At 29.7% G+C, this 62,832-nt stretch overlaps 3 protein-coding genes, 1 long non-coding RNA gene and 2 pseudogenes across 14 annotated transcripts in view; 1 reads left to right on the top strand and 5 right to left on the bottom strand.

Moving 5' to 3' along the window:
- Positions 1-6,096: 6,096 nt before the first annotated feature.
- On the bottom strand, positions 6,097-10,393 carry LOC111288427 (uncharacterized). Of its 6 annotated transcripts, none has more exons than XR_016341525.1 (4): positions 10,121-10,393; positions 9,668-9,863; positions 9,240-9,362; positions 6,097-8,977 (listed from the first exon to the last, which is right to left on the bottom strand). It is a non-coding gene; the product is annotated as an uncharacterized LOC111288427 (long non-coding RNA). The 6 variants fall into 6 exon arrangements; XR_016341522.1 differs by having other exon boundaries at positions 9,623-9,863; positions 10,121-10,391; XR_016341523.1 differs by having other exon boundaries at positions 9,623-9,783; positions 10,121-10,381.
- Positions 10,394-11,180: 787 nt separating this feature from the next.
- Positions 11,181-18,288, bottom strand: LOC111287248 (DNA topoisomerase 1 beta-like). Of its 4 annotated transcripts, none has more exons than XM_022877641.2 (18): positions 18,110-18,288; positions 17,826-17,936; positions 15,951-17,200; positions 15,565-15,759; positions 15,323-15,403; positions 15,002-15,061; positions 14,783-14,877; positions 14,517-14,673; positions 14,314-14,439; positions 13,606-13,686; positions 13,318-13,408; positions 13,103-13,236; positions 12,583-12,651; positions 12,399-12,488; positions 11,959-12,062; positions 11,704-11,872; positions 11,537-11,624; positions 11,181-11,393 (listed from the first exon to the last, which is right to left on the bottom strand). In XM_022877641.2, exons 3-17 carry the CDS (start codon positions 17,154-17,156, stop codon positions 11,556-11,558), a joined length of 2,727 nt encoding a protein of 908 aa, XP_022733376.1. In that variant the 5' UTR covers positions 17,157-17,200; positions 17,826-17,936; positions 18,110-18,288; the 3' UTR covers positions 11,181-11,393; positions 11,537-11,555. The 4 variants fall into 4 exon arrangements, with proteins under 4 accessions (XP_022733376.1, XP_022733377.1, XP_022733375.1 ...); XM_022877642.2 differs by having other exon boundaries at positions 15,951-17,170; XM_022877640.2 differs by lacking the exon at positions 17,826-17,936.
- A 2,185-nt stretch (positions 18,289-20,473) lies between these two features.
- LOC111288055 (putative long-chain-alcohol O-fatty-acyltransferase 1 pseudogene) lies at positions 20,474-21,766 on the bottom strand (annotated as a pseudogene). Its single transcript, XR_016341925.1, has one exon. The product of XR_016341925.1 is annotated as a putative long-chain-alcohol O-fatty-acyltransferase 1 pseudogene (transcript).
- A 594-nt stretch (positions 21,767-22,360) lies between these two features.
- On the bottom strand, positions 22,361-24,214 carry LOC149519117 (uncharacterized). Its single transcript, XM_089759507.1, has 2 exons — positions 23,645-24,214; positions 22,361-23,551 (listed from the first exon to the last, which is right to left on the bottom strand). The coding sequence occupies exons 1-2, from the start codon at positions 23,881-23,883 to the stop codon at positions 23,386-23,388; spliced, it is 405 nt and encodes a 134-aa protein (XP_089615633.1). The 5' UTR covers positions 23,884-24,214; the 3' UTR covers positions 22,361-23,385.
- Positions 24,215-26,410: 2,196 nt separating this feature from the next.
- LOC111288664 (fimbrin-1-like) lies at positions 26,411-31,789 on the bottom strand (annotated as a pseudogene). The gene is made up of 15 exons (XR_016341516.1): positions 31,663-31,789; positions 31,238-31,397; positions 30,906-31,004; positions 30,766-30,811; positions 30,477-30,649; positions 30,350-30,388; positions 30,127-30,198; positions 29,896-30,010; positions 29,532-29,743; positions 28,917-29,072; positions 28,397-28,596; positions 27,868-28,013; positions 27,672-27,768; positions 27,451-27,542; positions 26,411-26,768 (listed from the first exon to the last, which is right to left on the bottom strand). The product of XR_016341516.1 is annotated as a fimbrin-1-like (transcript).
- A 28,237-nt stretch (positions 31,790-60,026) lies between these two features.
- LOC111288663 (glycerophosphodiester phosphodiesterase GDPDL3-like) overlaps positions 60,027-62,832 on the top strand; it is a 6,989-nt gene continuing 4,183 nt past the window's right edge. Inside the window, exons 1-4 of the mRNA XM_022879634.2 lie at positions 60,027-60,271; positions 61,387-61,680; positions 62,134-62,249; positions 62,385-62,832. The exon at positions 62,385-62,832 is cut by the window's right edge and continues 60 nt beyond it. Of these exons, the coding sequence (XP_022735369.1) occupies positions 60,157-60,271; positions 61,387-61,680; positions 62,134-62,249; positions 62,385-62,832 (973 nt within the window). The 5' untranslated portion in view covers positions 60,027-60,156. The remainder of the gene's footprint in view (positions 60,272-61,386; positions 61,681-62,133; positions 62,250-62,384) is intronic.

The following is a 62,832-nucleotide window of genomic DNA, read 5'->3' as shown; positions in this document are numbered from 1 at the left end:
ATTTAAGGTAAGATTAAAAATAAGATAAGTGTCAGATATACATAGTTTTGAGGTTTCAATATTACCAATGTAACTAGCTTTGAAGACAAATCCATTTGCTATTTTAATGATTAGACTATTCGGTATAGGTATCTTGCTTTTGAACAAGGAAGGGTCAGTAGTCATATGATTTCTACAGGTAATATCAAACAATCAAATATTACCTGATATGGCAACAGACATGGCAAAAAATGAGATTGAGATAATACTTGATTGAATAAAGCTTAAAAATCAATGATGAAAATTGTAATAGTCTAAAAAAAAAACTTAAAAATATTTAGTTCAGTGGTTGTTATCGTAGTAGTCCTGTTTATGTGAGGATCATAAATTAGACTACTATTATAATGACATTTAGCTCTATATTTTTTAACAAGATGATTAGTCCTTTCACATTATGAACAAGACTTGTGAAAGTAAAACTAGTACTTTTCTAAGAAGCAGCAACAATAATAGTATCAACACTATGAGTCTGACTCATACCCAATCGAGTTTTCGTAGATATCATTTTTATAAGAGCATTATCCATAGTTGGTAAGAGATATCGGTGCAAAAGTGAAAACCTGGTATTCTCAAATTCATCTTAAGTATCATTAGAAATTGAATAAGATAAATTTGATTTCGATAAATAATAAAATTACCAACATTACTTTTATCGTTGAATTTTGGCTCAGAATTTTCAACCCTGTCCTATAAATATTGCATTTTAGAATGAAAATCATCAATTGATTGACCTAATTCTTAACAAAGGTAAGATAAAATGGTCAAAATATGATATTGATGAGTAAGGGTAGTAAATTGTATCGTGTGATAAAAAAATCTTAAACATCTTTAGTAGGTTTAAATCACCCAAAATGAACATTGATAGAAAAAACCGTGGTATTGGCGAACCATATCAGAATTCAATAATTCTTACTTTTCCATTTCTCCAGTCGATCTACAAATTTGTTATCGAATTTTCTTATTTTCTTTCTAGTGCTTTGCATTCTCCTATAATAACAAGCCATATTTTTATGCCCTTTAAATAACTACACATAACCATAGCCCACCTATTGTAGTTTTTTCTATCAAGGATAATAGAAATTAGTTGTACATTTTCTCATTGAATACTTGCCATTAAACTCTTAAAAAAATGAAGATTTAGAAAATTATGAGTATTGATATAAGAGATGAATATTGAAGATGGGAAAAGAAACCCAAAAAATTGAAGCATGGAAGCAAAAAATGAAGTTTAGAAATGAGAATAAACTAAGGATGAGAATAAACAAATATTGGTTATTCCAAGATGATTCACCTTCGAAATGAACCATAAAATAGCTCTAATACCATGAAAATATTGTAATCATTTGTATTTGACAATGAGGCTTAAAGCTATTTATACAAAGGTAAACTGTTACAAAATAAAAAATACAATAAATAAAAATAATGATTAAATCAATTCTTATAATCACCTAATCAATATCTAAATCAATATCTAATATTCTCTAAATCAATATCAAATCAATCTATAATATTACTAAAATATTACTAAAATAATAGCATCAATATGAAATATTATTAGAATATTATTAGAATATCATTGACATTTGTGACCCTTAACCCTTCTCATATCACATGTGGGCTCTGTGAGGTTAACCTTTTAAACATGTAGTAGCTTAACAATAAGCTCAATTAGGTCACCCTATGCCCAAAGTTCCTATTACAGTCCCCTTTTTAACCCTATCTCATTCTAATACCAACCCGCACCAACACCCATTATTTATTGCCTTTCTTTTGCTTGCAAACCTCCCTTTTTGTGTTCAATCAAAATGAAATATTATCTCAATTTTTAACTTCTATTTTATTTTTTTATGAGATTAGATGAACTTTAACCAAATAATTATTAACATTATACGTTTGTTTCATTGTGTTAGCATGTGCCCATTTATAGTTCATTACATTCTTCTTATTGTTTTGATGAGAAAAAAAGTAGAAACAAGATTACATTAAACTTGACGATTTATATATTCGTGTCTTGTAAAATATTAAATTTCATATATTCATACCGTATTTTATATGAAAATTATGTGTCATAATTTGTATCGACACAAAAATATAAAATATAATTTTTTTTATTTTATTAAACTCATATATAATTATTACTATAATTTTAAACCATGTTATTTTCATATTTTATTTTTGTATTGTATTCGTATCGTATCACCATATTATATTATAAATTGTAAGGTAATATGTGAGACAAGTTATGAATTCACTGAAGTAGATGGGTATACTCAATCCATCACATATTGGTTTAGGTATTTTAAATGTTAATGATATATTTATTTATTTATTTATTTTATTAATTTTATCCCATGTTTCATATACATATCGTGGGGGAGATAAAAAGGAAATGATCCATTTCTTCTGTTTAAAATTTGAAAAACATTCATTAAAAAATTTTGTCAATAATTTTTTAAATAATTGTTTACGATTTAATACTTACTTAAAATTTAAAATTATTTTATTTTAGTTTTTACAAGAACATAATTTTGTATAAGATTTCAACTTCAAAACAATTGAAAAGCATAAATATTTTGTAAGCCATATAAATGCGAAAGATCATGATATTATTGAAATTCTTAAAAAAAATACACACATGTAAATTATCATGTACATTATTTAAACATCTAAAATCATTAGTTTTCTTAAATAAATAAAACTTATCTTAAAATTATATAAATCTCCAAGTGTATAAAAATGATAAAAAAATAATATAAATTAAAAAAATTAATTTGAAGTGATAAAACTTTTTGTTTCTATTTTAATACTTTATTGGTGTACTTCATAATATTATTTACAATATCTTCTTGATGTTTTTTCTTCCTCCAATATTATTTATTGTATATGTTAAATTTTATCTATTTTTTAATTAAAATTTTTATTTTTATGATGATTCGATATTTTAATTATATATTAATATTTTACATATATTTTGAACATATAAAAATTCAATAATATTAATTTATATTTTTATTTAAATTTAAATAAAATAAAAATAATTCATGCATTGCATGAGTAACAAGTTAATATTAATATATAAAAATAACAAATATGACATTGATAGAAAATTATAACATAAGTTTTATTGAGTTGAAATTGTTTTAAAATTATTATTGAAAATTATTGAAAAATATAATAAAAATTTTTATTTTTCCATTAAATCGACTTACTTTATACTGATTTAGTTTTTTTTTATTATATTAAAAATAATTTGATCAATTTCGATTACATTTTTAAAAAAATTGATTAAATTAATTTTTATTTTTAAAACCAAATCAATCAAACCAACCAATTATTGGACCTTAAAAACTTCTATTTTTGGGGGGAATATGAGACAAAAATCATGCATAATTATGATTTACAGTTTAAGCTTTTTTAAACACATGTTGGCCCAAACTCCACGTGACAAGAAAATAAATAAATAATAAATTATATTTTTGTAGTCTTTGCGGTGGTTTTGTTTCTATTACATTTGTTTTTAATTTATGGAAAAATAATAAATTGCATATTTGTGTAAAACCAATTTATATTTTTTAAGTTTTATAAATAAAATATTAATTTATTTAGCTAACAAAATGGTATTTTGCTTTGATATTATATTATAGAATATAAAGACACTTGATAAATTTTGTTTATGTGAACACTTATATGGATAATTTTTTTATTTGACATATAAGAAATTACTTTAAAGTTTGCTTATGTGAATATCTATTTTAATAATTTTCAAATTGTTGACAACAAAATTCAATTTAGATAAATTTTTTTTAAAATTAAATAAATTTCCTAATGATCTAAAAACATATTTTTTGAATTTAAAATTTTCAATCATAGTAATAAATTATCTTTTAAACTTTTGTTTTTCTTAACATATAAAAAATTATTCAATAAATTTTGTTTATTTGTATATCTACATAAGTAATTTTTGAATTATAGGCAAAAAGTCTAATTTAAATTAGATAAAATTTATCTTAAAGCTTGCTTTTTTCAAATGTATCTACAAAATTTAAAATTTAAATAGTCCTTTCATATTATCTTATGTGTATATTCTAATAATGACACATATGATAACATATAATATTACTCTATTTTTTCAAAAAAAAAAATTCCTTGCCCTATTATCTATTATAGATTAAATTCTAATTTATTTTTGTACTTTCAATTTTCACTTTTTATCAATTTCAATCATCAATTGCCTTTTTTTTGTTAATGTTTTCTTTTTTTATGATTGTGATTTAGGTTGAAAAGGAAACTATATTAAGGATGTAAGCGATGAGGTAAAATTTTTTTTTTTTTAATGAAAGCTCATTAAAGTAATTGTCTACATAATTTTTTTTTATGAAAGCTCATTATTACTATTACTATTATTATTACTATTACTATATTTTTAATTTTAATAATTGATATTTTAATTAATATTTACATTCTTTCATAATTATCTTATTTTTAACAAATTAACTCAAAACTATTATATGTATTATATATATTATATATGTAAATTAAATAATATTTATTTATGTGTTTATATATATTTAAATAAATAAAATTAATTTATATATTGTATGGATCATAAACTAATTGTATTATAAATCAATTACATTTTAATTAGTTATAAATCTACTTTTATATTTTTCTTTGATTTCAAATTAATTTTTGAGGAATCAAAGAAAATTAATTTTTTTTACTTTTTTTTTTATATTCATATATCGATGGATAGGCGTGGCCTCTTAGGCCAGACTGTAGAGTGACAATCAGCCATCTGTCTTTTCAAGGGCAAAACAGGGATTTCAAAACTATGATTATGTGCCCTATCTCTTCATTGCCAAACTCAAACTGATCTGTTTGGCGAAGTCTTATGTTTGATGGCTGTTTTCTTTGTACTGCCTGCCTCAGTTCATCCTCTTCCATTTTTCGTCCTTCATCCTTTCCTACCCAGAGCTGATTTTTGGCCTAAGATTTAAGAGATCTATCTCCATGCTGGGTCTCTGTACTTCTATAGTACAGATGGCTTTAATGGGTATGTTTCTTTGTCTAGGTCCCTCTCAACACCTATCAAACCAGGGTACAGCAACTGACATGCTTACTTGTTCATATGTCAAAGGATTGTAAGATTTTGCACGTTGGATTTGGTTATCTTCTTTGATGTATTTTAGATCTATGATGATTCATGTTCTAAGCCTCGATCTGTTGTTCCTGATAGAACAATCTTGATCTTAGGTTGTAGTTTTTATATATGAGATATGAATATCTGCATATATGGTTGTTTCTCTTTTGATTGCCTGGCCTTGATTCTATGATTAATAGTTGATTTTTAACGTGCAGATCTGCTAAGTTGGACATGTATTTGTGCGACTCAATCGGTGGTTAAGCTTGTTGAAGATGGGAAAATCAAGCTCAAGCTTTAATCTACCATTTTTGATAGAAAATTTTTTATTTACATGATAGGTATGTATGAAGTTTAAACATTTGCATTGATGGCCATTTCTGATTTCGCGATTTAGGTTGGTTTTTTGTGATTAATAGTTGCATATTTTACTATACAAGCCTCTGAAGATTCTGAATAATGGGTGGTCAGTTGATCTGACTCCTGAACAAGAGGTCTTTTTGTATATGTTTAAAGATTTTTGTACATTGAATTTTTACAGGCTACTGATATTGCAATTGCCTGAAAAAGAAGTTCTTTTAACCTGATTTGTTCATTTTACAGGTTGCAGTGATAAAAGATGCAGATTACAAGAGTAAAACATAGTTCAGAAAACACTATACCATGATAGACTTGGACAGATGTGATTTCTCTCCATTTTGTGGAGGACATTTGCAGGACAGATATGAAGTAAGTTGTTTGAAAATAATTTTTAGCTTTGATATATGACACCCCCTTCTGGTAGTGCATCTGTCTTTGAATATCATTTACAGATCTGCTAAGTTAGCATGTATGTTATTGCAGCTGTTGTTACAGCTTGTTAAAGATTTGAAATTCATGACTTAACCCTGCATGTATGTGATTGCAGCTGTTCTTATAACTTGTTAAAGATTTGAAATTCATGACTTAAGTCTTGATCCGGCTTCCATGATAGAAAATTTTGTCTACATGATAGGCATATCTGAAATTTAATTGTCTTTGTGGTTGTGTCCGATTTACGCATGGTTTCTTGATTAATAGTTGGTGGCTTTGTGTTAGATCTGCTGTGTGTGTATGTGTTTGGATCAATTGTTACTACAGCTTGGTTAGTTCTGATAGTTTGAAACTTAGGAGAAATTTTGTAACACTAACTTCTTTCACTCAATTTTCACTTTAAAAACTTGAGAAATAGTGGGGCAGATTTTCAAGCTCCTCTGGCTACTATGTTTCCCATTATTCTCCATCATTAAAAGAGAAGCACCTAATATTGAGTTGTTTTAGCACTAAAATCAGTTGACCAATTTCCAAATTGGGAAAAATACAAGAAAACAGAAAACCTCCTATCAATAACATCGCAGCTGACATAATAGTTCATCGGAGCAAAAATTTTAAAAATTGAAGATCTTTAGATGCTGCATGAAGCGACCTCATATCTCACAATCTGTTACAACTACTAAATCAGTTCATTCTACTAATAGGATTTATTTGCTGCTGGAGCTGCAGTCTGTTACAGCTACTAAATCAGAACATTCATACTATTAGAAGGGTTTACTTGCTGCTGGAGCTGCTGACAGAGCTACCGCTGTAGTTGCCGCTGGAGCTGCTGACAGAGCTACCGCTGGAGTTACCGTCGAAACTGCTGCTGGTGCTGCTCCAAAAGATCGCTTTGCTTTTTTTCTTTCAATTTTTCTGTTGTCTTTGATGCTGAAAGAATCAAGATAACTTATACGACTTGCTATTGGTTTCGCTGGATAGAAATTTTTTGGATGCGCGGGATCTATAGCCACAGTGGTATGTTCCTTTTTAACATGCTTGTCCATCTCCATGGTACCTCATGGAATTGGCTTTTTACATCTATTGCATGTAGTATTTAGTCATGGGAAAAGAACAATTAAGGTTTATTACCCATTGGTCACAGAAGAAGCAAAGGAAAAGAAAGCAGCCTATTCTAGGAGTGCTAAAAGTAAAGCATCCTGAATTTATTCCCTAAGCCCATTAGAGTATTCCATCTGCTACATTGAAATTCACAGCCAAATGTGTCTTTGTTTCAATCACTGTGTAAGCCCCATACAAAGATTCTGATCCTGTTCATACACAACATCGTCAGGTCTGATCATAGAAAAGATTCTCTTCAAGCGAACCAACCTATCCTTTGTATGGGACTTACACAGTGATTGAAACAAAGACACATTTGGCTGTGAATTCCAATGTAGCAGATGGAATACTCTAATGGGCTTAGGGAATAAATTCAGGATGCTTTACTTTAGGCACGACTAGAAGGCTGCTTTCTTTTCCTTTGATTCAGAACACTGATGGGGGAATATACTCTAATGGGCTTAGGGAATAATACTTCAGGATGCTTTACTTTTAACACTCCTAGAATAGGCTGCTTTCTTTTCCTTTGCTTCTTCTGTGACCAATGGGTAATAAACCTTAATTGTTCCTTTTTCCAGGACTAAATACTACGTGCAATAGATGTAAAAAGCCAATTCCAAGTGGTACCATGAAAATGGACAAGCATGTTAAAAAGGAACATACCACTGTGGCTATAGATCCCGCGCATCCAAAAAATTTCTATCCAGCGAAACCAATAGCAAGTCATATGAGTTATCTTGATTCTTTCAGCATCAAAGACAACAGAAAAATTGAAAGAAAAAAAGCAAAGCGATCTTCTGGAGTAGCACCAGCAGCAGTTCCGGCGGCAACTCCAGCGGCAGCTCTGTCAGTAGCTCCGTCAGCAGCTCCAGCGGCAACTACAGCAGAAGCTTCGACAGCAACTCCAGCGGCAGCTCAATCAGCAGCTCCAGCAGCAAGTAAACCCTTCTAATAGTATAAATGTTCTGATTTAGTAGCTGTAACAGACTGCAGCTCCAGCAGCAAATAAACCCTATTAGTAGAATGAACTGATTTAGTAGTTGTAACAGATTGTGAGATATGAGGTCGCTTCATGCAGCATCTAAAGATCTTCAATTTTTAAAATTTTTGCTCCGATGAACTATTATGTCAGCTACGATGTTATTGATAGGAGGTTTTCTGTTTTCTTGTATTTTTCCCAATTTAGAAATTGGCCAGCTGATTTTAGTGCTAAAACAACTCAATATTAGGGGCTTCTCTTTTAATGATGGAGAATAATGGGGAATAGAGTAGCCAGACGAGGTTGAAAACCTGCCCCACTATTTCTCAAGTTTTTAAAGTGAAAATTGAGGGAAAGAAGTTAGTGTTACAAAATTTCTCCTAAGTTTCAAATTATCAGAACTAACCAAGCTGTAGCAACAATTGATCCAAACACATACACACACAGCAGATCTAGCACAAAGCCACCAACTATTAATCAAGAAACCATGCGTAAATCGGACACAACCACAAAGACAATTAAATTTCAGATATGCCTATCATGTAGACAAAATTTTCTATCATGGAAGCCGGATCAAGACTTAAGTCATGAATTTCAAATCTTTAACAAGTTATAAGAACAGCTGCAATCACATACATGCAGGGTTAAGTCATGAATTTCAAATCTTTAACAAGCTGTAACAACAGCTGCAATAACATACATGCTAACTTAGCAGATCTGTAAATGATATTCAAAGACAGATGCACTACCAGAAGGGGGTGTCATATATCAAAGCTAAAAATTATTTTCAAACAACTTACTTCATATCTGTCCTGCAAATGTCCTCCACAAAATGGAGAGAAATCACATCTGTCCAAGTCCTTCATGGTATAGTGTTTTCTGAACTATGTTTTACTCTTGTAATCTGCATCTTTTATCACTGCAACCTGTAAAATGAACAAATCAGGTTAAAAGAACTTCTTTTCCAGGCAATTTCAATATCAGTAGCCTGTAAAAATTCAATGTACAAAAATCTTTAAACATATACAAAAAGACCTCTTGTTCAGGAGTCAGATCAACTGACCACCCATTATTCAGAATCTTCAGAGGCTTGTATAGTAAAACATGCAACTATTAATCACAAAAAACCAACCTAAATCGCGAAATCAGAAATGGCCATCAATGCAAATGTTTAAACTTCATACATACCTATCATGTAAATAAAAAATTTTCTATCAAGGATGGCAGATTAAAGCTTGAGCTTGATTTTCCCATCTTCAACAAGCTTAACCACCGATTGAGTTGCACAAATACATGCCCAACTTAGCAGATCTGCACGTTAAAAATCAACTATTAATCATAGAATCAAGGCCAGGCAATCAAAAGAGAAACAACCACATATGCAGATATTCATATCTCATATATAAAAACTACAACCCAAGATCAAGATTGTTCTATCAAGAACAACAGATCGAGGCTTAGAACATGAATCATCATAGATCTAAAATACATCAAAGAAGATAACCAAATCCAACGTGCAAAATCTTACAATCCTTTGACATATGAACAAGTAAGCATGTCAGTTGCTTTACCCTGGTTTGATAGGTGTTGAGAGGGACACAGACTAAGAAACATACCCACTAAAGCCATCTGTACTATAGAAGTACAGATGCCCAGCGTGGAGATAGATCTCTTAAATCTTAGGCCAAACTCACAATCGGGAGACTATAAATCTGCCATAATCAACTCCTTGCTAGTCAGGTATGGGGATTAGCACGGAAAAATCCAAGAAACTGAGTATCAGAATGAAAAGATTCGACAAAATCTAAAAACCTACAAAGAAATAAACTTGATAATAAAGAATCTGAAAACTTAAAAATGTAGAATCAAGATCGACGAGGAAAATGAATAGCGGAATGGTAGATTCTAACACATATTCTAAGATTCAAGTAAATGAACAGTAGATTTATCTGATAGAGTCGCAAAAGTAGAGAGTAACAGAATGTAGAATCAAGATTGACGAGGAAAATGAATGGCAGATTCCAACACATGTATAATCCAACATCCAAGTAAATGAACAATAGATTTACCTGACATAGTAGCAAGATCAAATGGAGTATTCCAATTCAGAGCGAGCGATGCGAAACAGATTTTGGGGATAGCTCAAATCGGAGCAAGCAAAGCAACAGAAAATGAGAGTTTAGGAAATATTAATGGGCTGTTGGATCGTTGGTTTTATATCTTGATGGATTGTAAATGACAGTTTAGGAATTAGAGTTAGGAAATATTAATGGGCTGTGGGATAGTTTGGGCTAGATCTTGACTGTGGGTTGGGTCAAATGTGGGCTTTGAAACGTTAATGAGAGTAGGGAATATAAATGTTGTCCATATTCCTAAAATTTTCATAGGTGAAATGATACGAAAAAAAATTCAAACAAAAAATACGAAGATATCATAATTTAAAATTTTAATAAAAATCATAAATACATTTAACAAAATAAAAATATATATATTTTATATTTTAATGTCAACAAAAATTATGATATTTTTTATATAAAACACGATATAAATAAATAAATTTTTAATATTTATAAAAATATTTTATATTATAAATACATGAATTATCAAATCCAATTGATCAAATGCGGCTGACCAATAAGCACTGATTTTCTAAAATTAAATAAAATGCTTTTTTATAAATTTTTTAAAATACATAAAAATTAAAAATAATATAAAATTTTATTCAATTTAATTTTTTTTTTCACTTACTTAAAATTAGATGCAAACTTAACATATATTTAATATCCAAATTTAATGCGAATCTAATAAAAAAAATCTATTCAAATCAAGTGAAAAAATACAATTTTAAATCAATTTTAAAATTTTTTTAATTCTTTTCAAACCAAATAAATATATTTAATACTTAAACTTAATTCAAACTAAATAAAAAATAAAATCAATCCAAACCAAACTTAACACTATAATTTTCAATCAACTTTTGATTTTCAAGATTTTTTTCTCCCGACTTTACGATCCAATTGAATTAACCTGTGAGTTCTTTTTATTTATTTTGTTTGCATCAGATTGAAGGTTAACATAACCAATCAATGCTCAAAAGAATACATGATTATAGTAAATAACAAAGGAATCTGGGGGAGGAAAAGTATAGAATTAACTCTGTTTTTGAACCATTCTTCAATGTATCTCAACATTTGAAAGTTAGTAAGTAATGTTCAAAAGTTAAAAGCAAACAATTTCTGTTGCAACTCTTTTACCAACATGGAACAGTTTGAGGGGATGGAAAAAAGAAAGGGCCAATCAACCCTTGATTAGATTAGATTGACATATGACATGAATTTTCAGCTGAAACAGAAAAAGAAAAAGAAAAAGAAAAAAAATTGTAAATTAACTTTAATGGAAAAATGGATTATAATTGAAGAAGAGGGGTTGGTTGTTCCTTTGTCCCCATCTTTTTTCCTTTGGAGTAAGAATTTCACAGCACCAACCTGGGTTCACTTTGGATGATCAGAATCTGAAGTCAGGATCGACATCCATTGCCCAAGCAAACTTTGCCAGAAGAGACTTGTTGAAAATCTGTCAAGCAACATAACAAGCAATGAACCTCAATTGACTAATGCATCATCCCAAAACAATTATAGCAAATACTGTTTACCTTCTCAATCGGAACTTCGTGTCGCTTGCACCATGCAACTGTAATCCTAGGGTCAAGGTAATTGATTTTGGACGTGCCTAATGCCACAGTTTTTAGATCCTCTTTCGTCTGCATGTCTCGCTCCATCTTCTCGATCTTCGCATTCGTTTGAGCTATCTTTTTATTTATCCTGGATGTAAATTGATAAATCAATGAAAGTGTACATAGGCAAAAATTGTATAAAAGGCTTAAGAAAATGGGAACAAGTTATTGTACGCTTCAGGGGTCAAGTTCCTCTTCTGCTTCCCATCAGCATCCTTCAATGGGGGCTTCCCTTTCTTAGCCCTGTCCAAATCAATTTTTAGCTCTTTTAGAACACCCTGCAAGAAACAGGAAAAGGGTCAGCCTGATAGATGGAATTGAAAGGCACCAAATTGTGAGAAGAAATTTTTTAAATTTGGAATGACGACACAGAACATATCCTGAGTGCATTAAGTAGAAAAGACACAAGCCCTGAGAAGGAGCCAATGAAATTTTAAATAAAATATGGCTACAGACCAACAGTCTTGCCATCAATGCAAGCAAAGGCAGGCCTGCATGGATAGAACATACATAGGGAGCAACAGAATCGAGTGGTATCCGCTAGTGCCCAAAAGTTAGACCTTAATTAAAAGTCCATCAAAGTTTTCCAAGAAAATTCTAGAAAAAGTTATTACCTTGAGTTCGGTTATTTTGTCGGTCAACCTTGACATCTGTGCACTATGAGATTTTGAAATACTACGCTGATGATTACAAATGATTGCAACCTGCAGCAAGAACAATCAAAATTCTAGATGTCAAAAAGGTAACTCAAAATGGATTCTTTCATTAGCTTAACATCTAGCAAGAATTGGTCTTTACCTCTTTGTTTGCACGCTGATAAATTACTACTTTTTCTGCCACATCGCCATCTTTGGTTTCTTTATTTAACTGTCATCCAACCAAAGAAAATCCAAATAAGAATAAATTCAACAAAAATTTTAAAGAAATTAAATCCAACCAAATCACACAAGCATAGAAACACTATAAAAATGCATAAAGCATTAAAATTACCCAACAAGCAATGATATGCTATCATTAAGAATGTTACTGTAAAATATAAACTCAGTATTTCCATGTGAAGTATTGCCAGCCCTAGTCTTGTTCAAACATCAAATATAAAAACAAGATGACGACAGTCATGAAATAAATTACTTCATAAATTTCATCTGTCCACTACTTTGAAAGCTCTCATAAATTGTTTACATTTCGCTATAAACCATTCTGGTCCAATAGATTTGTCTCACATACTAAATGATGACTCACAACTAGGCTATGCACAACATACATGTACGCATGCATATTAGAGTGAAATTCATGTCTATGACAGGCTGCAACATACCATCTCATCCAGTGTAATGGAAGCATTATAGGTACGGAAGACTTTTGCTGTAAGCCCAGGCATGAGTTCCTTCAAATGGGCATTTAATTTACTTGTATCGAGCTGGTCAAAAAGATCATCAGTTTTGCTTTTCCCTGCATAAAAGAGAGAACACGCTCTTTGGATTTAGTCATATCATACACATGAATCCTAACAAGGGGTGGCCAACAACTCACCAGTTTGAAACTGTCCAATTGCCTTGTACACGGGAAGTTCAACCTCCACCGTATTCACATATTGAATGGAATCTTTACCAAGGAAATCAAACTAAATGATGAAAAACAAGAACAAATAAAGTTAACACCAGTATCAGCCAGCAAGTAAACGACTAGATGCCACAGAATTCCATAAACAACAATTTCCAACGCTTAGAAAAATAAGAATTAGGTCCATTCCAACAATTATCAAAATTAGTACAAAAGAAATGCCAAATATCTCTTCTTGGAAGCATAAACTGACGATACCTTCAATTTGTTTGGAGGAATACACTCCACATTTCCTACTTTAAGTGTGCAGCAACCAACAGTATCAGCTTCATCATCATCCTGCACATGGCCAACCATAAGATGAAGAATACCCAAAAAGAATTGCTTGAAAGCTTCAGCAGAACTCAAGATTATAGGACCCAACAACATCTTTCAAGACCAACTATAGATAACACCAATTGGCTATCCGCATCTTTCAACCTACGTACCTAACTCGTTTTAAGTCCCAATTATTTTCAGAAGGCACTGTTTTACCTGACACAGAGAAGAGCAACCTAAGATTACTAACAAGAAAAACCTAGATTAGACATGAAAAAAACCAAATACAAGGACTTGCACCATTTTTTGATTTGAAGTTGAAAGAGTCAATAAGGTTAAGAGAGGCCAAAAAGAACCGAAAAAAAAGAGTTAGAACAGCAATAGTTGCAAATGATTTAATGGATGATGCAATCCACTTTTGTCCTTTTGCTATTGCTAGGACCAGTCACTAACATTTTCATAAACATCATCAGCTATGCATATAGGGCCACCAAATATACCACCTGACCAACAAAAAATGCCTAACAAACTACATCAGCTCCAACAATCCATTTCCTCCATTCAATTCCATCCTAACCAACAGTTACCATACTTGTATACAGTAAAAAGAACACAAATAGGATGGTTCATGTTGCACATGTGATATACCTTCTCATTACCCGCCCTAAGAGCTAATTTATCAATAAGATAGGTAGCAACTGCTATTTGCCTCTTCATAACATCTTTACTTGTAAAATCCTTAGTATATGCTCCTCTGATGTTTTTGATATAATCCTGCATTTAAAGCACAGACACCTATTACACATGGTTCACTAAATAAAAACTAAAAGCACCATCAAATTGCTTATTACCTTCAGCATCCTAGCTTTCTCATATTTCTCCTTGTCACTTTGCCCCTTCAAAGAACTGCTAGCTGCCAAAAATACGTATTTGAATTCTTTTGGATTAATGGGATCATTCCAGAATGCCAGCCATGTGACAGTATTGTCATGTTTTATATCTTTCCACCTGCCAATTAAAAAAAAAAATCTCAAAGTTAAGATAACCCAAATTGAAAATAACCTCCAATACTTTCATATATTTAGAAAATGAATGCCCTCTCTCTTTATCTCTTAACCTTTCACCAGGGATTGGACATTCCGGAATTGGGGCATCCTTTCCAATATTAATGGTAATGTCACTTGGATGAATACGTCTTTTCAACTTTCCCATCTGATAAGCAACAATAAAATTTAAAAAAAATAACATAAGAATCCTGCAAATTCAATTATCAGACTAAAGCATATGATTCTCTACAAAATTTGAGTTGTCAAGAATGTCAGCAATAGTGCAATACCTTTGGATGCTCTCCCCGACCTCGGAAAAGCCCAGGTGGTTCAACTCTGAAATTTCCTACCTGCAATAAAAACAATCATCTGAATTAGCAGGAACTTCATAAGAAACAGAAAAGTGACTAATAAATCAAAAGAAAACAGTTCAATTTTAGTAGATCTTGATGAGATTGGTGGAAGAGGAGAAAAAAAAGTTATATATCAATATTACTCTCTAAAAACAGGGTAGAATGGGGATAAACAGTAACAAATTAAATTAAATTCAGAAGAAATGAAGGAAGTTTTAAAAGGGAGAAATCAAATTTATATTGAAGCCAAATATTCACCTTCTCTTTGACGCCATCAACGATAGCCCACATATACTTTTCCTCCTGCTTCAACTTGTCTTCTTTCAAAGCCTTCTTCTCCTGCATAAACAGTGACCATGCTTAATGATTATAAAATTTAATGATATTGTCAAGAATTTGCTTTGAAGGAACATAATGCGAAAGAATATGTAGGTTATAAGACAGATACAGTACCAGAAGCGATTGTATATATCGAAGCCAAAAATTTTCAACCAACTTACTTCAGAACTCATTTGTTTCTTCTTCTCTTTCTCCTGCATATGCCACTCATATATTGGAGTAAAGTCACATTTGTCCAAGTCTTTAATGGTATGGTTTTTCCCCAGTATTTTACTCCAATCCTCCCAGAAATTCTTCTTGAACTGTGTTTTACTCATGTAATCTGTATCTTTCATCACCGCAAACATTGTTGCAACCTGCAGAATGAACAGATCAGGTTAAAACATCTTGCAACAAGCTGAATGAGAACTTTAAACTTTCCAGGCAATTGTGATAACAGCATTGGTCTTCACAAAAACACATGAACATACGATAATATATAACTGGTACACCCACCCACCCACCCACATCCACACACACACATATTTAGAGAGAGAGAGAGAGAGACCTCCTCTTGTTCAGGAGTTAGATCAACCGGCCGCCCACCATATAGCATCTTAACCCCATGAGGCTTGTATGTAGGTGGAAAAATGACACCATTGTGAACCAAGGTATTCCATTTTTTCTGCCCATCGCCAGAACTAGGCGACACCTTTGTCGACTTGATATATTTAGAATTTTTCATCTCTTTCTTTGACTTTTTATTAACCTTTTTAAATGACGAAGATACAACTTTGGTTGTTTTTTGCTTCATGGACGATGTTTTACTGTCCGATGAAGTTGACTTTTTAATTCTTTGGGCAATTGGAATATGATCATCATCTTCATCAGCCTTTTCTGCTTTCAGTGTTACTTGCTTGCATTTCATTGTTCTAGGTGAATCTGAGATCTTTGGCTTTTTAGCTGAAGACTGATCTGAGGAATTGCCCTTATCAAGAGGTCTCTTACCTGACAACATAGAAGACTTTTGCTGCTTGTCCTTCATAGTGGAATCATTCTGCTGAATTTTAGAAACCAGGGGTTTCTTCTCATCAGAGTCATATGGTTTGCAACTCAACGCCCCAGTATTGGAATTCATGTTGAACCTCACAGACAGAGGAGCTTCATCATCAGGATCTTCAACAGATCCTTTTACCTCAATCTTTGGTACCAATCCCTGCGATTGGACAGGAATAGAAGTTCTCACCCCTTTGTTTCCCTGGTTTGAGATCCCCTTAAGCCTCACACTCAAAGGTTGTTTATCATCATCATCATCATCATCATCATCATCATCACTGTTTGTTTCAGTTGTACCTTTGAGTGGGCTTTTCTCTTCCTTGACAGCAGTAGACATATTCTGCTTCAATGTTTGTATTGACTGATCATTTAATGAAGTTGATGCCTTAAAATTCGCCACTGGTGACTTCACAAGTGATGCCTTGGCAGATGAAGTTGATGCTTTTGGGCTTAAAATAGGCGATCTCAGAGGAGGTGACTTAGAAGATCCAATTGTCTTGTTCTTTTGGGCATTGGAACTTTGACCATTTGGAGCTCGTACATTGGAGGATGGCCTCCCAGATTGCCCATCAGACCTCTGAGACAATGCCTTCTTTACTTCCGAGTTTAATGGATTCTGCTTAGAGGACGAGGTACTATTCCTTTTGAACACTGCAGGCCCATCGTCATCCTCATCATTAAAATCATAAACATGTTTGGCAGGAGCCTCAACAGCCATTATCCAACCACGAACTGTGTTGGCATGTATATCAAATCAAATATCTGATTAAAACAGAATTCCAATTACTTTTGGGAACAAAACATACTTTCCATCTAAAACCCTTATAAACCGGCAACTAATTAAATTCAACAGATTATAATTACAATACAAGCTCAATTAGAAAACCAATAAAACAATCAAGCCCCAAACAAACCCCACCAGATAACAATACCTATCATGCCACATAACTAAACTTCAAAAACCAAACTGAGAACTAGTAGAATCGTCAGAACCCCACAAACGAATAAAGCTTTTTCCTTCAAAATCTAAATGCTTATCCATGCATATCCACATAAGAAAAATCCATAAAAGCCTCATAAACGATAAGAGTTATTAAATGAAATGGGCAATGTCACAAGCATAAGTTCAAAGAATAAACAACAAAAACAATCAAGAGTTTCAAACAAATTCCATTATATAAAAGATACCCATTATTCCAAACACTCCAAATTCAAAAACTAACCTAATAATTAGCCCAATGATCAAAAACCCACAAAAGAAAAAAGCTTTTTCCTTTAATCCCAAATGCCTATACATGCAACCAATAATATCAAACTAATAAACTTCTACCTAACTTACAATGTCAAAAACTTACATAAATGGTAAACCAAAGCAATAAAAACATACCAATTGAGACTTTTTCCGAGGAGAACCAATAAAGCTAAATCCTTTGCTTCTTTTCTCCAAATAAAACAGAGCTTTTTCTTAAAAATTTAACCAAAAGCCTAAAACAATGAGCTGAAAACAACCCAATTCTTACGAAAGTTATCAAATTGAAATTATTTAACCAATTGGGTAAACAGAAAATTAATAAAACAAAAAGGGTTTTAAAAAATTGAGCAAAAGAAACCTAAACAGAAATAATTATGAAAATAAAAGGGTTCTGAAATAAATGGGGAAAAAGGAGTTACCTTTGCGACAAAAGATCAAAACTTTGATAGAGAGTAGATCGAGTCACCTCTTTGTTTTTATATTTTTTTCTTCTTCTTCTTCTCTATTGGTTTTTATTTTTGCTGTCTTATTTTTCTTTAATTTTTTATGTTTGTGTGTTCTTTTTTTCTTTGTTTTTCTTTTCACTCTCTCTGATTCTGAGTTGTGTTGTGCTAAAAATCATAAAGTTATTGTTAATGGGTTTTGGGCTTTTAGATTGTTGGGCCATTTAAGGAGATTTGGGCCTTTGGACCCATATTGATTTTTGCTTTTAATTTTTTTACTATCGAAAATTAATCGGATTTTAATTATTAAAACAAAATCTCATTGACACGTGTTTTATATAATTATGATAAATTATAAATTTTAATATGTGATTTTAAACCATTTTTCTATTGTAAAGTAAGGAGTTTTATGAATTTTTTAATAATATAAATTAATTAAGTAATGACCGACAATTATGTAAATAATTAAAATTTAATATCTGATATCATCAAATATATAAAAAGAAAGATAAAATTAAATTAATATTTTTAATTATTTAATTATTTTCTCAACTTTTGAATACTAATTATATGCGTTTAGTAATTTATAAATGCATCATTAGATAGTAAATGTTTTTTGTTAAGGTTAAAATGTGTTCAGATTGAAAGGATTTATGCTTGATTTTAATGAACCCCGCATAATTCTCAATTAAAATTTGGGGTGAAAAAAATAAAAAATTAATTCAAATTATAATGTTCAACTTAGTTCGTATCGAATTTTTTTAATTAGTTCGAATCAAATTCGAATATTATATATATATATTAAGTTTATATTAGATTTCATATCAAGAAATAAAAAATAAAATAAATCAAATCGAACCGAATTATATATTTTTATTAATTTTTATATATTTTTAAATTTTTATAAAATAAAAATAATTATTTTATATATAAATTTATTAAAATATATTAAAATTTATATTAAAATAACATATAAAAATTTTAAATTTTAAGAATTGATAAATCAAATCAAATCGATAAAATTCGATTCAAATTAAATCGATAAAGAAAGTTGATTCAAATTTGGATCAAATTTTAAAAAATTATAATACTATGCATTATTTTAAAAAAATCAAACTAAATCTAAATTGATCCAAACTATTATCATCCTAATTATAATTAAGTAATTGTATTATAACAATTATAAGTGAAATACTCATATTCAAATTTAAGCAATAATGATTAAACTAATCAAAGGGAATTGTAAATTATCCAAAAAGAAACCTCTATGATTATCAAACATAGTCAAGCATTTTAGAGATGGAAAAAAAAAAAAAAAAGCAGTTGAATTGCTTAAAGAGGGGGAAATCTTTTGCTTAAAAGAACAACTTTAAAAGACAATTATTTATATGCCACAAAACTTAAGGGTTGCGTAGAGTGACGTGACATAGAAATTGACATGGAAAAGCAATCTCAGCATTCACTTTAAGCCACAAAAAGAAAGTTCCAAAAAGAGGTATGGCCATCAAATATCACGTGCTATATCTGCTGCATTTTATCCTTTAGCAAAATTTAATTTTTAGGGAGCATTTGATTCAAAAGAATCATATTTTTTTAAAAAAAATTTATTATTGAATATTTGATTTCAATGTTTAAATTAAGATCATTTTATTTTAAAAAATTTTGATATAATTTCAATAATACCCAAAATTTTAAAATAAAAAATTTATATTTTTTTGTGATATTTTAGGTATTACTATTTTTAATTTTTTAGTTTTTTTTAAAAGTGATTGAAAGTTTAAACCTAAGAAAAATTAAGAAAAAAAAGAGATTTTGAAAATTTTGATGACTAAATCTTAATTTTGTATAAATTTACTTTTACGAGATATGGATAATCATTAAAGCTAAACGCCTAAATCTCAAATTTTAGTAATTTTTTATTATTTAACAATGCAACCAAGAATTTTTTTATTTTTATTAAAAACGATAATTCTTATAATTCTTTTTTTTTTTTGCCAAAAAATTTCCATAATATGAGGCCATAAGTTTCCAATTGTAATCAGAAAATTTATTCTCATGACACAAATTTCCATGGCATTATTCATAACTTTTAACTTGCATTAATTTGGTATTGAAAAGGTAAAAATACCCATATTTTAATGAAAATAAAAAAATAATAAATTTGGGTAAATGCTTAATAACGATAAGTTATTGGCAACAATTTTATAATATATTGATAAAGTATTGTATTTTTAATTTTAATAATTTCAAATACTGAAAAAATAATAAATTCTTAAAAAACGATATTAGAAAAATAACAATAATCATAGTAATTAATATATGGAAAACATGCAAATTAAATTGACCAAAAATATCATATCCTTTCACAAATTGCATTTTCAATAAAAGAAATCTCTCAATTACAAAAAAATAACAATAAAAATAAAAAAATATTTGCCTAAGTAATCTAACTACAATTAATCATATTTCACTTTTAATAAAACCTTTGCAAAGTATAACAAGATTTTGCACTCTTCAATGGCTCTTTGTACCACACCAGTCCTTAGCAAGGGTGGAAAAAACAACCACATGGCGGTGGTCACCACGAACCCTACCGTTAACAGCGCTGACACCGCCCAATGCAGCTGAAGCTTGCCGGAAAACACCCTTTTCACCCCGAACTCCATGACCACACATGCCCCATGCAACAAAAAATACCATGTTACCTCCCACGTGGGACTCACTCGTATGATATAGTAGAACAAGAGCTCATGCATTAGACCAGAAACAAGGAAAGCCACCAGCACAGCCGCGAGTGGAGCCCACTTGGAACCTAACAAGTTGTCCGAAAATAACCTAACGGGTTTGTATATGGTGTGGCGTAGAAGATTTGTTACCATGAGGTTCCATCTCTTACCCCAAAAATCTTGCAATGATGTTGAAAGATAAGGTTCATTGGACGGTGATTCGAGTTCAAATTCTGAGACGGAACGTACTAGACCATTGGATATACCAAAAATTATGTCTATCAAAAAGTACACCATGCAACAATAAAGAAGCAATACAATCTTTTGGTGCATGAATTGCATATGATCATGCGCACTAACCAAAATGGCAAAAAGCAACACTTTGGTTGGCCAATTTAGAGGCAATTTAGGATGTTTTGGAGATGAAATTTGAGGTGATTGGGGAATTTGGGGAGATGGGTATTTTTTATTTTCCTTGATTTTTATAGGCAGAGAAGCTATGAGGATAAAATGGACGAGGGAATATGGTGGATGAGATGAAAGTGGCCCTTTATCAAAGGCAAAGAGAAGGAGCTTGAAGTTGCCTAACCAAGAGAAGAACAAAGCAACTAGGCCTATGGGGAAGACATAAGTGAGGTAGAAAGGAAGGATGGTGAAGAGGAACAAAATTGGAAGAAGAGAAAGGAGCCTACGCTTGCCTTTAGGGATCTTTGAGGCTAAAAAATAGCAATAGCAAAGAGATGATAGAATTGAAAGCCATACCTTGACTAAGTTCTTGATTTCCCCTTCCATTTAGGCTTTGGTTTTTTGTGAATTCTTTGTTCATCTAACCTTGCTTTCATTTGTGTATGGGAAGGGGTCCTATTCCTTTGATCTTGTAATGTGGACAACTTTTCCTACCGGTTAGAATTTTTGCCCATAAGGGAAATTTCCTAATGGGTGGAAATGGAAAGGTGTTGTGCGGTTGTATTGATTTGACCGTTGCAGCCATCTATTTTTGACCCACAACACTTTTTAGTTTATTTTCTTTTGAGAAAAGGATCATATGAAAAAGATTATTTGACCTTAAGATATATCATCTTCATTTAAATAGTGTTATAATCATATTTTTGAATAGATTAATTATTCATTATAATAATTATTGGTGAGTTTATTAAAATAAATATTTATCACTTAATTATAATATATGATATATAATAAATAGTTAATTTTTTAAAAAATATATAATTAAAGATACGATTTAAAAAAAAATAACATATAATGATATAAAATAATAGTTTCATATGATTTTTTTTATTTAATATAATCAAAATTTTTAAGGTACGATATATTTTATTTTAATTTTTCTTTTAAATTTTTTCGAGAAAAAAAAATTTGTACACAATTGACTAGAATGAGTAATTTTTTTTGGTTGAAAATTGTAAACCTGATTATTGATGAATTGAATAAAGTTAAGAATTGGTTTAATTCTAGAACTAATCCATAGAAAATACTTAAAAAGTAAATGAAAAAGGAAAAAATATTTGTACTATTAAGAGAGTTGTTCTAATCAAACACCAATTTACTACCACTTTGGTTCAATCCAACCACTATATAATTGTTCGTGTTGTGAAAATCTTCCATAACAACAATTGAGCCATAAGAATGATACTTTTTGGAATCAAGCGAGTAATATAGCAAGCTATCCTCATAAAACCTGGGAGGCAAACTGTGTTCCTCATTTCTGCTGTTGTTGCTGCGGTAGAGAAAGATGATATACAGCTAACATGGATCATCTTATCTCCCACATCGTCAACTTCAACCCGATTCATTGTAGAGAGATTCAACTCGAAAACCTTGAGCCACTTTCCCATGAAACCCACAAACACAGATAGGAGCTTGCCATTTCCTTGTAGAAGAAAGCTTTGATAGAATGACTTGCAAGGCCTTTGAGGCTTGTCAAGAACTTCCCAGATAAAACCCTCCCTAAACACTCCTAGGTTTCCCTCTGAATCAAGCAACTACAACTCTTCATTGTAGAAAACTGGATTATTGTTTTTACTCAACTTGAAATCCTGCCATTTAAAAGCATAAAGACTTTCCCAGTGTCCCTTTCCTACCAAAATGTAGTCAAGGTCTATATAGGGGCAATCCTCATAAATCAAAACAAGAAGGCAACCGAAGAATCCGGTGAAGATGAAAAATCACAGCCTATAATTGTTTTAAATTCATGGGGAAGCTTCGGAAGTAGAATGATTTTTTTTTTTTTTTTTGTGAAGGGATTCCAAAAGAAAATGGTGTATTTCCCTTGTAACATTAAGCACCAACCTTCTTTTGAGTAGCACATTCTGACTTCACTTGATTTGTTAGAATTATTCATTAAATATCTTTCTCGACGCAATGGATCAATAAACTTGCATTTATCTTGGCCCTTTTTACAAACCATAAGCCATGAGGGCAAAGAATGTCTCAACAATTTTTTTATGGTGGTTGGCCAATGGATTGCAGGGGCGGCTAACCGGCAGATTCTTTTAACAACTCGAAAGTTCATATAATATGCAACACAAGGCAGCTAGCGACTGAAGCTCGCAGATCCAAAGGAAGCTCGCAAAAATATCCTATTTCTTCATTATTTTTACTTTCCACATATGGCACAATGTCTTTGATTTTGTCAGGCTTTATCTCCTCCATTCTTCTATGAACAGGACTTAGCCTGTAGATATCCGAAATGATTAACATTAAAGAGATGCATTTATGAAATGATTAACATATATATTAACCAAAGGACACTAGTATTTTATCTTACCTGAAGTCTGGCATTACCCGAATGGGTGAGCTCCATGGTGGTTTTAGATCTGTACAAGGCAAAGAGACTGAAATACTGTTCTCTTCTATGTTGATTGAATGCAAGTTTTTGTCTCCACTCATTGTGAAAAATATGTGATTTCCTTCAGTTTCTGGCTTCAGAGCATGACAAGAATATGCAGCTATTTCATCCACAAAAAATGCTCGATCCTTGGCACATTCTACTTTCATCCATTCCATTAGCGAAAAATCCAATATGAAAACCTCAACACCAGTTACCTCCACAGACAATTATCCTCCTCGTACTAAATAAATTATAAATACTTCACCACAAGATTCCACCATGTAGCTACGGGCACAGTTTGAATGATCCTGATAGTGCGGAATGGTTCCGTGCGAATGGATGACAAGGCTGCCTGGCAAATCTTGGTTAATCACTACCAGTTGGTTTCGTGCAAAAGTCCTTGCGTATAATTTTCCATTGCAGCAAATAGGATCTTGGAAAAAGCCCACCACACGATCACTACAATATTCTCTTACGGACTGCTCAGTCCACTGTTGATCTCCAACTCTACAAAACATGAGTAAAGGAACGGACATGACAAATATTATGATCAAACAATCAGGATTTCCAGGAGGTGATGACAATATGCAAGATCCTATCTTTCGCTTAGGCCCTAAAGTAAGTGAGGGTAACTGTATTGATTCCAAAGTCACAGGATTCCATAGATTACACTGATCAATTTCCAATAAGATCAACCAACCGTGAGAACAAGGGAGAATTGTTTTTCTACGCAACTCTGGGATGTTTTTCATCAACTGTTTCTTTCCAGGTTTGGTTATAAAATCCTACTCTGAATTGATATTAGCAAATCTGCCTACGGAAAAACTACAATCCCAAGATCAAGGCTTAGAACATGATTCATCGTAAGTCTAAAATAACTAAAAAAAGCTAACCAAATCCAATGCGTAAAAGCTTACCATCCTTAGATTGATTTCCCCTGATTTGATTGGTGTTGAGAGGCTCCTGATCAAGGAACATATCCAGTAAAGCCAGCAATACTATAAAGACAAAGATCAACTCCAGGTAGAAAAGAACGGAGAGGATGAACTGACAATGAAGGAGAGAATAAGAACAGGATCGAACAGCAGGGCAAGAAACGTTAGGACTTTGTTGAAGCTCTTTGGATGGACGATAAAATTATCTGCGATGAAATTAAAAAAAATAATAAAATTTATTATAATTGTGATTGAAAGAAAATTTATTGTAATTAAAATTAAAAAATTAATAAAAATTTTATATTAACTTAATTTTATTAAAATTAACATTTAAATTTAATTGAAAATACGATAAACTTAATTCACTCCGCACTGATGCGGTAGGATCAAAATGAAGCCTGAGTTTGGTTACAAGAAAAGAAGACAGGGCCACAGGAACATATATATGGGATTCGTGAGTTTTAAAATCCCTGTTTTGCCCTTGGAAGACAGATCGATGCCTGGTAAGATTTGAGTTAGTTTAAATTGAATCCAAATTTTGTCACTACCATTCCTTTAATCACTGTTTGACGAGGTAGCCATTCAAACGTCAATTTAATCGGGTGATAAATTATTATTAAATTCGATTTAATTTTTTTAGATATTAAATAATATTATAATTTTTTAAAATTTTATTTAAATTTGATTTAAATTTTTATATGATTTAAATCAAATCAAATTTTATTAATTTAATTTATTTATTTATTTTTAAATTAATTTTTTATTTTTATATAAAATTTTAATATATTTAAATAAATTTTTATATAAAATTATTATTTTTATTTTATAAAATTTAATACATATATATACATATAAAATGATAAATATATAATTTGATTTAATTTAATTTTTTTATTTTTTATCTTTTAATCTAAATCAAATTAAATACTACGAAATCGATTTTCGATTTTTTTATTTTTTTCCCTACTTGTCATGTGCCAATGCCTCCTCTCGTTACAACCCCAATTCCTCAATTCAACAATCCAAATTTCGATCAAATTCAGGTAATTTCAATTTTTATTTTTTATACTTTTAATCAATCTGATCTCTCTCTTCAGCGATCTTTAAAACTTTCCCCTTTCTGGGTTTTCGTTTTCTTTGGAGGTTTGATCAACAGCTCATCTAATTTTTTCTTTTCCACATTATAAGTTGCTATTAAATTTCCTTTTTCTAATTGAATTTTGCATTTTTTGATATCGGTATTTGTTTAATTTCATTAAAATTTGGAAAAGTTGGGAATTTATTGATGGGTTTTCAATTAATTTTCTCTCTTCCTTTTTATTTATACCAATTGGGTTAATTTGATTGCTAAATTTTGGGTTTTTTTAAATTTCCATTCAGCGTCTACAAGATGGACAGTTGGGTATAATTTGATCCCTATTTTTGAGGATTTTCATGATACTTACCATGTTTTCAATACAAGCTCATATCCAGTTGTAAAAGAGAAATTTCTTTTTCTTATGAGTAATGCTCTGATTCTCCGAAAGAAAAAGAAGGAACCAATAAATAAATTTGATAATTTGTATATATGTATTATGTAAAATATTGATAATTTATGTATTTATATTATATTTTATATAAAAATTATATATCATAAAATTAATATAAAAATATATAATCTATTTTTTATTTTATTAAATTTATTTATAATTTTTATTAAAATTTTAAATCGAATTATTTTAATATTTTATTTATATCATTCTTTATAAATATATTTTATGTGTATTATTTTCGTGTTATATTTTATTTTTTTATCATATTTAAAATTATTGAATCTAAATGAAAAGGAAAAGATACGCAACGGCCATTCAACATCCCCGATTCAACACTAATATCTTCATTCTCAAATTGAGATGATGATGCCGTGTAATGTCGGAGGCGGCATCATCAAAGGTTAAGCTTGAGACTTCACCACACAGGGAGGAACTTTCACCACTAATGGATGTTGCCGGAGATACATCCGATATATAGGTACTACCACCGTTGCCATTAGCCGGAGATAGAGTTGTCTCACCCTCTTCCGCCGCGTGTTGAAGGCACCAGTACATAATGCTGGCTGTTAAAGTGAGGATCATTTTCTGATTCACCTTCCATACCATAAGAGCATCCATTTTTAAACTCCGTATATTCAATTTACTCAACAAAAGCTTGGAATATCTAATTTCATAATTCCTATTCATTGTAGAGATGTGAATCCGAGATTGACAATGTGGTTTTCGCGCCTATGAAGTTGCTGATTCTATTTTCCTCATTTATTTTTGTCTTCCAAGGTTGCTCACAGCACCAAAGATAACAATAGGTTGGGATGGGTCGAGTTTTTACTCATCCTAAATTTGGTTGATTTTATATAACAAATACCAAAACTCAATCTAATATTAAAATATTATTTTTATATTTAAATCTAATTCGATCTATATATATATATATAAAATCACAATCGATTTCATTCAATTCAAAATTAATAAAATATTATTTTTAAATATAAATAAAATTAAATAATTATAAAAATATAAAATACAAATATATAAATATAAAATTAAATAAAAATAATATATATATAAGATCGAGTTGAAATAAGTTTGCTTAAAATCCGATCTTAATTTTTTTTTTCAAAAAAAATCGATTTAAAAAAAAAAATTCAACACTATAGAGTCAAATTGGGTTGGAACTCAGTGGATACAGGTTGGATTGCCAACCTTAGCTGACACTGATGAATCAATCAGACAATGCAATGAACAAACAAGCGAACTATTACAGTTGCAACCTTACCTCCATGATGTACTCAGGCAACAAGAGGATGAAGCACCGAAGCTTACGAGCCACGCTTACGATATATGTTGCATTCAACCTCTTCTCCTCATCTATGATTCCAACAGGAACAAAAACTGATAAGCTCAGCTCAATCTCGGCATTTTCTCAGACAAATATAGAAGAACTTATTCGCTTGGTTCAAAGTATAAATAAATCATGGTTATCACCAATAATCATACCACTTTCACTCTTGGTTACAAGGTTCCAGTTGACCACTCTTGGCTCCACAGCGCTTAAAAGTACAAGGAAGAACAGTCCAGTTGAAAGGCTCTTGTCCTGCAGGTTTAGATTACCGTATATATCATTAGTTATTTTCCGGTTATCAAACGGAGCCTTAAATTGATATACGAGAAAAAATGCCAATCATTGTGAAACCTTGAAGCTTTCTATTTGAGTAGTTCTTCCTGTACTTTTGGCTTTAATGTTTGCCCAATTTAGGATATCTGCATCAGTTAGCTCCTTCCCTCAAGCAAGATCTCAAACTTTTCAAAAGTTGAAGCATATTAAACCCCATAGGAAAGCTGTAACACATGTAATCCACTTTGAGCATTTGGACAACCATCTAACATTCAACAAGGATCAAATTTTTTCCGATATTAAATGACAAAAAGCTATATATCTTAAGCCAAGCATTTAATAAAAAAGAAAAAGGACAAATCCCGGTGCACAAGGCTCCCCGTTTTGCTAGGGTTGGGGTGAGAGTCCATAGTATGCAGCCTTCCCTCTGCATTTTTGCAGAGAGACTGTTTTCAAAACTCAAACCCACGACCAGAGACCTTCTGGTCACAAAGGAGCTAGCCAAGCATTTAATGAAGAATAATAAATATGTATTAGTGTAAAATAAAACATGCCAAGCTATGAAGGGAATCAGATCGAATCAAGAAAACAAGACAAAGGAGATTACCAACTAGGAGTTTTTTATTTCCTTGCACTATATCATTTCCACTGAGATTCACAACGGAAAATTTCAACTGCTTCCCAATCTTTACTACTTGATTGCAATTTTCGACTTTTCTGAATGGAAACTTAATTGGAGGTCTTGATGCATGCTTCCAGTTGACTGATCCAGGAGCAATCTTATCAAGCACCTCTAAAAGTATCCATCTGCATCAAATTCAAGCTCTTTATGTTGATAGTTGAAATATTGGAATTACATGGAATTAAAAAACTATGATGCCTGCTTTCAAAGATCATCATAAATTAATATGACAGAAACAAACTGATGTTGAAACTGTTGAAACATATGCAAAATGCGGACTTGAAAATGCATCTGTGCCCTCACTGTAAGAGAAAGGACAAGCTATTAACCTGATGCTTTCATGGTTAGCCTGTTGCTTGTAATGTTTGCCGAAAATCTACAGAAGGGATAATGCATGGAACTCGAGCATTTTAACTTAACTATGTCGGTGAAGAGGAAGACTAACCCAGTTCTGACATCCTCAAAGACATTAATAACATAACTCTCAATCCCAAGACTGTTGATCCATAGTCAAAAACATCTCTCTTCTCCGGAGATTTGCACATCATCTGTCATCCTTTCTGCAAAAGAAATCTTTTTGCTATCTACACTCAGGCCATTCCTGCAAAAGCACACTTGTTTTCTTACCAATTACAAAACTAGAGACAACATATAAAGAGCAAAGAGCAGACTTTATGTTGCTAACTAAACAGCCTAAAACACCAACATGATAATGTATTGGCGGCACGGGAAAAACAACCTGGCCAAACTGTTTTAACATCAAATCATAGCACTTTCTCCCAATCTTTCTAACAAAAGATGTGGATGGCAGAGAGTAATGTGCAATGCATTACAACAAAGCCATTCATGACTAAAGTACATGAGAAAAAATCCATGCAACTTGACTCCTACTAATTTCATATTTAACAGTTTTATAAGGCACAAGACCACAGCCGATTCCTAAAATCTCTTAGAGTGGAGTAAGCTCCAGATTTGATATTTCAATAGTTTTCTACTAAACTGAAAAGAAATTTAAAAGGAAAATGTCTGTGTTACAACTGCCAGCTTTGTGGTTTCTCACCGTTGATGAAAGATTTGAGCCACAAATGCAAGATTCAGGTTTGTCGAGCCCTCAACTATGTCTTTAGGGCTCAAATACCATTTGCAGCCCATTCTCTCTGCATGGTCAAGTACCAATTTAGCCCTGTTGGCAGCATCCTTAGTATCTAGGGTCAATGGAATGCAGTGCGCTGGTGCCAGAACATTAAGCAGGTATGCGTAAGCTTATGCATCCTGCACGTATGGAAATGACTAAAACATATCAAATTATGAATGCAAGCAAAATAGAGCAATGCATCTAATAGATGTATAAGCATCCACCTACATCCACTTTATCAGTTTATTGTACCCTTGCCACTAAATGTAGCATTAACATAGTCAAACACCTTCACATCCGAAGTAAATTTGTAATGGTTTTCGCATAGCCTGCTTTATTTAAATGGAAATTCATCCATTTTAGTAGAACCTTCTCAGGAGCTAACCCATAAGTTCCTCAACATCCTGCGAGTTAAATAATTCAAATGGAAACAAATCAATGCATTTGTTTAAAACATGTTTATTTCATGAATTAATTCTTAGTTAAACATCATCAATCACATGATAAAGAGATATGTTACTGAATTGCTATCCTCCACCAATTCCACAAGCTGAGGTGTCTTCTTAAGGTTGAGATCTGCTAACAGTTGAATCTGCAGTTGTCACAGATGGTAAGGATGAGAAAAAGGGCACCTGAAAACAACTTGTCTTAAGTTAACAACCTACTTTTCTGAGTCCAGCATGACAGTTTAAAGCCGATACAAGAAATTGGACATAAATAATACAGATGATTTATATGCCTACCTTTATAATTTGAGAGATCAACCCAAGTAAGAGATGAGGCTGAAATACAAATAATCAAGATGAAAACCATAAGATTATCAGCCTATTTCATTCTAACTCACATAGGAATCCGTTTAGCTATACTAACCCTTCCTTCAACCAAGTCCTGGGTGCCAATGTTTACCACAGTGCAGCCAATAGCCTTTGCAGAGTTGAGACAAAGGGTATGGTTCTCATTCCTCTCCCATGGGTTAAGTACCCTTTTTGTGTTGGTAGCTCGTTCATCTATTGTTCCCGGCACAGCAACATTTATAAGCTTTACTGCAAAAATACAAGAAAACAGAATAAGTGTCACGTCTATGTACCAGCTTCTATAGAAAAACAAGAAAAGAAAAAGAAAAAGCAAATGCATAAAGGAGCACACCCCACAAAATTACCATAAAAGTACTCCATCTTTAGCAAGATTGAAAAGATCATTCGTAGCTGGATCCAGCGGAAGAAACTGCTTTAAAAATGGATCATCCCCAAGATAAATGTTTATGTGTGTAACATAAGAGGCTTTTTCTGATTCACTGACCGTGTGAAGAAGAGTGGTTGTGGAGGTCTTTAAGAACAACGATGAATTCTTTGGACTGCCCAATTTTCCCGTAGCCTGACCTTGCAAATTTAAAAACAACTGCTCATTCCATGCAACCAATCATAATGTTAGGCCCCTTTAACTAATTCAAGTATCAACCGAAGTTCAAGCCTATAATTACCACTTGTATGCAATTTAATAGAATGTAAACCGCCATGTAAGTTTTGATTCTGGTTTTTTTTTCTTTCCATATGTTATAATACTACATGGTTAATAACAGTAAAATAGAATACAACTGAGAGCATGCACAAGCCCGTATATAAATGACTCACCCTGAGGAATGTTCCAAAATCAATCTCATTGCTCATCTCACTATAGGATTCGCCCAATTTCTAACTAATCTCGTCCTCAGTAAACATAGTACTAAAAACCTTCATTTCACCATCAAGGGCGGCAAATCTTCAACTGTAACTTTACCATTTTGGTTCTTTACTGAAACAAACTAGAAATCATAAAAAACGAGGCAGTTCAAATTCTATCAAATTACATTCACAAAAAATAACAATGAAATCGAATAATAATGCAATAGTTGTAGCAATAAGTTTAGGAGGGACCAAAGTATGCTTGCTTATGATTTAAGGCAGCGAAGCTCGACTTGTGTGAATTGGCTTTGAAGCCATTGGTCTGAGACAACGACACCAACGAAACTAGACATAACTACAGATTAACCAAGCAGAGGAAAAAAAAAAACTCTAACCCAAATTTCTTCTCCAAATTTCTTACACCAACTGAATCCAGAATCCAATGACCAATGCAGGACTCAAACTACAGCCCAAATTACCCAAGTAGCTAAATTTTCCAACAAGATTCCTCAACCCCAGAATCTGAAAATCAGCAAAACCAAATCAATGACTCAGTTTTATCTCCTATAAGCATGAAGACAACAAGAATCTTTCATGAAACCATCCCTATAGATTGCTTTGAATTTGAACTTATATCAATCATGAATATCCAATCCTTTTGTCCCTAACACATACAAACTAACAAAGAAATAGTCTAAAAATAAAAAAAATCCAAATCCAGAACTCAAATTAAGATCCCATAAGCATAAATATTAACAAGAAGCCATCATGAAACCATCCAATAGATTGATTTCAACTTACAACAATCACCAAAAGAATCACAGAAACATGAAACCCAAGAAACCACTACCAAGATAACTCCTTTTTCATCATCAGTTCCAAAAATGAAACAGAAACAAAAAGCAAACCAAAGATAATTCAACAGGAACAACCAAATACAGAAAAAAAAACTCAAAAGAACAACTAAAAAAATGATAACCCAATAAAGAAAACATAAGAAAAAAGCAAAACCAGAAATATTTACCGATAAAAAGCAAATATTTTCCATTTTCCCAATAAATAAATTCAGTTCTTTCAAAGTTCTTTTACATGGCATGAAAATTTACAGAACAAAAAACCATTTAAAGAATCAACAAATGTGTATATATATATATATAAGATTGGTATATAGAGAGAAAACGGAATTGTAGAGAGAGAAAGGATCGATTTTTCTTCTAAGAAGAGCAAAGTAAAAAGAACGGTTGTTAGTTTTTACATTGAAGACAGCAAAGAGCAAGACAAGCTTCGAAGCAGGTACGGTTCCGTTACTAATTGGGTGTTTCTGAGAGTACTGTATAAAGAATGCACTCGCGTTGGTTGTTTGACACGTTAGCTATATGTGTGGACACGTGTATTTGTCGGCGTGGGGTGGAGTTTAGGATCTTGAACAGCTTTTTTGAATAGGATTACTTATGAAATTGATAAGATATAAATATGATATGAATAAAAAATATAAAAATAATATAATTTAAAATTTTAAAAATTATTATACGTAAGTTTAATAAAATTAAAAAATATTTTTTATATTTTTAAATAAATATAAATTATGATATAAAATACATATAAATATATAAATTTTAATATTTTATATGATATAAATATATAAATAATCAAATGATATAAAATAAAATTTTTCGTTTGATATATAAAATAAGACAGGCACAGTTCAAATAAAGAAATTTATTTATCACAATCGAATGATAGGATAATGCAAAATATTTTTATTTTTACCAAATTTTTTATAATTTTTAATCAAAATTTTAGATCATTTAATTTTTAATTTATATTATTTTTATATTATATTATTGTCTCGTTTTAAAATTATAAAATCTATGGCGTCCAAAAATAAAACAAAATAAAATTTAAGTTGATTGATGTTTGGTATACTTCAACATAAGAGGGTATTCAAATTCAAATAACAAAATAATTTGAGGTGATGAATATTATAAATGATAATGAATACACGTATTAGAACACAAGAGAATACCATGCAAAATATTAACTAAAGAAAATGCACCCATGTATAATTTAAAAATAATTTAAAGGTTAAAAATAAAAATCCTAAATATATATATATGAAAAACACTTATTTAAAATAATTTAAAGAAAAAATTAAATCTAAACAAAATTTGTGAGTATTATATCAGTATTATTTAACAAATGCTAATTTATGTAAAAATAAAAATTGAGGTAAAATTTATACTCAAACATACAAAAATACAAAATTATTATTGATCAAAGAAAATTTTAAAAATTATTTATTTATTTACTTTTTTAATTAAATCTAGGTAATGAAGCAAAGATTATGATTGTCAAGCATTAACCTATGGGTCAAATTCTTTTTTTTTTAATAAAAAAGCCATAATTTAAAGTAATGAAAAGAATTATAAATGTTGAATTTAAACTATAAAATTATTAAATACTATCTCTTAAAAATAAATGTATGAAATAATTGAATCAAATTTTGAATTTAACGAAATATTTTATTGTGATTACATTGGTAATATCAAAAGGTTGTATACAAAATATATTTTTGATTAAGATTCAATAAGATGGTTTGAGTTTATTTGTGAAAACAAAGCTGCCAAAATCTGGGACTTTGATTGGGAAAATGAGTGAAGATGTCCCACTCTTCACCTTTCTTGAAAGATCTTTTTTAGGGTGATTAGAAAGAGTTGGATCCTAAGTATTGGTCCCTTTGTCCCCAAACTTTAATCCATGTGCCCTCCAAAGATATTAATTAGAATTTCAAAATGCCCATTTTGAAATTCAACAAAATAATATATCAAATAAATTAAAATAACCACATTTATCGATAAAAAAATTATCTCATCCATTGTTACTAAAATTTAAAATCTTTATAAGTCGAATTAAAAAATTAATACATATCTACTAAGATATGTTATCAGAAGATAATAAATTTTATATAAAAGTAATAGCATACATTTTAATTTTTAAATATCACATATGAAATTTAAAATTATTATCGACGAATTAAAAAAATGAATCTTTTCCAATAATGTTTTTTTTTTTTTTTTCACTAATGAATTTATAAGATTATAATTATAGTTCTATTCTCAAACTTTTGTAACACAAAAATAAAAATCAATAAAATTTAAACTTGTTCAACACTATCTAATGTTTCTACGTTCAAACACTCATTTCCTTAACAACCAGCATCTATAAGTGCCTTGCACGATATCCTAATTTTCATTTTTGGGAAAGGACAGAAGATATTGCATTTTTTTTTTAAAGAACTAAAGAAAAATAATTGCTAATACACGGGCGAGTATTCATTCGATTAATGTTAAATTGAATTATTTAATATTAAAATAATCAAATTATGATATTTTATTTTTATTAATAAAATTATTTTTTTTAAATTTAAAAATTAATCGATCAAAATTAATTTAATCGATTCTGTTAATTTTTTGAATTAATTGAATAATAAAATATATTAAATTATATTATATATTAAATTATTAATTTCTTATATTTAAAACAAATTAAATAAAATTATCCCACAAATTTATTCAAATATTAAAATATTAAATTAAAACCTTTAATAACTTGAAATGAAATAAATAATTTCATATATTTTTAATTATATATAAGTTTTATTATATTTCAGTTAATTCTAATCGAAAGCCAAATTAATTGAAAATCAAAATTTCTTTAAAATTATTTTCGTTAACCGATTGAAATTAATTCAGTAGCTAACTGATTAATTAGATTAAGTCAATTCAATCAGTTAATTTAATTAAAATCAATTTAAGAACATCCTTACATGAGGGGAATAAGATTTTCATTTTTTTGTTTTTTACTTTTTTGGGGTATCTTGAAACTATCATGGATTTCTATCAGATTAATCTCAAGCAACTATTTACTTTAAAACTTATTTTAATACTATCACAAAAAATTTAGTAATTCTCTATTATGCTATTTCGAATAAATAAAGGTTAATATGTAATTTGATTTTTGAATTGTACTATTTTTAACTTATAAAAAAATTTACGATTAGATATCTAAATTTTATTTTTATCAAATATATAGGTACCATTGACTAACATTATTAATCAAAATACTAACACGATAAATACTGATTAATAAAAATATGACACATATCATGATATTATTAATTGATTTTTTTCACATATCATTAATTACAATTAGTGAGTGAAGAAAAATTTTTGAAAAAAAAAGTTCAAGTATCTATTTTGAATTTTTTTAATAAATATAAAATCATTAAAAATAATGTAATTCAAGAATTCAATCACATATTAATCCTATAAATAAGTGATAAATTAAATGATAGAAGTGACTAAGCAAGGCCTGTTAGATTATTTGGGGAAGCCCAATGGGTTAGGATGATAATTTCAATCAGAACCCAAAGATATAGGTGGGCAGCCTTATCACATTTGAAGGCCCATTGCAATCCTTGGAAGTAGCCCAATTTCCATGATTCCTCACTCAAATGAAAGAGTCTGTCTGATGCAAATAGCAGGAATCTTGTTATCAAATGAATTCCAAATTCTATACGTAACATTCAGTTGACCAAGACAAATGTCACGGTCTCGGAGAGGAATCGTGAAGTTTACGTTGGTTATGAATTAAAGTTGATGTTGAAACATAAATGTATACATCACTTTTAACTTATAAAATATTTTTTATGAAATAAAATTATAAAATTTAATAAATTAAACAAATAATATTTTATAAATTAATATAAATCGTGATATTTAAAATTATAATTAATTTTAGATATTAATGATATATCATCAAACCCTGATGAGTTATTGTTAAAATGAAGGAAGATTTCATATCATAGAAAAAAAGGTATGAATAGCAGGAATCTTGTTGTCAAATGAACTCCAAATTCTACACGTAACATTCAGTTAACCAAGCCAAATGTCACGGGCTCGGAGAGGAATCGTGAATTTTACGTTGGTTATGAATTAAAGTTGATGTTGAAACGTAAATGTATACGTCACTTTTAATTTACAAGATATTTTTTATAAAATAAAATTATAAAATTTAATAAATTAAATAAATAATATTTCATAAATTAATGTGAATCGTAATTTTTTATATTATAATTAATTTTAGGTACTAATAACGTATCATCAAATTTGATGAGTCATTGTTAGAATGAAGGAGAATTTCATATCATAAAAAAAAGTTATGAATCTTATATCAATTGTGTATTAAAAAATATTTATATTATTTTTAATTTGTGAGATAAAATCATAAAATTTAATAATTTAAAACGAATAATATTTCACAAGTTGATTTAGACCGTGACACTAAACTTATATTGATCAGATATAACATAATAATTCATATTTTTATGTTATATAAAATATTAATAATTCGTATATTTATATTTTATTTTTTACAAAAATTACATATTACATTTTTTATGACACAAAATTTTTTTTTTGTTGAAATTATATATAATTTTTGTTAAAATTTCATGTTATATCACATTTATATTTTTTTATATTATTTTCGTATCATTTCACTAAATTTTATTTTAAATTATTAGATTTACTCGACAATCACCAAAAAAATATCCTCCAGTAGCAGCAACCAAGCAATGTTGTAGTTTGCTAAAACATGGCAACTTGACTTGTCTTTGCAACTTCAAGATGCTCTTCCAGCATTCAAAACTGAACCTGCCCAGCCATTTGCATTGCCTAAGAAATGTAAATGTAATCTTCCCACACCACCACAATGCCGGCAAGGTCTTAACAAAACAAATTTCTAAGTAATAAAATGATCAGATTATAGATTAAGACCTGAATTTTAGTAGTTTTTTTCATTGTTTTCATCTTTAGTATCATAAAATTTGCATATAATTAACTGTTCTAGGTTGCTTTCTAACTGATATATTTTAAGTTCCTTGCAGCCTGAAGCACTTTATGTTCTTGAAACAGCCTGAATTCATAATTCCTTATTCATCTGTTGAAGGACTTGCTGGTAATTGAAGCACTTCAATTCATGAAACTTGTTTTAATCGGGGAAAACAATGGATAGTAACTAATAAGATATCTGTTATTATTCGATCCGTTTATATTAAATTTAGATAATTATAAACAAATGATTAAATTTGAATAAAAAATTTACTATTCATAATAAATTCAAGTAAGATATGAATAATATTTATTGAGTATCTAATATTTGAATCCATTTAAATTTTAATGAATAATAACAGATATTCAAATTCATTATCTATTTATATATATAAAATTTATAAAACTTTATGTTTATTAAAGTTTCGAACCTTAACAAATAACTTTTATTTGTTATTAATTAAAAGTAAACTTAAATTTTAAATTAAATTATTGGTCATTTTGTATTTTGATAAAAAATTTAAATAAACAAATATTTTATTAGATTCGAATACTTAAACAGATAGTACTTATTTAAATAGATTTAGATTTGGATAATAATATTAAACCTAAACGGTTTAAATATTATAAATATTAAATAAATTCATATATGGATACTTAAAAAATAATGAATATTCACTTTATTATTATTTTTATTTTAATTTTTTTTTATATATCTAGTAAATATTTTTATTATGACTAGTGACCTTTAATTGGATTTTAAATATTGACAATTTCAAATATATAAAAAGAAATTTTTTATAGGATTCAATTTTAATCAAGGCAAGTTGAGGCCTTCTCCTACATAGATTCTCTTTGTTATAATACAAACTATTAAATAAATCAAATAATCAAAATATGATATAATAATATGATATGAATATGATATTATAAATAAAATTTAAATGTGACATAATTTAAAATTATAATAATAATTATATATAAATTTAATAAAATAAAAAATTATATTTTATATTTTTATATTAATATAAATTATGATATAATTTTTATATAAAATATAATATAAATTTTAATATACGAATTTTTATATAAAATAACTATAGCTAATGGCTTGCACTTTTTTATGTAAAAAAAAAAGGGACCACTTTTGTCAGAATACCCAAGCCAGTGATTTCAATCAGTTTCCTTGTTGCTATTTTTATGATGCCATCACCTGACAGACTTGGTCATCAATGCTATTCCCACCTGTCCATTAACATTTCTTTCAGAGCTGCTATTGGCTGGCATGAATCTATATCTCCTTTTGATACACGAATTGTGCGAACGACACTTTCGGACACCAATATCTCCAACCAGATTTCAAAACAAAGAGGGATAAAATTTTAAGAGTGATAATGATTCGAATTAAATTTAATTTAAATTTTTTATATTATATAATATTATAATTTTTTATAATTTTATTTAAATTTAAATTAAATTTTTATATGATTTAATTTGAATTAAATTAAATTTTATTTGTTTGATTTGATTGATTTATTTATGAATTTAAAATTTTTATTTTTATATATTAATTTAATATAATATTTTTAAAAATAAAATAATAAATTTTAAATTTATTAAATATTATTTTTAAAATTGATTGCACGAACGATTTGTTAGATTTTTTTAGATAATTCAAAACAAAGTAATATTGGAAAAGAAAATTGTTGCTTGAAATCATATAAATCCAAAGACCAAAGTGGAGAGTCCGTTTCCTTTGAACAAGTCTTTAGTATTCAAGGGCCCTACACTATCTAGGACCACTACCCCAAAATACACTACATGAAATTTAGTAGTGCTCTCTATCTTTTTGTGTTCCAATCGTTAAGAAGCAACCTCTTTCACAATCATTATGCTGATGTGGACCAATAATTCCCTTCCATGTCATCATATTTCTTTATTAATCCAATGTGGTGACATTGGAATTATATGCAAGAGAAAACTTCCTTCCTCATCATATATATCAAAATATTTATTTTGTATATAACTTTGTAAATGATAGTTAAATTATAATAAAATTTTTAATGTAATATTCGAATTAACGTTTGTTATTTGTTCATTATGATTTATTTTTTAAATTGAATGTATTAAAAATAAGAATCAATTTATATATAGTTTTTCAAATTTACATATTAAATTTGTAATTAACTAAAAAAATTTTGCAAAAAAGCTGAATTGGTAAGAATCACGAGGGAAGACCAATGGGGCAATTGAGATGGAAAAAAAAAATGAAAAATTAGTAAAAATTGACTTGCAAAAGCTTGAAAAGTATAGTCTTCTAATAAAGCCAGCCTATTTTTTTGACTAAGATTCAAGTCCACTTTCATGAAAGTGCCTGAAAAAGCATAAAACTATTTTAATGAAAGTGACTAAAAGAAAGTAAAGACTACAGATGTGGCATGGCATCACAGTTTGGAAAGCAAGCAAAATGTAAATAAAGTAATAAATTTTTTTATATAATCATCAACTCATTAAGAAATTTACAGGTTTTTAAAATTTTTTTAAATTTATAAATTATCTATCAATAAAAAATCATAAAAATTTGAATATAAATTTTTGTATTTAAATTTTAAATCTTAACAACTTGCATCAAGGCTACTTTTCACGTAATTTGTTTATGTTTAAAGTGTGATTCTTTTCCAATGCCTTGACCCTCTTTATGTAACTTAGAATTATTTATGTTTTGCTTTAGATAATAATGAACAAAGGGTTCACTAATTTAATTTATAATAATGAACAGAGAGAACATGGTATAAATACTACTTTATATATATATATATATATATAAACAAACAAATGGAACCTTTTTCCTTTTGTAATTATTTTTATTGGATGAATTAATTTATATTTTGATCAATCTATAAAAACATACATGAAATAATAATTACCGCTATTAAATCCTTAAAAACGGTATAAAATATATATATTATTGTCTAATTTATGTATTTTAAAACATTTATTTGAAAAATTAAATTCTTCTAATATACAATAATTAACATTTTAAAATTATTACAACAATCATATGACCTAATGATAAAATATTGAATTCTTAATTTTAATTATTAAAATTTAACAAAAGTATAATTATATCCCAAATTGAGTTATTGAACTTAGGGTTTAGGGTAGTTATGAGAATTTTCACTTTTTTTGCACGGTTTTTGTATTTTTTTTTTTTTTTTTTTGTCTTCTAGAATTGCTTGGATTGAGTATGAAAGATATTTCACAATAGAAATGAAAATGAAAAATTTTTTCCAAAAGAATAACTTTTAACTATCAATAACCATCAATTTAAACCAAAACACAATTTGGTGCTTATGCATTGACTCAAGGTCAACCCTTCAAAATCCTAAGTGTAAACACACAATTTGTCAAATCTTTCAATTTCATCCTCAAGATTTTATATTAATTTCCCACTTTGCGACAAATTTTAGCCATTTTTTCCTCCTTGTGGTGGGCTGGTGGGGTCCCTCCTTGCGGTGGGCTGGTGGGATCCCACCTTGGAAGGTGACCGTTTTTGCGCGTTTGGTTGACCCCACGGTGCTGGCTTTGACCATGGGGGAACTGCTGTGGACCCCACCATCTTCTTAATGATCGACTTTGTGGTGCACTCTGAAAATAAATTTGATTCGATTTTAAATAATATATAAAATTATAAATTTTTAAAATTTTATTTGAATTTAAATTGAATTTTCATATAATTTGATATGAATTTTACAAATTTGGTTTTAAGTTTTAAATTTAAATTTAAAATATTTATATATTATTTTAATATAATTTTTAATATTATTAAATAAATTTAAATATAAAATAATTATTTTATTTATAAAAATTTAAAATACGTATAAAACTTTAAAAAATATATAATTTGATTTAATTTAATTTTTTTTAATTTTTAATTTAAAATTTGATTGGAATTTTATATATAAATTTAATATTTAAATTTAATTTAAATATAAAAAAAATTAAACCATACTTATTCAAATATTATAATTTTAAATCAATGTTTAATTTTAAAATTTTTCACTTCTACCCTCCACTTCATCCGGTTGCTGGCTTGGGTTGGAAGGCTCGAGCCATGAAAAAAAAGAAAGTGGGTCCAGTACTTTTGACTGGTTCAGTTCAGACATTCAATGGCTGGGATCGGCTGGCCCTCTAATTGGTGCAAGTCAGGACATTTGCAGTTGTTATTATTGGTTTTAATTTCATGAAATTTCAGACCATCATGGCAGTGGAAAATATTTACTGAGAAAGAGTCTGATCCAAGTTTCTAATTCGGATCTCATTATTACTATGATAATTTCTTCTTTTTTTTTTTGTTTGTCTATTTTTGTAATACCAATTGATATCTTTTATTTGTTTGGATTTAATTTTTTAATAATTTTAAGAATATATTTTTTATATTAATTTAATTAAATTTAATAATTTAAAACATAATACAATGATATTATATGAAATCAGACAAAAAAAAATATGAAAGTAGTATAATTTAAAATTTTAACAAATTTACATGTGAATTTTGAAAAAAATTGTGTAAATTTAAAGTCTCAATATAAATTATAATATAAAATTTTTAATATTTTACATATATTTAATATAAAATAAATACAAAAAAAAATGAATTACCAAGTTAAATCTAATGCATCCAAGATTTTATTCTCTAAATGTTCTTCGAAGATCGAACTTAATTGGAAAGAAAATGAAACTTTTCTTCTTATTAATTGGATTAATCTTGTTGATGTTTTTGTTTTTTTATGTATAAGAAAAGAAAAATGGCTAAAATAATAAAAGGATCCTTGAGTTTTATTAGTTTTATTTAGGTAAATCTTTATATTTTTATTAAATCAAAATAAACTTTTAACCTTTAATTTATATTCAAATAAACTTTTAATTTTTAATTTGTATATAAATAAGTTCTTAACATGAATCAATATTTTGTTTGAAATAAATTTTATTTGAATATAAATAAAGAATATAAGCTTATTTTGATATAATAAAAATATATGAACTTATTTAAAAAAATTAAATTATGATAATGTGATTTTAAAACAGACCATCAAATACATGTCATGTACTTTTAAAGTTAATATTTTCATTATTTAAGTTTAAAAAAACTAATTTCTTACAATCGTTACATTTATGAACAAATTATTATATACAAGGTTTTGAATTTACAAAAAAGTTAATTTTTGTAGAACACTTCATTTTCTTTACGAAAGGTTTAACTTTTTATTATTAAATTAACATTAAAAAGACTTTTTTTAATATTTAATACATAATTTAAATTTATAATCTATTATATCCACTTAATAGTCAATAAAGTCAACATTCACACTCATCGAATTGGTATATGCTTGATTGACACGTTACATTGAAAATGATCAATACCTAAACCTCTCGCCATAAAATGAACTTATCTCCACTCATTTATCCAAAATAGGATTACCCAATTATTACTACTAATGTTTTATCATAACATCATCTCACAACATATCAACTAACTTTTAATTTGTTTATAATCATTAAAGGTAATCTAGGTTGCTTTGGGATTATTAAATGAGCCTATACTCACTTAATGGCTCTTTTTCGAGTTCCGCATTAATTTTTCATCAACTACCAACAATATCAATTATATCACTATCTATTATTTCATATAAAAGGTAAAAAAATAAGTCCAAGTATGATAAATTTAAACCTTTCTCCTCTAAGCTTTTCACTCATATTCTACAATTTATCTTATCATTCCAAAAAATCTAAACACTTAATTAACTTGAGAGGAGAGCATCCTAAAAAACCAACTCTAGTGTCCTTTAATCGTATTTTTTTATTACAAGTATAGATCATTCTCCATATAGTTTCCAACTCATCTGTACCAAAAATACCATCAACATAATTGTTCTAATGCAAAACTTGATATTGATATTTGTATATACTATTTATTGTTAAAAAAAATTAATTACCCTAAGTTGAAAAAAATAATAGTACTAAATAGAAAACGCAGTCAAATTGTTGCTTTAGTTAGATATATTTTATTTGTAGGGTGCATGTAATAATAAATTACCATTCTATTATTGTGACAAGATTAAAAGTGTAAACGAAAAAAATATTAGATAAATAATTTGTGAATAAGATCATTTTTTATTCGATTATGTTGTTTATTAAACTGAATAAATAATTATAAATAATATTTCAAAATTCATTGATCAAATAAATAGATAACAAATATAGAAAAAATTCATTTATTTGTTTATGTTTAATTTGCTTACATTCAAGTGTGTAAATAAATATAACATTTGATAAACAATTTATGAACATATTCGATTTTTATTTATTTATATTTGTTTTAAACTAAAAAACGATCACGAATAATATTTCAAAATTCATTAATTAAATAAATATATTATAAATACATAAAACTTGTTCATATTCGATTCAGTACATATTTAAATAAGGCTTTTGACTACTTTTTTTAATTGCATCTTGTGGATATCAAATTTGTCTGACAAAAAATATATATATTATTAAATACAAAATACAAAAAATACCAAAATACAATATAAAAAAAATAGAACAAAAAAAAATAGGGGATACGGCACCATTGCCACCCAACCTGCGATCCACTTCATTCGTCAACCTCTGATTGGTACGATTGAACCGAAACTGAACCGCCCAGACCGAATTGAATCGGTACTGAATCGGTATCAAACCGCTAAACCAATCAGACCACGCCCAGACTGAGTCGAATCACACCCGAATCGTCAGATCGAACTACGTGTTGACCGGACCATTGGTCGGTCCGATTCAAGTAAAATTTTTTTCTGAATTTTTTCTTATTTTTTATATATTATTTTATTAAAATTTATGCATATTAAATATTAATATTTGTTAGATTAAATGATGAAATTGTAATTAAAATTTTTATAATTTTGTTAATTTTTTAAAAAAAATAAACTTTAAAAACAAAATAAAATAAAAATAAATTTAATAATAATAATACAAAACTAATAAAAAATGTAAGAAAAAGAAATTTTTATCCGATGATGAGATTCAAAGGTATTCCGAGTAGTGATACCTCCGAAATCTTTAGATGAAAAGATTTTTTTTAGTACTACCAACGTATTGGAGTATTTATAAAAAATTTTCAATAAAATAAAAATTTTCTTTTTTTTATTATAAAATAATAATAAATAAAAACTAATTAATAAATTAAGAATAAGTAATAAAAAATGAGATAAAAAAAATTTATTCGATGACAGGATTCTAAAAGTATTTCGAGTATAGATGCTTTAAGATATCTCTAGATGAGAGGATTTTTTTTTAAATATTACCATTGAATTGAAATATTTATATAAAATCTTCAATATAACAAAAGTTCTCCTTTTCTTAAAAAAAAGAGAATAATAATAATTAAATTAAATAATTAATAAAATTTTTTAAAAAAAAGAGAATAAAATGTATGCATCAATATGATAACATTCTGCATCGCATACATAACATAATTTTTACGAAAAATAAATTCGGACCTCCTAAGATGAGATTTTAAGGTATTTCGAAAAGCGATATCTAAGAAATCTCTAGATGAGAAAAAAATTCTTCTAATGTTACCAACGTACTAAAATATTTTAAGAATTATTTCAATAAAAAGGTTCTAATTTATTTTTTTCGAATAAAATTTGAATAATAATTTTTTAAAAATAAAACAAAACAAACCAATTTCTAATAAATAAAAAAATCAAGAAAATTATTTTTTCAAACATTGAGAATGAGACTATTTTTAATAAAATCAAAGGATAACACGTAGTTAAGTGGTACTGTTTTTAAACAGGCATCGTGGGAGTGCTAACCTTCCCTACGCGTAACTGACTCCCGAACTCAAACTGTTTTGTAGACCATGAAATTATCTTTTTAATAAATTTTAATTAATTTTAAGATTTCATTAAAAGAATATGTTTTAATAGGTGACCAATCGCACCTAGCCAAAAAAAATTTGTGGCGACTCCATGTTTCGTTATTTTTATTTCATTTCTAAATTCGTCGGACGGACATAAAATCGTTACGATAGCTTGACAACTCCACTGGGGACGATCTTTTATTTTCGAGAGTCAGGCCAAAAGTCAGGCCAAAATTAACTACTTGTTATCCTTAAATTTTGATTTAAACAGTCTTAATCAATTTCTTAGATTTTTATTTTTCATTTTCAATAAAAAAAGGTAAAAAAAAAATCAAAACAAATCGAAAATAAAAAGCAAAAAAATTCACACACATTTTTTTCACTATGCCTCTTATGTTTTATTTTTTTTTGTATATATTAAATTATGATATATTTACACACAATGGCATGATACATCTCATGCATGAGCTCTATACCCGGGCTTCGTCTTTTATAGGAGAAAGTAAAGTACCTATGCCCTCGTGAGGTGATAACCTTCGTAATGACAAGCGAAATACTTTCATTCGAATTGAATCCTTTTCTATTCGTAACCTGTAATGGATGAGGATCAGGGTGCCTTACTAGTCCAACATGGATGACAATGAGGAATAATTTAAGAACCTTTAGACATTGTTAATCCAAACTTAGCATATAATAAGCCTAGAAAATCAGCCTTATGTAGAGCCTTATCCACCTTTTTGTAGAAAATACCTAAGAATAAAAGTTGTGTATAATACAAAACAAAATAAAACAAATAAAAAATCTCAAAACACAAAAAACAACACTAAAAAAATATTTTTTTCAAATCACATTCTCGCACTAACTCAATTTTGCTTCATTTTTTTTTTCTTTTTTACATTAATCATACCATACAGTTTTGCATAAGATATTTGCTCTAGGACATATTTCTCCTAAGAAGTTTTCATGGATCTTATAGAACTACGAATTTGCTCATCTTCAGTTAGTGTCTCATGTGAGTCATATAATGAAGTACATGTTTGGTAAAAAAAAGCCCAACAAAAGAGTGAAGATTGTTTGCCTACCGGTTATATGTCTGAATTACCCAAAAAAATACATTTAGATCTTACACAAAATGATTTAGAAGACTTAGCCACTATCTGGGGTCAATTAAATAAAGAAAAAAAAAGCTTTTGTAAAAAGTATGGATAAATTACATCCCTCATTTCAGTAATGATTGATGAACAGCTGGTCAAAAGAGCTATATAGTTTTGGGATCCATCCTATAGATGCTTCACTTTTAATCAGAAAGATTTGATGCCAACTATCGATGAGTATTCGATTTTACTCGAGATAGAACTATTATGTCCAGATAAAGTATTTACCCTAAAGTTAAAATCAGGTTATCGTAAAAAGTTAGCCAAGCTTATGAGGGTCAAAATAGAAACCATTGATTCTTTTGTGAAGCCTAAAGGTGAACATCTCGACGTCTATTGGGACTTTCTTTAAAACTTCATTCAGGAGCATTTAAATGATGATCAAGGTATGATTGTGTTTGTTCTAGCATTGTATGACATGATAATTTATCTGAAAACTTTGGGTTACATTGAGATAACTGTAGTAGACTTTTTTGAGCAAATTAAAACCCAAACAATTAATTTCGCTCTAGTAGTTCTAACTGAAATCATCAGGTCATTGAATTTTTATCGACGAAATGAAAAAAGATGATTCATAGGATATGCATCTCAATTATATGTATGGGTTAGAAGTCATTTCAAGTGTGGGAAGAGTGCATTTTTGAAACCATATTTTTGAAATAAGACACCAATCGAAAAGTTTTGTAAAAGTCAATGGCCGACATTGAAGACTAAAGAAGAGTGTGTCTTTTTCTTACGAAGGCTTATTGGGGATAAAATCGAATGGATGGCACCTCGGATGTCTCGTGTGCCCTTGTTGTATCATGGAGGAAATGAGCCATGGATACCGTTATTAGGGTTATGGGGTGTTATAAGTTATGCTCCATTAATGGTGCTTAGGTAATTTTATGTAAAGTAGTTTGTTCTTACTACTTATGGCATGGTCCAAGTAAAATTCATTTATGGAAAATCGAATCCATCAAGAACCTCAGAGCAATTGATTTAAGTATGAAAAAAAATACGAAAAATGAGATTGGGGCCTCTTATCGATAAAGTCACTTTTGATTATCGATTTGGAAAGTAAAGTGGCTTAGAGACATAATACTCCTTCTTGATGACAGCTCATATCAATTGGTTAATTTTTTAAAAGAGGTACAATTATCAAAAGTTGAGCTTGTCAAGAAAGAATTAAAAACTAAAAAAAAATAAAAAGAAAAAATTTGAGACTCCATGAGAAAGTAAAGTAATTAAAATATGAAGCAGAGATACAAGAAACCAGATTAGAAAAAGTCATAAAAAAATGAGATCTGGTTAATAATGATTTGAAAGATCTACATCAGGAAAACAAAAGGTTACGAGTCCAATTCAAAACTGAAAAAGTCACCAAGTCTTACCATAGTCAACAACGTGAAATGGATGAGCTTCGAGAGGAAATGAACCAATGAGAGGGTAAAGCTTAAGAAAAACAAGAGGAGACCACCGAAATTTTTCAAGAATATCAAAATTAGAAGGGATTATACTCTATAACCTCAGCAAGATTGGTAGAATGCTAAAACGAAAAGGAAAGATTGAAAGTCATGCTCGTAAAAAAGAGAAGAAAGCACTTTAAAGTATTGAATAAAAAAAAATCACTTCACCAGGTGATCCAAAGGTTAGAGATATAACTACAAGACCATAAGAGTCATATTTCAGCAATAATATATAAGTGGCATAGAAGAAAAAAAGATTGAATTTTCACATGTGATTCAAAAAGGGATGCTCACATGAGATGAAAGTAGAAAGCTTAGGGAGGTAATAATATATAAAACACTTGACTAATCAAGTTTGCAAGGTAATAAAAAAAGCATGAGAGATGGTTGAAAAGGTAGAAGCATTAAAAAGAGATGTCAATCCTATAGCAGAATGTGGACAACGCCTAGTGAACTTTTTAGATGAGGCAAAAGACCATTATGAACAAGTCAAATGCTTCTATGGATATGACTCTAAAATGGTAAATCTCATGTAATAAAAGTTGTATGAAATCAATAAAAATTTTTAATGTTGAAATTTATCCAAAAGTAAATATCTCTCACTTGCATTCATGTCTCATGTACATCATTTTTTATAAAATAAGTAAAAAATAAAAATTTTAACATATAGCATTCTAATTTTTTTTTTTTAAATTAAAAAAAACTTTGTGGTTATAAAGGTTCAAGAATAGCTTACCTATCAAAAATTTTGACGTAACCTATCATCATTCATACAAAACCAGGACTCAGACAAGAATCATGAAGCAAGAACATGTTAGTCGATTTGAGAGAATAGAAAAAGTTTAAAAAGAACTAAGAGAAGATCTTAGTACAATAATGGATATGCTCAAAAAATTTGATAAGAGAAAAGCAGTGGAAGAAAATCTTAGCTTTTAAGAGTAATCGTCAGATATGATAGATCCTGTTTATCCTCTAGGGTTTGAGCCATGATCGACTCAACCTCTCAAGGAACTAGAGTATCAATTTCTACTCTCGGTAGATATCCCAATCTTTATCCAAGAATGACATCCACACATGTTTTAAGATAATTTTAAAATTTTATTAATCCTGTCATGATGAAAAAATCACCTGAGTCGATCTTAGTTCCTGATTTAGATGATCCCAAAAAGAGAGAAAAGCTAGGGATAAATATATCTGAAAAAGTAAAAGATATCAGTGCCTAAGAGAATATGAAGTTATTGAAAGAAAGGCTTAGGACTGTAGAGGGAATGAATTTTTATGGCTTTACGATACAGTTGACCTTTGTTTAGTCATAGATGTGGTCATTTCATCAAAATTTAAGGTTCTTGAATTTGAAAAATATGATGACACGAAATATTCAATGACTCATATCACTATGTATTATCGTAAGATGGTAGCATATACTCATGATGAGAAGTTATTGATGCATATATTTCAAGATAACCTTACAAGATCTATAGTTAAATGGTATATCTAACTAGACATGACTCGTATTCATTTCTGGCGAGAGCTCATAAGGGTATTTCTTGCATAATATCAACATGTTAGAGATTTGGCTTCAGATCGTCTATCTTTACAAGGTGTGAAAAAAAAATTGAGAGCTTCAAAGAATATGCACAAAGATGAAGAGATATAGCTGCACAAGTTCAACTTCTCCTCACTGAGAAAAAAATAACTATTTTATTTGTGAACACCCTGAAAGTACCATACTATGAGAGATTAATAGGCAATGCAACCAAAAACTTTACAGATATGGTGACATCAGGTAAAATCATTAAAAATACCATAAAGAATGTTAAGCTCGAAGTAGGAAAGATAAGTGGAGTAAAAAAGGCAGAGCTCCTAAAAAGAAAGAGAATGAAGCTCAAACAATGAATTATATGGAGCAATAGTTCAAAAGTTTCACACCTTATTTTGTACCAGTCTACTAGACCCATTACCCTTTCGTAAATCATGTTACATCCATCCCTCATCCATATCAACCATACTAATCATTATCATAACCAGCTTATCTACCTCGTTTTCAACCAACCTTTCGGACACCTACCTACAACCATCCTGCTGCACCTACCAGATCAGAATGGAGACCTAGTCTTAATAGTGATTTAAGAGCCCTGAGAAATACCCAAGAAAAAATCACTTTCGATCTCATTCCCATAACATACATAGATTTGTATCCTCGACTTGTTGAGAAATATCTGTTTGTTCTTGTTATCGTTGAACCCTTGAAACCTTTATTTTTCAAATGGTATGACCCCAATGCATATTGTGATTATCACTATGAGAATCCAGGTCATTCCACTAAGAATTATACTGCTTTGAAGCATAAAATGCAATGGTTAATCAATGAAAGGGTATTAAACTTTGATACCAACCAACAAGGGACTCCAAATGTTAATGAAAACCCTCTACCAAATCATACCAGACCATTAATAAATACCTTAATTGATGGGCAAAGAAGTCATGTGAAGGAAAAAAATAAATAAGTTAAAACTCTGATGGCTAAGGTGTTCAAAGTCTTGGTCAAAGTTGACATGTTGAAGCCAATAGAACCTCAAAATTACTCTAAAGTGATTAACTTAACTGAAAGCTACAATTATCACAGAGGTATTCTAGGGTATTTTATCAAGAATTATCACCAATTTTGTCAAAAGGTGTAAAAGTTGATGGATATAGATTGAATAAAGTTTTACTAAGAAAGAAAAGAGTTGATGAAAGCTGAAATGTCTACCATTAATTTAAAGAATAAGTTTGTGCATAGATCGATAACTATCTATTATGATGAGAAGCCAACATTGAAGCTAAAAAAGCCAGTCTCTTGATCATGGTAACAATTAAAGTTTCTGGTCCTTTTTTATATCAGAATGATAAAGTAATATCGTGAAAATATGATTGTGATATCGTAGTCAATCCAGATACTGTAAACATAATAGATGTAGGAGGCATGACTCGAAATGGGAGGTGTTATACCCCAGAGGCTCTAGAAAAAGCTAAAAAAGATAAAGCCAAGGTAAGAAAAGAAAAAAAGTCAGAGTGATCTTGATGTAGCCCCAAAAAAAGAATCTTAAAAGCCAATCTCTGAAAGTGAAACATGTAAATTTTTAAAGTTAATAAAACATAGCGAGTATAGCATGGTAGAATAGCTTAACAAGATGTCAGTTAGAATTTTACTATCATTATTGTTTAGTATAGAGTCACACCGTAATGCTTTGCTAAAAGTGCTAAATCAAGCATATGTATCTTACAATGCTTCTGTTGAATATGTGGGACAACTTGTTAGCAATATGATAATTTCAAATTATATCTCTTTTAGTGATGAAGAGATTTTTCTTGAAAGTCAAGAAAGTACCAAGGCTCTTCATATTACTGTGAAATGTAAATGTCATATAATGGTTAAAGTTTTGATTGATAATGGCTCATCTATCAATGTTATCTTATTGATGGATCTTATATGAAACCTAATCATATGATAGTGAGAGCTTTTGATGGAACCCAAAGAGAGGTACTGAAAGACATAAAAATACTATTACAGATTGGCTTATGCACTTTTAACGTGAAATTTTAAGTCATGGACATCTCTCTTTCATACAGTTATTTATTATGTAGGTCGTGGATCCATATAGCAGGTGCTATTCCATTCTCATTACATCAGAAAGTCAAATTCATTGTTGAAGGGAAGCTAACATGTGTGGTAAGAAAAAAAGATTTATTGGTAACTCAATTGATAAATACTTCTTATGTGGAATCAACAGATAAACTTCTAGAATGCTCTTATAGATCTTTTAAGATTACCAATATAATATATATAGCTGAAAGATCTAAATTGTATTCATCATACTTGTCTACGATAACTAAAATGGTAGTCAAATAGCATACCAAGATGTGATGGTGACTTGAAGCCAGACTTGGGAAAAACTTGTAAGGAATCACAAAGCCATTAATCATATATAAAAAAAAAATACAGATTTGGCTTGGGATATAAGCCAACAAGAGGGGACAGAATAAGAATAGTGAATAAGAGAAGAGATAAGAGGATAGTTAATCTTGGAAGATATGAGTCAGAGTCAAAGCCTATGGTTATTCCATACCTCTATAATTCTTTTCACTCAGAAGGATATATTTATCCAGATTTATCGAGAGTCCTAAGTGCAAGATTCATAGAAGAATTTTTAGAGCTGGCCATTTAAATAAAGGATGATGAAAAAAAGAAAAGTCGAAGTGAAAAGCTATTCGTGTACCCTTATCTTCTAGATTTTAAGCTGGATAATTGAAAAGTTATATAGTTGTCTGTTGTCTTTAAAACTTTAAAAAAGTAATGTACTGTGAAACTTTAAATCCCTAATTACTTTCTACGAGTATTAAGAGATCTTTTATGGTGTGTTTATGTTTGTCATTTTAATAAAAGACTTAGAAAATGCATCCGTATTTTTTCTTTATTTTTATCTTTATTTTACTTTTCATTCTTCTCTTTTCATCATTTTCTTGTCATTCTATTTTTGTGTACTAATATTCTCTTCATCTTATCTTTGCAGGGTCCCAAACAATGAACACAAAGATAATCATGGCAATAATCTCAGATTTGATTTCAAAAACTTAATTCGTGTTGATGAACTTGATAATGAGAAAGATTTAGATAACTACACACTACCTCTTGATTTGTTAAAATTAATAGAACATGAAGATAAGCCAATTGAATCCCACCAAAAAATTATCGAATTAGTGAATTTAAGAGATGGTAAAAACAGAAAAGAGGTTAAAATTGGTATATCTCTTTTACCAGCTGAAAGATAGAAGCTAAAAAAGTTACTTCGAGAATATGAAGATGTGTTCACGTGGACTTATTGGGATATGTCAGGACTCAGCACTGATATTGTAAAGTACAAGTTACCTTTAAAATCAAGATGTAAATCGATGCAGTAAAAGTTAAGGTGCATGAAACCAAAGATGCTGCTAAAAATTAAAGAGAAAATGAAAAAGCAATTTGATGCTGAATTTTTAGAGGTGGTAATATATCCTGAATGGGTAGCCAACATAGTGCCAATTTTTAAGAAAGATGAAAAAGTGAGAATGTATATTGATTATCGAGATCTGAATAGGACAAGCCCTAAGGATAACTTTCATCTACCTTACATCTATACTTTAATGGATAATACTGCTAGGCATTCCACATTTATTTTATGGATGGCTTCTCAGGCTATAATTAGATCAAGATGGCTCAAGATGGCTCAAGATGATATGGAAAAAACTATATTTGTGACCATGTGAGGGATATTCTATTACAAAATCATACCTTTTGGGTTAAAAAATACTGGTGTCACTTATCAAAGAGTAATGATGACTCTCTTTCATGACATGATGCATAAAGAAATATAGGTATATATGAATATTATGATTACGAAATCTCATGAAAGAGAAGATCATGTAGTCAATCTAAAAAAATTATTTGACAAGTTGAGAAGATTTTAGCTGAAGTTGAATCCTGCTAAACGTATATTTGATACCAAATCAAAAAAAACTATTAGGCTTTGTAGTCAGTGAAAGAGGAATCGAAGTAGACTCGGATAAGGTACAAGTCATCCAGAACTTATCTCTTCCTTGTATCCTAAAAGAAATGTGAGGTTTCCTAGAGAGACTGAACTATATTGCTCGTTTCATCTTTCAACTTACTTACAAATGCGATCTTATTTTTAAGTTTTTTAAAAAATATAATCCCGGAGAATGAAATGATGAATGCCAAGAAACTTTTGATAAAATCAAAGAATAATTATCAAATCCACCTATATTGGTACCACCTGTTCCAAGAAAGTCTTTGATCTTATATTTAACAGTACATGAAAATTTCATGAGATGTGTATCGAGGTAAAAAGATAAAACTAACAGGAAAAAATGATCAATATACTACTTGAACAAAAAATTCACTGATTATGAGTCTAAGTATTTACCATTAGAGAAGATATGCTATGCATTAGCCTGAATAACTTGAAGACTTAGACAATACATGCTTTATCACACTACTTGACTTATAGCAAAGCTAGATCCTATTAAGTATATCTTTGAAAAGCCTTCATTGACATAAAAGATAGCGCGATGGCAAGTTATGCTTTCAAAATATGATATTATTTATGTGACTCAAAAGGCTATTAAAGGAACTGCAATAGCCAAGTTTCTAGTCGATCGTGCTACCAAAAATTATGAACCAATGAACCTGGAGTTTCCTGATGAAGATATGATGGCATTGAAAAAAATGAACCTGTTGAAGAGTCTTAGAAGATGTATTTTAATAGAGCTACTAATGCTTTGGGTCATGGTATTGAGGTAATTTCAATATCTCTTGATAGGAACTATTATCCCATTACAGTCAGGTTAAATCTTAATTGCACAAATAATGTGGCTGAGTATGAGGCTTATGTTATGGATCTACAAACAGCAATTGAAAAGAAAATCAAAGTATTAGATGTGTTTAGAGATTCAGCTCTAGTCATCTATCAATTGTGAAGAGAATGGGAAACCATAGATTTTAAGTTAATACGATACCATAAGTACATCTCTCAATTGGTAAAACAATTCAAAGAAGTTCAATTTGAGCATTTGCCTAGAAAGGAAAACCAAATTGCTGATGCACTGGCTACTCTAGCTGTAATGATTAAAATAAATGTAAATGCTGAAATATAACTTATCAAGCTGGATGTAAAAGATGAACCAGTATATTGTTCAGGTATTGAAAAGAAGTTGATGGAAAGCCATGATATCATGATATCATGTAATACATTAAAAGCCAGCAATACCCAGAACATGTAACATAAAATGATAAGAGAACTATTTAAAGGTTGGTTATGAGTTTCTTTCTTAATAAAGACATCCTCTATAAAAGAGGTCGAGATCAAATACTCTTAAGGTGTGTAAATGCAACTGAAACGAAGAGGATTATTGAAGAAGTGCATGATGAAGTTTATGAGGCACATGCAAATGATCATATAGTGGCTAGATAAATTATGAGGGTTGGATACTATTGGTTAATAATGGAGAGTGACTATACTGATTATGCTAAAAAATACCATAAGTGTCAGATCTATGCTGATAAGATTCATACTCCTCCAACAACATTGCATGTTTTGGCTCTTTCATGGCCATTCTTTATGTAGGGTATGGAAGTCATCGGTCACATCACTCCAAAAGCTTCAAATAAACATAGATTCATTTTTGTGATGATTGATTACTTCATAAAATTGGTAAAAGTCGCATCATATGCTAGTATGACTCGATCTGTGGTGTGTAAATTTCATAAAAAAGAGATAATATACAGATATAGGCTTTCAGAGACAATTATTTTTTATAATGCTAAAAATTTAAACAATAAAATAATAAATAAAGTTTACACTCAGTTTAAGATTTGTCACTGTAATTCGACACTATATCATCTAAAGATGAATAGGGCAGTAGAGGCTGCAAACAACAATATCAAAAGAATCTTGAAAAAAATGATTGATACTTATAAAGATTAGCATGAGAAGCTATATTTTGCTTTGCATGCTTATAGAACATCAGTCTGAATATCTACTGGGGTCACTTCATTCTCTTTGGTATATGGAATGGAAACTTTGCTACTGGTCGAAGTGAAAATTCTTTCGCTGAGAGTCCTTATGGAGGTAAAATTAGAGGAAGTAGAATGGGTTTAAATTACTACAAGCAATTAAACTTCATTGAAAAGAAAAGACTTACAGCACTTTGTCATGATCAATTATATCAAAAGAGGATGATGAGAGCACATGATAAGAAAATCCATCCTTATTACTTTAGAGAATGAGATTTAGTACTGAAAAAGATCCTTTCAAATTAATATGATAATTAAAAAAAATAGACACCAAATTAAAAAGGCCCGTATATGATGAAAAAAACCTTTTCTTACGGGACATTGATTTTGACAGAGATAAACGAAAGTGATTTACCTACTCTGATAAACTCAGATCTGTGAAGAAATATTTTGCTTGAAAGAAAAAAGAGAAAAAAAAAAGTAAAAAATAAAAAATAATGACTTATCTAAGTTGAAAACCTGAAAAAAATAGCTTGGATGCGAAGAAGAAGCATCATTCTATAATACAGAGGTAAATGTAGTTTGATAAACTCTGAAGAATCAAGGAAATCATCTAATTTAGTTTTAGAAAAAGAATCTGGAAATATTTTATACATGATTATCTTATGATCATTATTTAGGTACCTTTGTTTCAGCTCAAATATTTATCATGCACTTGTTATCAGTCTAATAAAATATACTATATTTCTTTTGGAAATAACACCTATCCATTTCTTTATTCTTATTTTTTATCCACCATACGAATAGGAGAAATGTGTGATTGCATTTTATTGGTCTTGGACTTAAAATAATGAAAAGAAAAATAAACATGAAAGATCTTAGCATTATTTTTTAAAAGTTGACAAAGGTAAATGAAAAAGAAAGAAAAAAGCATGACAAGTCATTGATGTTGTAGACTTTTGAAAAAAAGTTTTGGTAGGAAAGAATTCAATAGTTAGATGTTAAGAACAGATTGATCATATGGCAATTATTAAAAATTTTGATAAAAGAAGCAAAAAATGAGAGATTTTGAAAAACTTTTTATCACAATGAATAATTTTGATTGTATTACATGCATTGCATTTAGAGCACTCAGTACATGTATCTATGAATAATGAGGACAGAGACTTTCCATGTCCTAATCAAATAAAAGATTTCAAAAGAAAAAAATTTACTTGTTCAAAAATGAGAACTCAATTTGAAGAACAGATAGATTTTTAAAGTTGTTAAGCCTCTATTGAGAGGAGCTTTTTCAAGATGAGATTTTTAAAGTTATTGAGTCTCTGCTGAGAGAAGCTTTTTCAAGATGAAATTTTAAAGTTGTTGAGCCTCTGCTAAGATGAACCTATTTCATATTTTAAATTTTAAAGTTGTTAAGCCTCTGCTGAAAGGAGCTTTTCATGATGGATTTTTAAAGTTGTTGAGCCTCTGCTGAAAGGAGCTTTTGAAGATGGATTTTTAAAGTTGTTGAGCCTCTGCTGAAAAGAGCTTTTCAAATAAGATTTTAAAGTTGTTGAACCTCTACTGAGAGGAGCTTTTTAAGATGAAATTTTAAAGTTGTTGAGCCTCTGCTGAGCGAAGCTTTTCAAATGAAATTTTAAAGTTATTGAGCCTCTGTTGAGAAAAGCTTTTCCAGATGAGATTTTAAAGTTATTGAGCATCTGCTGAGAGGAGCTTTTTCAAATGAGATTCTAAAGTTGTTGACCCTCTACTGAGATGAGCTTTTTTAAGATGGATTTTAAAGTTGTTGAGATTTTGTTGAGATGAGCTTTTTCAAGAGAATTTTTAAAGTCGTTGAGCGCCTACTGAGATGAACCTTTTTCAATGTGAGAATTTTTTAAAGTTGTTGAGCCTCTGCTGAGAGAAGTTTTTTAAGATAAGATTTTTAAAATTGTTGAGCCTCTGCTGAGAGGAGTCTTTTTCAGATTTTAAATTTTTAAAAGTTGTCGAGCCTCAAATGAGAGAAGCATTTTCGATTTAATGAGAAAAACTTTCTGAGTAGTTTATGTTAAAAAAAAAGAAGAGAAAAAGAAAAGAAAAAAATATCTTTTTGGATTTCGGATAAAATTATTGTCTTTGTCTTTGCCCTATTTCTTATTCTCAACAATATACAAAAAAAGACAGCTGTGGACATCAAATTTGTTCGACAAAAAAAATAATATTATTAAATATAAAATACAAAAAAAACCAAAATATAAGATACCCCAAAAAAATAGAACAAAAAAAAATAGGGGATGGTAATGGTGCCGGGGTATCCTACCACCCATTCCCCCTTACCCTACTATCCACACCTTATCCATTACCCTCACTGTCAAATAAAATAGAAACAAATAAAGGCAGCATGGGGCTCATGCTTGCATCCCATGTCGAGCCTTATGCCATTCACTACTGGAGCTCTATAAATAGAGCTTCTGACCAAACAAGAAAAAGAAAGAGAGGAAACAAGAAGAAGGAAGGGAACCCTGTAAAAAAAAAAACATAGTCCTCACCGTTTGATGAGGAACCCCACGTCTAAAGCTTTCTTGCAATAAAAAAAGAGAACGACCAGTGCGGGTTTTGAAAAAAAAAAAAAAACAGAAAACTTAGAAAACTTTAAATCTCGATCTACGTCGATCAGAGCTTTTTCTCCTAAAAAGGACAGTGGATCTGAACTCAGGAGGTCGAGAGAAGTATTTAGAGGAATTTCAACAATTTTTCAACATCGACGATCACCGACAACGACCATCGCTGGTGACCCGATGGCAACTGACGCAACGGTCAAGCTACCTGATGGCGAGGAAGCTCTGAAACTCTCCCCAGAGCTCTCCTCTTTTTTTTTTTTAAAACAGAAAAAGAATGAACAAAAAAAATATTCAGTTATATATAGAGGCCTAAAGGCCAAAACGACGTTGTTTTGAACCCTAAGGATCCGCGCTTCAACCCGTGACCTGACCCGAGGTCCGTGCACCCGACCCGCTACCAACTTCTTTCGTCAGCCTCTGACCGGTCCGACTGAACCAGAATTGAATTGCCCAGATAGAATCAAGTCGGTACCCAACCGTTGAACCAACCAGACCGAGCCAAATCGCACCCGAACTGTCGGACCGAATCGCGCGTTGATCGGACTGTTGACAGGTTCGATTCAAGTAAAAAAAAATTAAAAAATTTTTTTTCTTATTTTTTATATATTATTTTATTAAAATTTATACATATTAAAATATTCATATTTGTTAGATTAAATGATGAAATTGTAATTAAAATTTTTATAATTTTGTTAATTTTTTTAAAAAATAAATTTTAAAAACAAAATAAAACAAAAATACATTTAATAATAATAATACAAAACTAATAAAAAATGTAAGAAAAAGAAATTTTTATCCTACAATGAGATTCAAAGGTATTTCGAGTAGTGATACCTACGAAATCTTTAAGTGAAAAGATTTTTTTAAGTACTACCAGCGTATTGGAGTATTTATAAAAAATTTTTAATAAAATAAAAATTTTCCTTTTTTATTATAAAATAATAATAAATAAAAACTAATTACTAAATTAAGAATAAGTAATAAAAAATGAGACAAAAAGGGAATTTTATCCGATGACAGGATTCTAAAAGTATTCCGAGTAGAGATGCTTTAAGAAATCCCTAGGTGAGAGGATTTTTTTTTTAAATATTACCATTGTATTAGAATATTTATATAAAATCTTCAATATAACAAAAGTTCTCCTTTTCTTAAAAAAAAAAGAATAATAATAATTTAATTAAATAATTAATAAATTTTTTATAAAAAAAAGAGAATAAAATATGTGCATCAACATGGTAATATTCTGCATTGCATACATGACATAATTTTTACGAAAAATAAATTCGGACCTCCTAAGATAAGATTATAAGGTATTTCGAGAAGCGATGCCTAAGAAATCTCTAAGTGAGAAAAAATTCTTTTAATGTTACCAACGTACTGAAACATTTTAAGAATTATTTAATAAAAAAATTTTAATTTGTTTTTCTCGAATAAAATTTGAATAATAATTTTTTAAAAATAAAACAAAACAAACCAATTTTCAATAAATAAAAAAATCAAGAAAATTATTTTTTCAAACATTGAGAATGAGACTATTTTTAATTAAAATCAAAAGATAACACGTTGTTAAATGATACCATTTTTAAACGGGCGTCGTGGGGTGCTAATCCTTCTCCATTCGTAACCAATTTTCGAACTCAGACTGTTTCACAGACCATGAAATTATCTTTTTAATAAATTTTAAGATTTTATTAAAATGATATATTTTAATAGGTGACTAATCACACCTAACCAAAAAATTTTGGTGGTAACTCCATTTTTCGTTATTTTTATTTCATTTCTAAATTCGTCGGACGGACACAAAATCATTACGACACATCTAATTACCAAAGAAATACAGAGGAACCATAAAAGATTACATGTAATTTTAAATTTATTCTTGTAATAAATTTCTTTTTACTTTCCTAAATACAAATTCACCTTTAAATATATAAATAAAGTAAAAACAAAGAAAACCTCAAGTTTAGAATTTTAGGGATCATGATAATAATGTGGAGGCGGTCACACTCAATCATTGTCCCACAGCTTAGAACGAAAACCTCTAAGCCAAGAACCTTCCTCAGACCGGCTGGAGCCGAGCTGAGGACAACGTATAATTCGGTCGAGAGAAACTCATTTAATTGGATAAAAATAATAATTAATTAAATTTTAATAACATAAATATCTGAAACCAGCAAAAACAAAGCCAGCTAAAAGTTCAGTGTTTTCCTCTGTTCTCTCTCTAACTTGTACGGTTTACGAAGGACAGGAACAAACAGGCGGCGGCGATCAGTGGCGGAGCTGAGCTCGGTTGTCAGCGGAGGAGATTTTTCCGGCAATGGGAAGCTTACGTGGCATTTCGCTTGCCATTTTGGTAGTTCTAGCTTTGCTAGCTTCAGTAGCTTTGGTTTATGCTCAGGGATCTACTCGTTCTCGTTGGCAGACTCTAAGCGGTGGGTTTCTTTTATGTAGATTCTTTCTTTGTTTTTTTTTTTCTAAATTAATTAATTGATGAGAGAAATTTATTTTCTTTTGGTTATAGTTTCTTCTTCTTCTTTTTTTTAGTTAGTTTTCTGTTTGGTTGCTGAGAAAGAGGAGGAAATGTTGAGAAAATAGTTTGTTGAGCTGGAAACATGTTCGATTTTTCCTGTGTTTCACTTAATTGTAAGCTTGTTTTTGTTTGGTTTCCTCGAAAGTGAAGGAAATGATGAGTAAATTGCTTAATCTAAGCTTACTTCGAGCTGCTTGAGCTGTTTGAATTTTAGTTAGTTTATCTTTGGTTTCCAGGAAAAGGAAATGGTGAGAAGATTGTTCAAACTATGCTAGTTTGAGCTTCACTTTTTTTTTCTTAAATATTTAATATTTTCGGTTTGTTTGCAAAGAAAGCGGAGGAAAGACAAAGCTTTTCAGATTTTCTCCTGTTTCCTTAAAGAAAGAAAATTTTGTCTAATTGCTCTTTCATTCCGATAAAAGGTTGAAGAAACGATAAAAAAACGCGTGTTTTAATGATTTCCAACTTACTCAAAGTGGAAATCTTTCCCTTTTCTTTTTAAAAATTTTCTATTTATTTCATCTATTCAGTAGTTAAAAATTTTCTTTTTTTTTTATGAGAAAGTGAAACAAATTGATGGAAAATGCGGCTTCAAGTCTTTCGTGATTTACTTATTTGAATATTTTTGCTTTCTATTTTGAGTCTTCGTTCTCAAACTATAATGGGTTTTTGTTCTTTATTAACAGTTTCCCTTTTTTTTTTTTTCTCTACCAAACAGCTTGAATAGCATAATTAACTAAAAAATTTGCTGAAATTTGTTTGGTTATGAAGAACATTGATGAAGAGCAAATACGATATGTTCCAACATTTTACAATATGAGAAGTAGACGTTCTTCAGGGCGGGTTAAAATTTTGATATCCTCACCTGTCAGCGTGGTTAGCTACAACATTTCAGTCTATAGATGCATAAAAGCATTTAACATTAGCATTCATATCAGACAAAGATTTTATAAAGTTATTTTTTCTTTTTAATTTTCTATTGTTCAATAAGCTTAAACTATTTGATTCCTTTTGCAGGGAATGCACCCTTTGTCATCGCACGTGGTGGATTTTCCGGAGTGTTTCCAGACTCTAGTCTTGAAGCTTATAGATTCGCTTTATTAACTAGTCCACCTGATGCGATCTTGTGGTGTGATGTGCAATTAACAAAAGATGCAGCTGGGATTTGCTTTCCTGATCTTAGGCTAGATAATAATTCTGACATTGCAGATTTTGACAAGGGTGGGCAGAAGGCTTACCTTGTTAATGGGGTCTCTACCAAGGGATGGTTTTCTGTTGATTACACTCTCAAGGATCTAGGAAATGTTTATTGTAAGTTCAGCTCACAATTTATCCTCTTTGTGTTTTCTTTTTTTTTTCCTGTCATCATCAATGTTCTCGATATCATTCATTAGTTTTGTGTTTGTCGCCATTCTCATTATTATCATTATCTTCACAAACTTTGCTTGATGGATAGTTAATGAACTTGTGAGTGCCAAGTTCATCTAATGGTTGTCAAAATAAGTTTTAGTTTTGAATCATCAAACACTGACCATTAAAAACCCAGTTCAAGCAATTTTGCAATTAATTAGGTAATTAATTCTGAATTCTGATATGCTTGTGCTAGCAGTCATGTCAAGATTATTACCTGTTGAGATTCAGCATGTTTTTTTCAGTAAGTTTGTTTCTTGACTTGCTTTGAAATGCTCTAGTAGTAAATTCTTCGTGCTTTCTGCTATCTGATTGATGTATCACATTCTAATGTGCAATTTGTTATCTGGACAGTAACTCAAGGTGTCTATTCTCGTTCCAATAAGCTTGATGGCAATGGTTATCCAATTATGACTGTTCAGGATATATCTACAAATTTACAACCTCCTGGTTTTTGGTTGAATATTCAGGTATAGGATTAATCAATGCTTAATAATTCCTTTGTCTTACTTTTTCACTCTTGTCTCTTCTTATCCCGGTATTAAATTAGTATAACTTCATCTTCCTGTTTTTGGATTTAATTGAATGGTTTTCTATTTTTGCAGCACGATGCATTCTATACACAACACAACCTGAGTATGAAAAACTTTATACTTTCTGTAACAAGAAATGTGAATGTAACTGTTGGCTATATCTCATCACCGGAGATGGCTTTCTTGCAAAGTATTGCAGCACGTTTCCGAAGAAGCACAACAAAGCTTGTCTTCCGGTTTCTAGGACAGAAAGAGGTGGAGCCTTCAACCAACCAGACTTATGATTCTCTCTTAAAAAATCTCACATTTATCAAGACATTTGCCTCTGGAATCATTGTACCCAAGTCTTATATCTGGCCTGTAGATGCAAATCTTTATTTGCTATCTTCTACCTCTGTTGTCTTGGATGCTCACAAAGAAGGGCTAGAAGTTTTTGCATCCGAGTTTTATAATGATGTTCCATTTAGCTTCATTTACTCCTACGATCCAGTGGCTGAGTATCTTCAGTTTGTTGACAATG

Source organism: Durio zibethinus, chromosome 4, assembly GCF_047325235.1.
Source record: "Durio zibethinus cultivar Kanyao isolate XHJ-2024 chromosome 4, ASM4732523v1, whole genome shotgun sequence".
Taxonomy (NCBI): domain Eukaryota; kingdom Viridiplantae; phylum Streptophyta; class Magnoliopsida; order Malvales; family Malvaceae; genus Durio; species Durio zibethinus.
The sequence above is the reverse complement of the archived record's forward strand: the minus strand, read 5'-3'. Positions and strand labels throughout refer to the sequence as shown.

Coding starts and splice junctions, on each gene's coding strand:
- LOC111287248 (XM_022877641.2), bottom strand. CDS start 17,156: ATGGCTGTTGAGGCTCCTGCCAAACATGTTTATGATTTTAATGATGAG. Junction 15,062..15,322: donor TTGATGGCGTCAAAGAGAAG/GTGAATATTTGG, acceptor TTTTTATTGCAG/GTAGGAAATTTCAGAGTTGA. Junction 12,489..12,582: donor ATCAGCGTGCAAACAAAGAG/GTAAAGACCAAT, acceptor TTCTTGCTGCAG/GTTGCAATCATTTGTAATCA.
- LOC149519117 (XM_089759507.1), bottom strand. CDS start 23,883: ATGGAATGGATGAAAGTAGAATGTGCCAAGGATCGAGCATTTTTTGTG. Junction 23,552..23,644: donor CGGGTAATGCCAGACTTCAG/GTAAGATAAAAT, acceptor GGATATCTACAG/GCTAAGTCCTGTTCATAGAA.